This window comes from Salvia splendens, chromosome 21, assembly GCF_004379255.2.
Source record: "Salvia splendens isolate huo1 chromosome 21, SspV2, whole genome shotgun sequence".
In the NCBI taxonomy this organism is placed as follows: domain Eukaryota; kingdom Viridiplantae; phylum Streptophyta; class Magnoliopsida; order Lamiales; family Lamiaceae; genus Salvia; species Salvia splendens.
Window position 1 is genome coordinate 21,918,561 of NC_056052.1, and position 67,191 is coordinate 21,985,751.

At 38.0% G+C, this 67,191-nt stretch overlaps 5 protein-coding genes and 1 pseudogene across 8 annotated transcripts in view; 2 read left to right on the plus strand and 4 right to left on the minus strand.

The window, feature by feature from the left end:
* Nucleotides 1-10,481: 10,481 nt before the first annotated feature.
* Nucleotides 10,482-20,541, minus strand: LOC121784875 (annotated as a pseudogene).
* Nucleotides 20,542-31,394: 10,853 nt separating this feature from the next.
* On the plus strand, nt 31,395-40,005 carry LOC121784026 (epidermal growth factor receptor substrate 15-like 1). Its single transcript, XM_042182208.1, has 13 exons — nt 31,395-31,920; nt 33,067-34,150; nt 34,777-34,995; nt 35,077-35,294; nt 36,336-36,410; nt 36,647-36,718; nt 36,800-36,898; nt 37,011-37,076; nt 37,152-37,266; nt 38,031-38,099; nt 38,212-38,551; nt 38,724-38,844; nt 38,942-40,005. The coding sequence occupies exons 1-13, from the start codon at nt 31,780-31,782 to the stop codon at nt 39,695-39,697; spliced, it is 3,375 nt and encodes a 1,124-aa protein (XP_042038142.1). The 5' UTR covers nt 31,395-31,779; the 3' UTR covers nt 39,698-40,005.
* Nucleotides 40,006-44,564: 4,559 nt separating this feature from the next.
* Nucleotides 44,565-45,383, minus strand: LOC121784020 (50S ribosomal protein L11-like). The gene has a single exon (XM_042182199.1). It carries the CDS (start codon nt 45,295-45,297, stop codon nt 44,830-44,832), a length of 468 nt encoding a protein of 155 aa, XP_042038133.1. The 5' UTR covers nt 45,298-45,383; the 3' UTR covers nt 44,565-44,829.
* LOC121784379 (exosome complex exonuclease RRP44 homolog A-like) lies at nt 45,311-56,291 on the plus strand (the record flags this gene model as incomplete). Its single annotated transcript, XM_042182525.1, has 24 exons — nt 45,311-45,631; nt 45,782-45,919; nt 46,027-46,184; nt 46,740-46,795; nt 47,094-47,216; nt 47,443-47,573; nt 47,680-47,920; nt 48,095-48,251; nt 48,783-49,023; nt 49,738-49,894; nt 50,051-50,119; nt 50,517-50,642; nt 50,753-50,805; nt 51,540-51,646; nt 52,174-52,228; nt 52,311-52,410; nt 53,439-53,550; nt 53,801-53,921; nt 54,373-54,432; nt 54,517-54,622; nt 54,707-54,802; nt 55,375-55,456; nt 55,545-55,610; nt 55,873-56,291. Coding segments are annotated over 24 exons (3,075 nt in total), but the record flags the coding sequence as incomplete, so codon positions are not given.
* A 182-nt stretch (nt 56,292-56,473) lies between these two features.
* LOC121784019 (protein PIN-LIKES 7-like) lies at nt 56,474-60,565 on the minus strand. Of its 2 annotated transcripts, none has more exons than XM_042182198.1 (8): nt 60,486-60,565; nt 58,208-58,383; nt 57,799-58,125; nt 57,545-57,709; nt 57,376-57,474; nt 57,200-57,300; nt 57,060-57,112; nt 56,474-56,982 (listed from the first exon to the last, which is right to left on the minus strand). In XM_042182198.1, exons 2-8 carry the CDS (start codon nt 58,340-58,342, stop codon nt 56,672-56,674), a joined length of 1,191 nt encoding a protein of 396 aa, XP_042038132.1. In that variant the 5' UTR covers nt 58,343-58,383; nt 60,486-60,565; the 3' UTR covers nt 56,474-56,671. The 2 variants fall into 2 exon arrangements, with proteins under 2 accessions (XP_042038132.1, XP_042038131.1); XM_042182197.1 differs by lacking the exon at nt 60,486-60,565 and adding an exon at nt 58,467-58,666.
* A 5,308-nt stretch (nt 60,566-65,873) lies between these two features.
* LOC121785360 overlaps nt 65,874-67,191 on the minus strand; it is a 5,885-nt gene continuing 4,567 nt past the window's right edge. For all 3 annotated transcript variants that reach the window (XM_042183750.1, XM_042183751.1, XM_042183749.1), the window contains 2 exons: nt 67,143-67,191; nt 65,874-66,655 (listed from right to left, as the gene is read on the minus strand). The exon at nt 67,143-67,191 is cut by the window's right edge and continues 120 nt beyond it. In XM_042183750.1, coding sequence (XP_042039684.1) covers nt 66,033-66,655; nt 67,143-67,191 — 672 coding nt within the window. In that variant the 3' untranslated portion in view covers nt 65,874-66,032. The remainder of the gene's footprint in view (nt 66,656-67,142) is intronic.

Genomic DNA, 67,191 nt, shown 5'->3' on the forward strand with positions numbered 1-67,191 from the left:
GTCTGATGAAATAAACATCTTTGACCGGACTCGTCTTTGGTCTGATGAAATAAACATCTTTGACCGGACTCGTCTTTGGTCTGATGAAATAAACATCTTTGACCGGACTCGTCTTTGGTCTGATGAAATAAACATCTATGACCGGACTCGTCTTTGGTCTGATGAAATAAACATCTATGACCGGACTCGTCTTTGGTCTGATGAAATAAACATCTTTGACCGGGCTCGTCTTTGGTCTGATGAAATAAACATCTTTGACCGGGCTCGTCTTTGGTCTGATGAAATAAACATCTTTGACCGGACTCGTCTTTGGTCTGATGAACTAAACATCTTTGACCGGACTCGTCTTTGGTCTGATGAAATAAACATCTTTGACCGGACTCGTCTTTGATCTGATGAGATAAACATCTTTGACCGGACTTGGTTTGTGTTCTAATTTGGCGATTTTTGTCGCCGGGATCGAACTTTCCCTTGTCCTAATTCGGCGAGTTTTATCGCGTGGATCGGACTTTCCCAGTTAACCGAAGTGGTCTTATGCAGTAAACCTCTTTGACTAGACATGGTCGTCCCCGGTCTTATGAGGCAAACTTCTTTGACCGAACTTGGTCGTCCTAATTCGGCGAGGTTTATCGCGTGGATCGGACTTTCCCTTATTGCAGTTCGTTTCAGACGAAGTGCTTATTTCTTAAGCCGAATTGTGGTCTTGTATCTTCCTGAGAAGCTTGGACTCACAATCGTTGGCTTATTGCAGTTCGTTTCAGACGAACTGCTTGTTTAAGCTGAATTGTGGTCCTGTATCCTCTTTAGAAGCTTTGACTTCACAATCGTTGACTTATTGCAGTTCGTTTCAGACGAACTGCTTGTTTAAGCTGAATTGTGGTCTTGTATCCTCTTTAGAAGCTTTGACTCACAATCGTTGGCTTGTATATGTTCTAAGAAGGGGATCAGCCTTCGAAGAACAAGATACCTCAGTAACATTTGTAAGAGACGACACGCACATAGACAGACAAAACGCACATAGACAAAACGCACATAGACAAAAAGACCAAGCAAACCAAAGAAAGCACATTGACCGAACAGGACTCAAGACTGACTGACTGACCGGACTGTCTCTTACAAATGGAACTTTTTGAGGTTGGAAACGTACCATGTTCGGGGTACTTGTGCTCCTGACACGCGAGTCAATTTGTAAGACCCTTTGCCGAGGACTTCTGACACCCGATATGGACCTTCCCATGTGGGTTCGAGTTCGCCCAGCTTTTCTGCTCGGCTTACTTCGTTGTTTCTCAAGACGAGATCTCCCACTTGAAATTGCAGCTTTTTCACCCTTTGGTTAAAATACCGGGCTACTTGCTCCTTGTACTTGGCTGCTTTTATGCAGGCCAATTCTCTTCTTTCTTCGGCAAGATCTAGTTCGGCTCTCAGTCCGTCACCATTCATTTCTGAGGAGAAATTGAGTTCGGGGACTGGGTATGCCGATCTCAACCGGAATCACGGCTTCAGTGCCGTACACCATCGAGTTCGGCTCCGGTGTGACTTCGGTCATTTCGCCTGCCTCTGACTCCGGCTGCTGTGATTGCTATGCTTGATGGTGCCGAACTGATTGCTCGGCACTTTCAAGCGCAATCTGCGAACACACTTGCTCTTTTTCGATCACCTCGGATGACCGCTATCCCTCCTTTGGTGGGGAAGGTGTTCGGCGAGGAAGCCTCTGATCGCTATGATCGGGCTTCTTTTTGTCTTCTCTAGATGAGCTGTCTAAAGACCGTTTTCGACGGTCTGCCTCATCGGCACGAGAAAACTTGTCCGCAATGTCCCACATCTCTTGAGCTGTTTGCGGACTGCATTCCACGAGCTTTCTGTAGAGAGCTCCGGGCAGGATTCCATTTTGGAATGCCGAAATGACAAGTAGATCATTGAGATTATCTACTTGTAGGCATTCCTCATGGAATCTCGTCAGGAAGTCGCTGATCTTTTCGTCGCGACCTTGACGTATAGAAAGCAGCTGAGCCGAAGTAATCCGGGCTTCCGCTTTCTGAAAAAACCTCCTGCTGGCGTTCCCGATGAGCAGCTCGGGGAACAGCTTGCACATATGGACCTCATTGAGACCCTGGTTCGCCATATTATACTGATAGCGTCCCAGGAAGTCATGAGGATCCACCAACCCGTCATAAGTCATTGACGGAGTTCGGTAGTTCTGTGGCAAGGAAGTTCGGGTGATATCGGCCGAGTACGGAGTCTTCAATGCTCCGTACATGGCGAACCCGACACCTCTTCGGTATGGAGGAGATGGAGTTCTCCTGTGATTCCGGTACCGAGGAGGAACAGGAACATGTCGGGGTTGAGGATTCTTCTTCCTGGAAGACACGGCACTACTGCGGTAGCGACTTTCATGTCTGGATGAGGAAGGAGAATCCACCGTTTTCGTCTTCGGCTCTTGGCTCTTTTGCAGGAAGGCTAAGAACTCATCCTGCTTCTCAGCCAAGAACAGCTTGACAGCCTCATTCAAATCAGGCTGCTGGGAAGACTCGGTGTGTGGACCTTTTGAGCGGCTTGTTCCTTCATCGTGAAAACTGGAAGTAGCTGTATCCCGAGGCTGTTTTCCGGACCTGCGGGCTGGACTAGCTTCCTCATGGTTTTCACGAACGGTATTACGGGTAGTGTGTGATCTGGTATGCATTTTTTTGGGGTGGAAAACGGGTCAAAAATTCGCTTATCACAAATTTGGTTCTCTGGTTCCCACAGACGGCGCCAGTGATGAATCCGCGAATTTCTGAGGTTTGTAAATGCTGGTAGAGAATGAAAATGCAGATCACGACACAGAGAATTTACGTGGTTCGATTTACTGAAGTAAATCTACGTCCACGGGAAGAAGGGAGGGCAAGATTGTATTGCTTGATCTGGGATTACAGCTTACAACACAGACTTGCTATATGGTATTTTATCTCTAGAGAGCTTAACCTTTTCCTACCAGATCTAAGTTCTATTTATATAAAGGACCAAGATCGTGGCATGCAGCACCATTTATTAGGTAGTGGATGTCGTGGAGATCGTGGCCTAAGATCGTGGATGTAGCGTAGGTGACGGCCTACGATCGTGGCCTGAGTTGACACCACGTGGTAGTGGGTGTGTTGGAAGTTGTGGAAATCCTGCATGGGTCCACTAACTCCTTGTTCGGTCGAATACTGAGACCGAACTGCTTTGGTTGCCGATCTGAGAGTAGAGCTTGATGCCGACCTGAGAGCAGAGCTTGATTGGTTGGCTTTTGCCGAGCTGTAGGCTGAGGCCGAACTCTTACTGAGACCGAACTGCTTTGGTTGCCGATCTGGGAGCTTGATGCCGACTTGAGAGCAGAGCTTGATTGGTTGGCTTTTACCGAGCTGTAGGCTGAGGCCGAACTCTTTGGTAATGCCGAACTCATACTCTTCCTTGGGCTTTGGGCTGATGGGCCGTTGGTGCTGTTGGGCTTGTTTAGTCCGTACCCCATCATAGTACATACTAGTCTTGTATAGAAATCATATTATTTACTATTGTATGTATTCTATGTAAAATTATAACTATTAATACTCCAAAGTTCAACCTGTATGTCTTAGTTCGGATACTATACTTTATAGTACTAATATTTATATGCACTAATCTTTTCTATTATATGGTAAATTAAACTTAATTTTTATTTTGTTAAGGGTTAACATGTAAAGACGGAAGGAATCATTTCTAATAGAAAGGTGCTTGGGTACTAATTTATCCTATTAAATATACGCGTTTGAGCATATAGTAAATGGATTTTAAAATGGAATACTCTCTAAAATCATAGATTGTAACATCCCGACTTTTTCTACCTTTTATTTGAGCTCGAAAGAATGTCGATTTTCAAGTAGAAGTTTTTTTTTTTTTTTTTTTATCATACAATCTTTGCTCATTTTCAAGGCTTGAAGGAGTTTGGACTTTCGCAGTCAATCAAGAAGATTTCTAATTCTTTGTTTGAGCTGATTTATTTGAGAAACTTTTTCTTCATCAAATCAATTCTTTTGGTTTGAGCCCCACATTTTTTTGAAACCCAAATCAGCATGGTCTTTCATGGGAGCCCAATTCCTTATTTTATTTTCGAAGCCCAAGTTGTGGAGGAGACCAAGTCAGCAATCTTTTCCATCAATTTCATAGCCAAATTGCCCACTCTCTTTTTGCGGTAGATATATAAGGAATAAATCAGTTTTTAACTAGGAGCAAATCTCGGCCAATATCAACAAGATTTTCCGCTCACAATATAGATATATATTTTTTGCCCACAACTCCACGATCTCATATCATTCAACCAGTTTCAAAAGCTTTCAACCGATTTCATATGTTGACAGAGAGTGCAGAGAGAGAAGAAATTGAAAGAGAGAGAGTTGGAGATTTCTGATCGTTTGAATTGAGAGACGAATCGAGGGAGAGACGAAGACAAAAGCAGTGCAGCGACGGCTCCGTGTGGGCAGCAGCGACCATGGCGATTAAAACGGCCTCGACACGACATCGGGGCTGGTCCACTGCAGTTCAACGAAGTGGTTCACGGAGATGCAGCGACGCTAATTAGTTGAGGTAGGAGAGTCGTGGAGAGAGAGAGCCGTTTGCGGCTGCAGCGAGATGGCAACGATCAAGTAGCGGTGGCGGTGATTAAGAAATATCAGCAGCGACGGACAGCACGGGGCTGTACAGCAGCAGCAGCGGCAGCGGCTGCTCATGACAGACAGCAGCAGCGGGCTGATGAAACTCCGACCGTGCAGTGGCGGCAATCCCGGCAGTGGCGACGGGCTGTCGGAAACAGCATCCGTGACTCACAGTGGCGCTGCAATGTGCAGAGAGAATGAAGGCAGAGATGAGTTCGATAATTTGTAGACGGCGCTGAATCTCCGCCGTGAAAAGGAGAAGAGAAAGGGAAGAATTTTTGCTAGAGTTGTATGACTGTTTCATGTTGGGGTTTCAATTTGAAAAGAAAGATGGAGAGAGCGGACAGCAGCTCACGTTGGGAACTAGCGAAGAACGGGTGGCAGCGGCAGTGCCGAGGAGAAGAGTTTTTTAGAGAGAATTAGAGTGGAGAGGGAGAGCGATGGAAGGAGTACCGAGATGGAGGAGAAAGAAGCAGCAAGCTGTACGTGAGTTTCAAATTGAAGTCAAAGTAAGAAATTCAAATTCAGAAAATTAAACGAACGAGGTGGGTTTTCGAACTAAAGTGTTTTCAAGAGCTTTCGTTTTAATATATCGGTTTGAGCATCATGTTATGTGTGACTGATTTATTATATTTATTCCAATGATGAAGCGAGTTATGTGATCAAAGTGAAAGTGTTGTCGCACATGTTATGTGGTGCCATGTGTTGATTTATTAAGTGATATTATAAATTGCTTGGCTTTGTTGATGTGATGTGAATTGATGCTCGACCTTGACAGAAAAATTATTTGTGTTTCAAATACGTTTTTAAGGAAAATAAAGTTTGCAAAGGGAATGTCATGCCATGTATAGAAATGTCTATCTGTTTGTTTAGCAAGGGAGTTGTCCCTACTAGACCTATTGAAATCGAATTCGGGTCTGACTAGGGAGTGAGTCCCTACTCAGGCTACTGTACACCAATGGGGATCGTGAGCCGTCTTTTAGGTTGGCCGGTCCAGTGATTCAGTTTGCGGCCACATTCTCGTTCCACATTATGTTGTTGATGTTGATGAGATTGATGTTGATGTTGATAATTGCTTAGTGGGGAGTGAGTCTCTACTATGAGTTAGCAAGGGTGCGTCCCTACTCGAACTAGTGTTCACGATGAGGACCGTGAGTCATAGAACGGGTTGGCCGGTTTTCATGCTCGTGGAAAGTGACCCCCTTACACGGCACCCTAAAGAACAGATATGGCAGTTTCTTAAATAATTCAAGGAGAAATGGGTGTGTTTTGAAATGATGAGAAAAAAGGATTTGAGGATGAGTTGAAAGTTTGTGTTTGAGATATTTTTAGTGTCTCGGGCCTTTTCCAGTTAAAATCCCGAGGTCACTCAATGGTCGCATGATATAACTGTTTTTATAAAATTGTTTTGGCATTTGTCCACTGAGTGCATCAAGTACTGAACCGTGCATTTCTTTTTAAAAATTTGCAGGTTGAGCGTGACGGGTGCGGTGGGTGTTGAGCAAGACCGTTGCAGAAATTTAAGTGTTTAGAATGTGTCATGTCTTCACACGTGGCATATTCCTTCTCTCAAATGCTTCCGCTAAGTAGTTGTCATTCTTTTGAGTTCTTGTATCGCTGAGATAATATTCATTTCTGAGTTGTTCATTGTTGAGATACTTTGATTTTATTCGAGCTATTCCCATTTGTTTCGAGCTATGGTTGATTTGTGTTGTTTTTCCCTTTCTTCCCCGCTTCTTTAATCCTCCCCTAGTCGCAATCAACCGTGTTTTCAATCCTTAGAAAATGCGAGCGTGACATAGATTTTGGTCAAAGTTTAGTATTTCCCACGAACTTTAAAATTGGTTTACAATATCACAAATTTTGTTATTTATTTGGTATTTCTCACGTCATGTCTATCACCATAACTAACTTACGAGGTTTTTTTTTATTATATTTGACACAATTAAATCAATGTTGTCTTCTACGTGACATTTATCCTACTTATTATGAACTTAAAAAGTGGTTTAAAATATCATAAAACGTGTCACGATTGCCCACGTAAAATAAGATTTTGATGAAAATATTTTATTTGTGTCAGTTTGGAAAATACAAACAAATCGCAAAGTTTGTAATATAATAAAGCAATTTTAAAATTCGTGGGAAGTGCACTCTGACAAAAGTTTATGATTTTATGAATCAATATCCCATTTAAAATTATTGAAAAGAAGAAATAATTTATCCCATACAACCACGCTTTTGAGTATGTAGTAGTAGAAAGATTTTGAAATCATTAAAAGAAGAAATAATATATCACGTCAAAACCACGGTTTTGAGTATTAGAACATTGATTTTGAAATTATTAAAAGGAAGAAATTGGCGAGAAAATGGAAAATTCTGAAGTTATTTTCTTAGGGCATCCACAATGAGACGCCCTATAAGGGCGCCCTATGCTCCGCCACAGCATTTCATCCTCCTACCCTTCCACCGGCAGTGGGATGCCCTATAGGCCACCCTATAGTCCGCCCTAAGCATTTTATTTATTTGAATATTTAAAACACTACAAAAATTGGAAAAAAAACTTCATTTCATTAAAATTCAAACATTACACTACGAAATAAAAAAACTACAAATTCTCAAAGGCGGTTACGGTCCCAAACTTCTTCAATCATGTCGTTCATGAGCTGAGCATGGCCTTGTTGGTTGCGCATTGAGGCCTGTCTAGATAGAACCTCATTGAAGACCATCGGTAATCCTCAAACGTGGGGCGGGGCCGTCGTGCTGGAGCTAGATCCACCTTCATCATCGGCCCAATCGGTGACTCTTCCATCTTCTTGTTCGACTATCATGTTATGCAAGATGATACACGCATACATGACATCAGCGATGACGTCCTTGTACCAGAACCGCGCCGGACCTTCACTATTGCCCACCGCGCTTGGAGCACACCAAATGCCCGCTCCACATCCTTCCACGCAGCCTCTTGCTTTTGCGCGAATAAAACTCTCTTTTCACCCATTGGGCAGCTGATCGTCTTCAAAAAAACAGGCCACCTCTGTTATATGCCATCGGCCAAGTAGTACTCCATATGATATTGCGTCCGTTGGCAGTGAAGTCGATGGCCGGGCCGTTGTCATTGCATTGCTCGGTGAAGAGGTTGGATGAGTTGAGGACGTTGATGTCGTTGTTTAACCCCGCTACACCGAAGTAAGCATGCCAGATCCAGAGCCGATGGTCAGTGACGGCTTCGAGGATCATCGTCGGGTGGCTGCCCTTGTATCCACTGGTAAATTGGCATCTCCACGCCGTCGGACAATTCTTCCACTCCCAGTGCATACAATCGATGCTCCCTAGCATTCCAGGAAAGTCGTGCGCCGTCTTGTGCATCTTCATCAGAGCCTGGCAATCCTCAGCAGTCGGCTTTCGCAAATAGGTGTTGTTAATAGCCTCCACAACTCCCCTACAAAAATTCTTCAGGCACTCGCGGCCGGTTGTCTCCCCGACGTGAAGGTACTTGTCGAACATGTCCGCCATGATGCCGTAGGCCAACTGCCGGAGCGCAACCATGCACTTCTGCAACGGCATAAGTCCGGGTCTTCCGATGCCATCTTTCCGATGCTGAGAAAAAGATCTCGCCGCATTCTAAAACGGAGGTGAAAAACCGCCGGGCCCCACCGTGGTTGCTCGTCAAAATAGTCTGCGAACAGACGTTGGTGAGCTACGTCGTGCTCGTGGTGGACAAACGTCCGACGTCGAATCGGACGTGGGACCTGCACTGCCTGGGCCTGCTCCGCCGCTTCGCGCTCCATTTCGGCCAAGCATTCCGCCGCAGCCTCATGAACGCAATCGAATAAGGCCCGAGTAATGCTCTCCGAGGTACTCCAGTCATCGCTGGGTCTCATTTTTTCTGTGAGAAAGATTTGGAGTGAAATATTGGTGTTTGGGGAAAGTGAGAGATGGGAGAGAATTATTGGTGTGGGAAATGGAAGAGAAATGGGGGTTTAAATAGATAAAAATTTTGAAAAAAAGGAAAACGCGTTGCATCGTCCGCGGTATAGTCCGCGTGACCCGCAGTAGGGCGGACGATACCGCGGACGATGCGTGTTCCGACGCCATCGTCCGCGGACACTGTATAGGGCGTGGACGATGCATCGGGAATCGTCCGTATGGCTACAGTGGCGGACTATCGTCCGCCCCACTGTGGATGCTCTTATACTCCATTTGTCCCTCTTAAAGATGACACACTTTCCTTTTTAGCTTGTCTCAAATAAAATAACACATTACTATTTTTGGAAACTTTCTCTCTCTAATTTATACACTCAAATCACATTTATCTTATTTTACCATCTTACTTTTATAGATCACTCATTACTAGTGTCACACCCGGGCGATGCACGGATCGATTTAATCTAATCACGATAAATTTATATTTTGAATTAATTACTTAAAATCCGATACAACTATATTATGTGAAAAATTGTAAACGTACTCCCTCCGTCCCCAAAGAGTATGAACTTTGGGTTCGGCACGGGTTTTAATGCATTATTGGTAAAGTAAGAGATAGAGATAGAGAAAGTTTTTTAAGTATTGTTAGTAGAAAATGGGTCTCACCTCATTAGAGAGAAAAGAGTTTCCAAAATTGAAATATTCATACTCTTCGGGGACTGACGAAAAAGGAAATAGTGCATACTCTTCAGCGACGGAGGGAGTATATTACAATTTAAATGTACGACCCAAAATATAAAATTATATGGATTTGACTAAGAGCATCCACATCCGTGCTCTTTGGCAAGAGCACGGATGTGGACCCGGACCCACTTTTATTACTTTTTTTACTCTCTGCTCTTCCCCAAGAGCACAACACTTGCATCCATGCTCTTCCGCAAGAACATGCTCAATGGTCTCACCATTCCATTATTTAATTTAAATACTTCAATTACTAAAAACATTTCCACAATATTAAAATGCATTAAAAATATCCGATACCATTACAAATTACTAAAAAAATTAAAAATTACATAATTAAAATCATAAAAATTAAAAATTACATAATTAAAATCCAAAAAATAAAAATTACATAATTAAATTTATAAAATTAAAAAAACCCACTATATGTGGCTGAATTTCGCCCAAATGTGTTTGATTAGGTCTTCTTGTAGCTCAGTGTGGGTTCTGGTATTGCGCATTGTGTGTCTTGTTTCGATCCTCTCACCCACCGTCGTATGCACACCTCGGCGTTGTATGAAAAAGAATGAATGAGAGATAATTTGATGTGAAAAATGGATGATGAATATGTGTATTTATAGATGATTTTGGGATTTAAAAAAATTATAAAAAAATAAAAAAATTCAAAAAACCCCTGCTCACACTAAATTGACATTTAATGTGGGACGGAGGTAGTAATTTATAATGACTGAAATTCTTCAATGTATATATACGTTACTCCATAAAACGCCTGAATTAGTATGGTGACCAATATTTTAATTCGGTTGGTTGTGGAAACACCTTTTCTCTTTTCACCGTTTTGAATTTCTCTAATACAACAATTACAACATGGACATTGCGGATGGCTCTTCAACAAATTTTGTAAACCTCATTTTATCAACACATAAGCGGGATCAAATATGCAACAAAATCTAAACGAGGTGACAAACCAGAGTTTCAGTTTTAGTATCAGCTTACCTGGAAACAAAGTGAAGTCTGTTTCAGCTCGTCGACAATGAGGGAACATTCTGAAGGCAGCAATGTATCTCCAAACATTATCGCCCCTGCATAAAGGTACGACTTATTGAAGTCGGAAACTAGATGTTTGGTGAGAAAGTTAAGGCTAAGTAGACTTCTAGATGCTTGACATTACCCCTGCATGCTTTGCTGTTAAGGACACGGTGAACGGATGGTGGTATGGTTGATGACCCATCTGTGTCGGCAAGCTGCAGCATGAGGAACACAGGTCAAACTAAGTTTTAGAGATACGAAGGGAAGTGAAATAGTGTTAAAGCAGCAAAAGAGACAAAGGTATTAAACAATGTTACCTGTTGAAGGAACTCTAGGAGATCAATATCATTTAAAACCACACCAAAAATGCAAGGTACCTGAATCAAATTCAAGCTTTTAGCAAGAATAGTTGGAACTTGACTCTGGAAGAAAATGGGATAGAAGCAACATGAGCTTGAAACAAGATTGTCCCCAGTGTATCATGCTCTCATCGAGAGTTTCAAAGTGGAACCCTTCCCAATGTAATCTGAGGTTCTTTATTTTTCCTGCTTCCTATTTACAATTTCAAATAATGCCATATCCAAATGGATTTAAATCCACTACGGATCAAAACCTAAAAAATGAAATTCAGGGTTAAATTCCAGTGCATTAGGATACTATTCAAATATATGGATTTGAGTCTTGAGGCAACTTCGTTAATCCAGATTGAGCTTAATAGATCTCATTCTTAAGCACCCTGCTGCAATAATATACATCAAAATAATATCCACTTTCTGGAACATTGTAAAAACGGCTATACCATAGAGACCTAAGTAATTTCACAGTAAAAAGTAGCAGGCCAATTTTTACGTGGAATAAATGCAACTATTTTCTCATCAGGTTTGCATGTCTAAACAAAAATTTCAACATTTTATATAATGTTCCTGTAAAAAAGTTTCTTAAGTTCTCAAGCATCTAAACCCCGAATACATACAGCAAACAAACATAACTGGAAGTTGACTATAAAAGATGACAAGTGTGCAGACAAGAAAAAATGCCAAATTTGAGATACCGAAAAAAAATGGAGCTCTACTGCAAGAAGTTTGATTGTTGTTGGCTGTCTGTGTAGAGAATCTAAATGTCTGCATTAAAAAGACCATAACAGGGTGAATATAGTCTGTCATAGGCTAAGGGCACCACACGGGGACACAACAGAAGAAGCCTCACTGCATATAGGTATGTGCAGTTAAATCATACAAAGCGTTTGATAGATGCTGTAGTTATTACTTTATAAAGGAATTTGAGTCCTGAGAATGTATATTGCAAATCCAACCCCAAGTTTGAATTTGTTCTGCATAATTGTGAAGTAATTGATAACCAATTTCAGGCAAGACCTGTATAAACATTAGAGGCAATACCAGAAGTACTTTAAGATTAACCTGAAGAAATCATGATGACATACCAGAAGTACATACCAGTTCATGCTCAGAATCCAGATACTTGATAGTTTTCATTTCTCCCGATAATACCTGATATTTTCAAAGAATGAGTTGGACATCCTAATATTCCCCAAGAAGAATCTTTTAACACCTTAAATGAGTAAAAAGGTTACCTTACTTCGTAATTCCTCCAGTTTAATTCTTTCATCAGCAGCATGCTGTCAACCAGCAAAAGTTCTGTCAGTTCTATTTTAGTTTTGAAATTGTTCAGGTGAAGCCTTATGTATGTCTATTTTGCACAAAACATGTATTTCTAGTTTCCATGCTTAATATAATTCTTAATACAATATATACTTAGGATGACCATGTATAACCAAATCCTCTGAGATACCAATCTTGCCCCAATCATCCTTAAATGTAGAACCAATTAATAGATTGTCCTTTGACTCAAGTCCTACGAATCAATCATGATTATGGAAAAAAAAAGTAACAGGGAGGGGAATTTTGACTCAAGTCCTACGAATCAATCATGATCATTTAAATTATTTGAAACTCAACTAATATTGCAAAAGCAACAGGGAGGGGAATTTTGAAAAGAAGGAAACTCAACATTAATAGAGTTGAAAAGATAAGGAAAATTAACTAATCACATGCAGAAAAAGACATCTACAAAAAAGGAAAATTTTCAACAATGGTGATAAGAAGGCAACAACCTGATCAATTATAGCAAGGGTTTTTCCAGCCACAATTGCAATGAATTTCTTATCCACCTGCTCGAGAACTTTAGCATTCTCAAGGCAAGCCCTCTCAACTGATTTAGGAACCAAGGAGGCGCCATCAAGTTGCAAGGAATCAGAGAAGATATTAAGGATCCCGTCCTGATTTCTTTTAATGTCGGAGCTGCTATTACCCTGTAGGAAAAATTAAATCTCATTTCCGGAAATCAGACATAGAAGAGCCTGAAACTTAACGCATTATTCATAATTTGACAAATAATAAAGTTACTCAACTACAATTTCTCCATTTCCACCTGGAGTCTAAAGAATCCTCAATTTCTTTCGAACCCAGACCTGACGAATAGAATTTGATTGTATTTTACGGGACATCATTCACGTAACCATGTAATGGTATATGTTAGTAGAAGAAAAGCAAAAGTATCATATTTATGTTGGGAAACCAATTTAAATTCAAAAACCTGGAAAGAAAACAACACAACAAGTAAGATTTAGTTCCGTTGTGTTTTACATGCTCAACTTGCAATATGATTATGAATCTAGATCTGTTATTCTTGTATGCAATTTCCGCTGTGCTCATTAGATGAATAACAGCCCCTGCATAAAGGTACGACTTATTGAAGTCGGAAACTAGATGTTTGGTGAGAAAGTTAAGGCTAAGTAGACTTCTAGATGCTTGACATTACCCCTGCATGCTTTGCTGTTAAGGACAAGATGAACGGATGGTGGTATGGTTGATGACCCATCTGTGTCGGCAAGCTGCAGCATGAGGAACACAGGTCAAACTAAGTTTTAGAGATACGAAGGGAAGTGAAATAGTGTTAAAGCAGCAAAAGAGACAAAGGTATTAAACAATGTTACCTGTTGAAGGAACTCTAGGAGATCAATATCATTTAAAACCACACCAAAAATGCAAGGTACCTGAATCAAATTCAAGCTTTTAGCAAGAATAGTTGGAACTTGACTCTGGAAGAAAATGGGATAGAAGCAACATGAGCTTGAAACAAGATTGTCCCCAGTGTATCATGCTCTCATCGAGAGTTTCAAAGTGGAACCCTTCCCAATGTAATCTGAGGTTCTTTATTTTTCCTGCTTCCTATTTACAATTTCAAATAATGCCATATCCAAATGGATTTAAATCCACTACGGATCAAAACCTAAAAAATGAAATTCAGGGTTAAATTCCAGTGCATTAGGATACTATTCAAATATATGGATTTGAGTCTTGAGGCAACTTCGTTAATCCAGATTGAGCTTAATAGATCTCATTCTTAAGCACCCTGCTGCAATAATATACATCAAAATAATATCCACTTTCTGGAACATTGTAAAAACGGCTATACCATAGAGACCTAAGTAATTTCACAGTAAAAAGTAGCAGGCCAATTTTTACGTGGAATAAATGCAACTATTTTCTCATCAGGTTTGCATGTCTAAACAAAAATTTCAACATTTTATATAATGTTCCTGTAAAAAAGTTTCTTAAGTTCTCAAGCATCTAAACCCCGAATACATACAGCAAACAAACATAACTGGAAGTTGACTATAAAAGATGACAAGTGTGCAGACAAGAAAAAATGCCAAATTTGAGATACCGAAAAAAAATGGAGCTCTACTGCAAGAAGTTTGATTGTTGTTGGCTGTCTGTGTAGAGAATCTAAATGTCTGCATTAAAAAGACCATAACAGGGTGAATATAGTCTGTCATAGGCTAAGGGCACCACACGGGGACACAACAGAAGAAGCCTCACTGCATATAGGTATGTGCAGTTAAATCATACAAAGCGTTTGATAGATGCTGTAGTTATTACTTTATAAAGGAATTTGAGTCCTGAGAATGTATATTGCAAATCCAACCCCAAGTTTGAATTTGTTCTGCATAATTGTGAAGTAATTGATAACCAATTTCAGGCAAGACCTGTATAAACATTAGAGGCAATACCAGAAGTACTTTAAGATTAACCTGAAGAAATCATGATGACATACCAGAAGTACATACCAGTTCATGCTCAGAATCCAGATACTTGATAGTTTTCATTTCTCCCGATAATACCTGATATTTTCAAAGAATGAGTTGGACATCCTAATATTCCCCAAGAAGAATCTTTTAACACCTTAAATGAGTAAAAAGGTTACCTTACTTCGTAATTCCTCCAGTTTAATTCTTTCATCAGCAGCATGCTGTCAACCAGCAAAAGTTCTGTCAGTTCTATTTTAGTTTTGAAATTGTTCAGGTGAAGCCTTATGTATGTCTATTTTGCACAAAACATGTATTTCTAGTTTCCATGCTTAATATAATTCTTAATACAATATATACTTAGGATGACCATGTATAACCAAATCCTCTGAGATACCAATCTTGCCCCAATCATCCTTAAATGTAGAACCAATTAATAGATTGTCCTTTGACTCAAGTCCTACGAATCAATCATGATTATGGAAAAAAAAAGTAACAGGGAGGGGAATTTTGACTCAAGTCCTACGAATCAATCATGATCATTTAAATTATTTGAAACTCAACTAATATTGCAAAAGCAACAGGGAGGGGAATTTTGAAAAGAAGGAAACTCAACATTAATAGAGTTGAAAAGATAAGGAAAATTAACTAATCACATGCAGAAAAAGACATCTACAAAAAAGGAAAATTTTCAACAATGGTGATAAGAAGGCAACAACCTGATCAATTATAGCAAGGGTTTTTCCAGCCACAATTGCAATGAATTTCTTATCCACCTGCTCGAGAACTTTAGCATTCTCAAGGCAAGCCCTCTCAACTGATTTAGGAACCAAGGAGGCGCCATCAAGTTGCAAGGAATCAGAGAAGATATTAAGGATCCCGTCCTGATTTCTTTTAATGTCGGAGCTGCTATTACCCTGTAGGAAAAATTAAATCTCATTTCCGGAAATCAGACATAGAAGAGCCTGAAACTTAACGCATTATTCATAATTTGACAAATAATAAAGTTACTCAACTGCAGTGGCCAAACTACAATTTCTCCATTTCCACCTGGAGTCTAAAGAATCCTCAATTTCTTTCGAACCCAGACCTGACGAATAGAATTTGATTGTATTTTACGGGACATCATTCACGTAACCATGTAATGGTATATGTTAGTAGAAGAAAAGCAAAAGTATCATATTTATGTTGGGAAACCAATTTAAATTCAAAAACCTGGAAAGAAAATAAGGTGTTGTGAAATGCTTATAAACATGTTTTAATCATATAATAATTTGTAAAGTTTTTCTAGGCCAAATTATTCATTGTGTTTTTCAAACAGATGAAACATGGAGTAATAATTAAGTCAGAAAGCATATCAATATATGTTGATATGCACATTAAAAGGTACCATGGATGTGCTTCTAAATATGGATGAACCATATAAAAAATGTGATTTTTTTCTCTAGTAAAATTATTGATTTAATGTTAGAAATTTCAAAACAGTAGTAATTATCATAATATTATACACATATATATAAGTATTATAGTGATAAAATAGTAATTTTCAACAGTTCTTTTACCTTCAAGACAACCTGCAGTATGGACCCTGTTATCTGAGCAGTACAGAGGTAGGTGTTACTCTAGTTTTAAAATTATTATTGAAAGCAGAATTACAGAAAGGGGACATGATCTCCACCTAGTTGTTCTTAGTATAAAGAAGACACTTACACTCAACAGGCTCAATGTTGGTAAATTCCTCTTCTTTTTTTCCTTTTTTCTGAACTGCTGTGCTTTCAGGTTCTATTTCAAGCACTGATCTGCAAGCAGAAAAAAAATAGATTGAGAGCTGAATTTCCATTAAAATGTTTGGAACAAAGCCCAAAGCATTTATGACCTTTTAGAAGCTGTGCAATCCATGACTTGCTTTCCCCTTGGCGACAAGTAGAATTGACCATCAGGTTTATCTGAACATTTAAAGCTCATGTCTTCTACATGAAGTTGTTCATTGCTAAAGTCTCCAGCCGCTGCACAATTCAGTGTTTTTTATTTTACTTATTCTGGTGCATACTTCAAATTAGGATATTGAGTTAATAAATAAGAGTCGGTCTTTAGAGCAAACATATGGAGGAATATCCGCCAAAGATGCTCTCAGGTGATTTTATTGCAGACAAGGAGGTGGTGTCAGTCAAATCCAGAAATCCTCTCTTGGTCGAGTAATATGGTGGAGCTGGATGGCTTTTTGAGAAACACATTTTTTTGTTGAGCAGTGTCCCCTGATTCGTACAATTGTGCATTCCATGTTCACGCTCATCTGGAGAAGTGTCATCTGATGGTGCCCCTGTAAAATTCTTGGGACTTTCTTCACAGTGAACGGGTGACAGTGACCAGTATGCATCTGTGAATCTCTTGAATGGCTTAAAAGAGAACAAATTCTCAAAATCCAACTGACTTTCACCAATTTCCTTATCAGGGGAATGGTTCGTGAAGGAGCAATCCTGCTGCAGCCTATTATATTTTGTATCTCCAAGAATTTCTCCTTGAATAGGACATCAGTGTAAAATATCTTTGCCTAATCCAGAGTGACCTTCAACTGATGTTTTCTCAATTGGAGAATTACTATTGTCAAGAAACTTGATCTCTGTTTCCTTTCTAGTTAGAGGAGACCATCCAGATCTGAATGAATGACAACTAGAAGTGGATTCCCAAAATTGCTCAGAGTCAGGTAGATTATTCCCTAGGAAAGATGACTTCACTGAATCCCTTACAGGAGACTCCAACATTCCATCGATGTCATGTCTGGTCACTGGAGAAAACTGAAATGGTTGGAGAGCACTGCATTCAACATCACCTCTAACATCACTGAATGAATATCATCTTCCACAATATCACAACAATCAATCCGCCTTCTTTTAGCTCTGCCATCTCGTCCAAATTCAAATCTCGCATCCTTTGAAGGTGATCTTCTCTCTTTCATCAAGCTTTTGTCAAAGGAGCAACTTCTAAGAAATGATATGCCATATTCCTCATCAATATGTCTATTATCACCAAAATAATGACAATCAATAGAAGCCCCACTCGCTATTGACCTGCTGTCCACATTCTCATTGGTTGCAGGTAAGATGTACCCTAAAGCTGAAGATAGGTCATCCTTCTTTCGACCATATGTTTTTGCCACATGTAATGGTGAGGAAACACACCAAGGAGAAATTTGGTTTATAGTCTCTTTTCCCCTAAATCCTTTCTCACCAACCATAGATCCATCACATGCTTGGCTTATGTAGTCATTTTCAGGAAGTAAATCTGCCTCTCCCTCAAAATTTTCAAACTCAAGAACTTTTCGGAAAGACTTTCCAGATTCAAATATGGTCTCTTCTAAAGCCAGTGAGTTATCGTGGTTTTCGTATGGCTTATCCCAGTGAGTGGAACAAACATCTACAGGAACTAGGCTGGTCTGTGTCTGGCACCTTCTTTTTCCACTTTCAGGATTACCTAACATATCTTTAGATTCAAATAGGAAAATATTAGAAATCAACTGTCATTTTCGTGATTTTAAGAAAATTGAAATCGACAGCCTAAAGACTCAAAATCAGTACAATGCTCTTCCAATGCAGACAACGATGACATGAAGACTCCTCCAAAAGAAGGAAGACAGAAAGGGGTGGTGCAAAGGTATAGAAGTCACCCATTGCTTCTATAACCAGTATTGCTCACTCATTCAAATGTTTCACTAATAATTTGATAGACAAGGCTAAAACAGCTATTTTCAAATATAATACTGTAAGACTTTCTGACAGGTAGAACATACTTGATAAAAACCAAATTTAGAATTCCCTATCATGAATATCTCATAGACTCATATCAAAGACTTAGGATATTAGTTCAGTTCTTGAATCTCTCTACCATGGAGAACAAAATTCATTTTAGCACACAAGTTTTCAACATAAGTCTCGTGAATTACCATGAGAAGTATTTTTGGTCCAAAGACGCATCACACCATCCTCGATGAAAGTAAGAATGGGTGCCCAGTCCCATTACAGAGAAGCAAATATCTGGGGGGGGGAGGAGAAAACAATGCAGTTCATATTCTAGATAAAACAAAAAAGTTCATATTCTTGAATCTGACACACAACTTCCCGGTTTAACTTCTATCCCTTTGTCCAGTTCAAGTGTTCAACTGTTGCCTAAGTGTTTCCAGGTCAAAATTAGATATTGCAGCAGGTCGGACAGAAAAAAATACTATCAACTTGCATATTAGAACTTTTGTCCAGTAAAGTGTTCAACTGTTGCTTAAGTGTATCCAGGTCAAAGTAGATATATCATTACTGCTAGATATTGCAGCAGGCAGGCAGAAAAAATATCAACTGACATATTAGAACTAGTACAAATAAATTCAGCTGCTAATGGTGATAAACCATAAGAAGAACACCTGTAGTTCCCACTTCTTCTCTGTCATTATTGATTCCAATGAACACACACTTCCTTTTCTGCAACAGAATAGCAAGTCATAGACAAACAGTAACAGTTACACTTGGGTTAGCAAACATGCATTGTACCTAAAACAGCTTGATAGTCAGTACCTTCAGTATCTTTTTGTATCCAGTTGATTTCCCTCTTACTTTTGTCACAATCTCCAACAGAGAAACATCAGAAATCGAGCACAGAGCTTCTCCATGATAGTCAAGGTTTTCAGTAGTACTGGCATCCAGAGCTAAGTAATCAACTTAGAGGAAATGAAGCCAAAAAATAAATGAAAAGGAACTATCACTATATTAGTTATATTTGGGTGCAAGAGAAAAGGAAATGAAAAAAAAATCACTAGTTCATCTTTCATTTCCTTTCTGCCTATTTCTAGTTTGCACTCATTTGCTATTCATTCATAGCCCTCAGAGGAAATGAAGCCAAAAAATAAATGGGACTTACCATTATCCACCACTTTGAGGTAGGAGCTACCAACCCCTACTGACACGGCAACCTGGTAAGCAATCAGAGTTAATATTCAAGAGTGGACCATCAAAAAGGAGGATCGAAAATATGGTCACTAATCACAATAATATAGGGCCCACCAGAAGACTTATTCCATGCCATTATTGATTAACCCCTTCCCTTTGCTAACATATGAGCACAAAAAGACACAACAACAACAACAACAACAAACACGACAAACAAGTTTCTTTCTATACCTCAGTTATGATTCAGATTTAACCCATCCCCAATCAACATATAGTATCAATCCACTGTTACACCTTGAAGCAATGCCTACTGCTCCTAGCTATATCTAGTGTATGTGTTGATACTATAAGGCCATGACCCACTGTTCTAGCAACAAATTCCATTTACCTGATTTGCACATCCTACAGCCAAACCTATCCATTACAGTCAGTTCTTGAAAGAGGATGGCATGAAGCAAAGACATTTTGAAGAGAAAATACCTCAAATGTTAACAAAGAAAACAAAAGTCCCACTAAAAACATATCTTCTTATTTCATTCCAAGTGCAAAATCAAATCCAATGTTGCATTTTCACTCCAGACCAACTATCCCTCCCTAATTACCAGAAGCCAGTCGGTAGCCACACCAATAAAGCAATTTAACTAAATAGTACTACCTCGGTAGCACCTGCATCAAGGCTGTTAAACACTAACTCCTCAACAATCCTCGTCAAATCACATATCACGACCCCAGACCGCACCGAGCTGTGAGTGGTCTCAGGCAATCGTTCGATGCTCCTCATCTCCAAAACAATTACTTCGCCACCCTACGTTAGGATTGACGGATGATCATTAAGAAAACAGAAATCACAGCACGCCACATTCAAATTAAAATTATGAGCGCATCGTAGTGCACGTTTTCTCCGCACGATTACCCTAATTCTGAACCTTCCCGTCGATCAGTGAAATGTTCCAAGTGACCCCATTTTCAAATTTTCACGTCCCTGTAAAAATGGCGCAACGAATCGCGTCGCAAGAAGGTTGAAGATGTTAAAATGGGGATTAGGGTTTTTGATTGTAGAATTAGATTTCGCGATAGCTTTGTTACAACGTCGGTTCACTGCATGATGAACTAGTGCAGCAAACAAGCACCGCCTCTGTTTCATTCCCTCCAAATATATCTATCAAACTGTAATTTTAGGATTAGCTGTGGTTTTATTTATTTAACAAAGAATTATAATATGAGAATATGTTCAGTTTCATATAGAACAATAACTAAAAAAAATACTATATTATTATAGGTCTATATCAGATTATGCTCTGTTTCATATGTTGGTTAGTTATACACAGAAATGCCAATTCAATTAATCAATCTTAAGACTTGTTCAAATTCCTAGAAGTCTTCCGTTGTTGTAGGTTTTTATATCTGTATTGATTCGCCTAGAAAATGGAGACATAATTTCACATCTGAAATTGGTTTCCCAAAATTCGCCGAGTTCATTAATCGAGTGTACCATAGCTTCGTTCCATCCACAAATTAAGCCTTCCCTAATAATCGAAGTTACAATTTCGTTGGCAGTAGTGAGTCGGCTATGGTGGACTATAAGTCGTCTCTAAGTGTCCCACTGTAGCGCGACAATTTCTTCAGCTCATCTGTCATCCATAGTTTCACACAACTACACCTGTGTCATCCAAGTTGAGAGACCACCCATCGCGTGTTCACTCTTGCATTGCATCGAATGGGGTTACGGTATCTTCAACATATTTGCTCATATTATTATATGTTTGACCCAATTATTTTCCCAATATCCTGTTAAACTCTGTTCGCACAATCGTGATGTCTGTGTTAAACTCTGTCCGCACAATCGTGATGTTTACGTTAGTCGACGTTGGTTTGTCACTTTTGCCGGAGTTGTTATCGTTCTAGCCACGGTTCAAGGCACATGAGTATTTGGATCAAAACGGTTGTCCATACCCGAACTATCATTCCATTGATTGTCATCGTAATCAATCTTGTGATCATCGTTTGTATTTGAGCCAACGCTGACTCCCCCCAAATTAGCTTTTAGACTAGCGTAATTCTTTTTCCAAGCTGAGATCTCCAATGTTATGTGTGGGGGTACCCTTCAAGTCGAAGTTGGAAAGCTCTGCACATAGACTGTCTTCGATCTTAAGATACTGAAGAGAGGATTTTTGCACGTGTGTCGTGTGCACGTGTTCCTCCTTTCAACAAGATTTATAATTTTCCCACTAATGCAACAAATATTACGAAGTATAAGCGGCAAGAGCGGGGTCGAACCACTGAGACTAGGGACCTACTCGAGATTGTTTCTACGACACATTCAGAAAAGTGATCGGCTGCTGCCACGCAACGAGAGGGTTCAGTTTTAACTCCTAGACCTGGGAAATTAAACCTAATCTATTCTATCTACTAGATCCAGAGAACTGAATGTGCTTCAAATGTAATTGCAATCATGATTTGAAACAGAAAATTAACTCTAGTTCATTCACCAAATTTCCTGGGTCAAGCAAATAAGTTTCCTGGGTCAAGCAAATAAGTTTCATGGGTCAAGCAAATAAGTTTCCTAAAACAGCCAGACAACAGATCGTAAGAAAAGCAGCAGAACAGATTTCCCTTAATAGCTACTGACAAGAAAGCTGCAACTAACAAACTAAAGTAGATCTGATTCTAACTACCAACAAACTTCATCTTCTTCATGTAACTAAGCTAAAAACAGAGTGAAAACAGAGCATTGAACACCATGAAAACAGAGCAATCTCAGATCTAAAATTAAACATGGAATTAAAGCTTAAACTAACAGATCTAAGCTACTGGGTCTAGCAGAAAGCGGAATAAACACAGATCAACCTTGCATGCATCACCTAAACTAACAAATCTCAGAAATTGAGCACGTGAATAACTAGATCTCAACCTCTAAACTACTGGAAATCATGTAAACATCATGGATCTAAACATCTAAGCCACCAATTGCGAAAAGCATCCAAGAAACATAAGTAAAGAGCATCATCAACAATAAAATAAACACCAAAGCTTCATAAAACCAGAAATAGGTCGAGATCCAAAGGCGGAGTCGTCAATTCCTCCGATGAAACTCGAGATCCAACTACATCATCTCAAAAACGGTAAAGAAAGCAAGGATCCAACGCCGGAGTCGTCAATTCCATCGTCGAAACCATTGGACTAAGCTATGAAATCAGCAACCAAACTAAACTAAGCTAAGAGAGCAGTGGCGTTAAGCGCCTTTGAGAGTTTCCTACCTAAACTACGAGAACGGTAGCGTTAAGCGCTACCGAGAGCTCCCTACCTAAACTACCATAGCGTTAAGCGCTCATTTTCTTCATTCATGTTGGTCCCTTTATATAGGGAGGCTTCAAGCTCGAATCCCTAGGGTATGCTCTTCATGATTTGACGTTTGTACCCTTAAAAAAGGATCTTTTAAATCTGCTCTGCTCCATTTTCCTCGCCCCGGGTAATTTGTGTGCGTTCCTGGGTCCGGCAGATTTTTCACACACCTGCTCTCCTGATAATTCTCCTTGACCTAGCGGATGTTTGACGCTTTATACTCCTTTTCTGCTCATTTTGCATCTGCTCGGTCAATTTGCAGCTTCTACTTGACCCAGCAAATATCTGCACACTTAAGCTCAAATTTGCGCATTATCTCCCCCAAAAAGCATGTAATATTACCAAAAAATAATGCATGAAACGAGCCTTATCAAACTGCTCACACTTAAACCATGCTTGTCCTCAAGCATGAAAGACAAGAAAAAGAAATAAGGCAAGTTTCAATGCATGTTCCCCTTTTAACCGACCCTAAGAAAAGAAAACCAAATTAAGACTCCTGGACCTAGGAAAACTTGGACACAGAAAACAGACACGAACACTCATACGGAAAACAACATGACAAAGAAAAATACAAAAACACATAAACGCATAAGCTGGTATTTTTCCTAGCAGCCATCCCCACAAGTTTAAGGTCAATCCAAGCATTTACAGCCTCAGATTCTTCCCCCTCCCTTCTTCTATCTAGTCAAGCTGTCAGTTCGTCAAGATAGCCTTAAATTTTACCTTCTGTTGGATTCACTTGATCACTCATTCCTCACCAGGGATGTTAAGATCGATTCACTCTTAAGTCAATGACACCACTGATGCTTCGGGTTATGAGAGTTTCTCCTTTCTACAGTCCCCTTTTCCTTTTAAATCCTGGGTCAGGTTACTATTGCTTCCTGCCCTTAGATTTCTTTTTTTTTCTTCTATTCCCCCTTTTATATATATATATTTTTCCCCGTGGACTTCGTCCAGCTTATACCTCCGAATTTTTAGTTTATTTCTCCCCTGGACTTCGTCCAGCTTATACCTCCATTTCCTGGACCTCGTCCAGCTTATACCTCCTTTTCCTGGACTTCGTCCAGCTTATACCTCCTTTTCCTGGACTTCGTCCAGCTTATACCTCCAGAAACCCTTTTTTTTTCTCCGTCAGACTCTTCTCCCTAAGCATTCAGTGGCGGTCCCCCTTTTTTTTGTTAGCTCAAAGTGTTTAGGCTTATAACTCACTCTTATAGAGGGGCTTCACAGTAAGCTTAAAATTTAGACATTTTCTATCGTTCTTACTTCATCCAACTGACTTTGATTTATTAAGAGAAAAGGATTCACAAATTAGCATGTATTTTCTCTTCAATTACTCTCCCTAAGGGGCTTTTGCTATCTATTATACCAGTTAAGCAAACACAGAACCTAAAAAAAAACATCTGCAAACTCCTAGACCTAACAGAATATGTACAAGACACTAACTGCACTAACTGCTTCCCCCTCCCACTTCATTTATGCTTGTCCCCAAGCAATCCTTATGAAGTGGAAAGCAGGCCAATTAGTGGCGACAAAACAAAACAAAAAAAAAACAGAAAAACAACAAGACACGCACTTCTCACACTTAGACCAAGAATTGAGCTAAGTGTAAGAAGGCAAAAACACAACGAACAAAAGCAAAACAATCTTCTCACACTTAGGCCAAGCAATGGGCTAAGTGTAAGAAGATACGCAAGAAAAATACAAGAAACACAACATACTAGGCATACAAACTTCTCACACTTAGGCCAAGCCAAGGCCTAAGTGGGAGAAGGCACAGAAACAACAACCTAGCATGCTCACTAAAGAAAACTAAAAACTAAAACAAAAATAAAATAGAAAAAAAATTACTTGGTTACTGGGGGTGGTGGATCAATTCAGACCCTGGCTCCTTTGAGAGTCAGCCTTCCTGGGGGTGCTGGGGTGCTTGCCCTCTTGGTCCTCTTGCTGGTCATGGGGGTTAGTCCTCTCTTGCTGGTACATCAACATTGATAGTTCTGGAGTTTGTAGAGCAGGTTTGGCCACCCCCTGCTGAGCAGAATCATCTGTTTCCCCTGTTTCTGACTTGCCATTCTGCTGGGTCAGGCAGTCGTCTTCCTTATTTTCTGAATTGGGAGCTTCATCCTTGGAATTCCTTGGAGGTCCCTTGTACTCTCTTCCTGACCTACGAAACTAAAACTTGAAATTCTTAAGCAAACTGGTCAAGTGGATGTAAGATCCAAATTTTTTTCATTTATAAACTTCTTTCCCAGATTTACTTAGAATTTCAAAAATATTTTTGGGATTAAATTTTTTTCTTTGTTTGGATTTTAATAAGGAATTTCAGAAAAAACATATTCACACTATGTACAAGTTTTGCTCAAGTATTCTTGGGAGTATACTGGTTCAGTCCAAAAATTTTCAAATTCCTTCCTATCTACCTGACCCAGCAGATTCCCAAAGAGTACTTAGCTAACTGACCTAGGCAATAATAAGGTGCATGCATAGTGGAATTTCTTCCACTATGCGTAACTCCGAATTATCCCTAAAAGTTATTTTTTTTTATTTTTAAAATTTTTTTTCTTTAAAACATAAAATCTTTTTGTAATTTTCTGATTTTTTAAAATGTTTTTGAATTTTTTTTTTAGAAAACTATTTACAAAAATTAAAACTCAACTAAAAGTATTTACAAAATGAGCTTCTAAATTATCCAAGGATTATATATGCAACCAATAATCATAAAATTGAAAGAATAAGAAAACTCCCTGCCCCCACTGGCATTCTTTCAGCCACATGTATTAGGAGAGCTTTCCTTCTCCACTTCAGCCCTTGATTTTTTTTCAACCTTGGAGACCGCCTTGGATAAGAAGTCATGCCTAGACAAAAGAAAACGATCAAAAATAGAAAATTAAAGAAAGCCGAAAGCTATTTACAGTGTCATAGAAACAAAATCAAGTAGATAACGCCATAGTCCCCGGCAACGGCGCCATTTGAAGAGAGGATTTTTGCACGTGTGTCGTGTGCACGTGTTCCTCCTTTCAACAAGTTCCCACTAATGCAACAAATATTACGAAGTATAAGCGGCAAGAGCGGGGTCGAACCACTGAGACTAGGGACCTACTCGAGATTGTTTCTACGACACATTCAGAAAAGTGATCGGCTGCTGCCACGCAACGAGAGGGTTCAGTTTTAACTCCTAGACCTGGGAAATTAAACCTAATCTATTCTATCTACTAGATCCAGAGAACTGAATGTGCTTCAAATGTAATTGCAATCATGATTTGAAACAGAAAATTAACTCTAGTTCATTCACCAAATTTCCTGGGTCAAGCAAATAAGTTTCCTGGGTCAAGCAAATAAGTTTCCTGGGTCAAGCAAATAAGTTTCCTAAAACAGCCAGACAACAGATCGTAAGAAAAGCAGCAGAACAGATTTCCCTTAATAGCTACTGACAAGAAAGCTGCAACTAACAAACTAAAGTAGATCTGATTCTAACTACCAACAAACTTCATCTTCTTCATGTAACTAAGCTAAAAACAGAGTGAAAACAGAGCATTGAACACCATGAAAACAGAGCAATCTCAGATCTAAAATTAAACATGGAATTAAAGCTTAAACTAACAGATCTAAGCTACTGGGTCTAGCAGAAAGCGGAATAAACACAGATCAACCTTGCATGCATCACCTAAACTAACAAATCTCAGAAATTGAGCACGTGAATAACTAGATCTCAACCTCTAAACTACTGGAAATCATGTAAACATCATGGATCTAAACATCTAAGCCACCAATTGCGAAAAGCATCCAAGAAACATAAGTAAAGAGCATCATCAACAATAAAATAAACACCAAAGCTTCATAAAACCAGAAATAGGTCGAGATCCAAAGGCGGAGTCGTCAATTCCTCCGATGAAACTCGAGATCCAACTACATCATCTCAAAAACGGTAAAGAAAGCAAGGATCCAACGCCGGAGTCGTCAATTCCATCGTCGAAACCATTGGACTAAGCTATGAAATCAGCAACCAAACTAAACTAAGCTAAGAGAGCAGTGGCGTTAAGCGCCTTTGAGAGTTTCCTACCTAAACTACGAGAACGGTAGCGTTAAGCGCTACCGAGAGCTCCCTACCTAAACTACCATAGCGTTAAGCGCTCATTTTCTTCATTCATGTTGGTCCCTTTATATAGGGAGGCTTCAAGCTCGAATCCCTAGGGTATGCTCTTCATGATTTGACGTTTGTACCCTTAAAAAAGGATCTTTTAAATCTGCTCTGCTCCATTTTCCTCGCCCCGGGTAATTTGTGTGCGTTCCTGGGTCCGGCAGATTTTTCACACACCTGCTCTCCTGATAATTCTCCTTGACCTAGCGGATGTTTGACGCTTTATACTCCTTTTCTGCTCATTTTGCATCTGCTCGGTCAATTTGCAGCTTCTACTTGACCCAGCAAATATCTGCACACTTAAGCTCAAATTTGCGCATTATCTCCCCCAAAAAGCATGTAATATTACCAAAAAATAATGCATGAAACGAGCCTTATCAGATACCCAGCACGAAAGTCGTTGTCTAATTTTCATCCCTGGCCACAAGCTCCAGCATTGTTTCAGCTAATATTTCCTCTTCTCGGAGGATCCACATTCGACGCGACCTTTCCCCCTTGCGAAACTTTTGTCGGGAGGACTTCATAAGCACTGCAAAAACACACCCCATTTGGCAAACATACAGAACATGCTATTAAGCTCCGATCAACTGTATAATACCTATTTCATTAGGATGCAATAGAAGCAAACATACCTTCATTGCCGAGACTAGTTGAGCCCCCCCGGACGTTTGCGTTTTGCTATACCACCCACCACCCTGCAATCGATGTATAAGAATAGTTTTATAGTTTTGCCCGAGTATAGCAGGTGTAAAAAAACAAATAATCGTTGAGACATCCAGCTACAAAAATTTGGAAAATGCGAAACCTAACCAATCGCATGCTCATCAAGATGGAACAGACAAACACACGGTGTAAACCACAAGTATTAAATCAAACGATCGCTAAGAGCATCTCCAATAGAGATAGCCCAGCCATAGCCTAGCCACAAACTCCACCTGCCACATCATCAGCACTAAAAACTCCTCCTGCCACATCATCATGACAAGCAACTAGACAAGCAATAGGTCAGCCATAGCCTAGCCACAATAAACAAAATTATAAAAAACAAATAATTAACAATCACACAAAATACGGAATTAAATTTACGACACAGATACGGGAAAATTCAATAATAATATTAAAATTTTAAAAAGTACATTAATTAAAAAAATTACATTAATTTAAAAAAAACTCCTCATCCACACACGAGCCCCCCGCCTCCGCCTCACTCCTCGCCGTCGCCGCCGTTGTCGCCGCTATCCGGGACCCCCAAATCTGCGGCATCTGAGCCCGCGTCTGAGCCCCCCAACTGTGCCGCAGCGGCATTCAAATTGGCCCTCATACTCACAAGCATTGAGTGAAGAAAACTCTTCTCCTCGGGGTCAATTGTCGTCTTCCAGTCAGCTAAGGTCTTGTACATCTGAGCCCGCGTTTGTTGACGCGCGAAGAAGGCGAGCTCGGCTGTCGACCTGCCAACAGGGGGGATGTCGACTGGACCTCCTGGGACCCCTGGCGAGCCCGTTGCGCCCGCCTTTGACCAACCGGGCGAGTGCGGCGAGTAAACGCGGGAGGGGATGGGAACTCCTGAACATCCTCGGGGAGGTCGTGGGAACCGCCGCTGTAATCACCGGTATAGTTCAGTCGCTGCTTCTTCGGCCAGCCAGCATCGACACCTGCCCGAAACTTCTCGGAGTCCATCAGCACCTCATAGCAGTTCCAGTAATTGAACTCATTATAAAGCTCGGGCACGGGGATGGCTTTCTCCGCTATCCTACTGCAGTCCTCGTCAGTTTGGCCACTAGTCTGCATGCGGAGGGCGTTGGTGTACAAACCCGAAAATCGGGAGACCGCAGCCCTGATTCGGTCCCACCCCTTTCGGCACTCCTCCCCGCTGCGTGGCCTCCCCTCCGGGCAAAATGCCTTGTAGGCTGCTGCTATTTTAGCCCACAAGTTGACGATCCTATGATTGTTCGAGGCGAGGGGATCATCACAAACACTCACCCACGCCTTGGACAGCGCGGCGTTCTCCGCATCCGTCCACTTCCTCCGTGCCGGGCTCTCGTCATCAGCCGGCTGCGACGACTCGCCGACCACCCTCTTGCCCTTGCCCTTCTTCTTCTTTGGTGCGCCCCGACCCCGCCCTACTCCCCCGTTTGAACGGGAGTGTCTGCATCCCCGAGATCTATCCCCAACTCCTCTAAGGAGAAAGTATCACACCCAGTGAACTGCGTCTCCGATGGGGTCGATGTGTGCGAAGAAGCAGTAAAAAAATCAAAACTGAGGCGATAGACGTTGTCCCCCCTGGCGTCCCCTGCATCCCCGGCTGCCACCCCGGCATCGTCTGCATCCTGGGTGCCCACCCCGGCATCATCTGCATCCCGGGTTGCATCCCGGGTACCCCCTGCCCGCCCGGCATCGCTGGTCCGCCCTGCATCCCGGCATACTACCCCTGGATGCCATCCCGGGCATCATATGCTGTCAAGGGTACATGTTGTAGTACCCGGCCATCGGACCCCATCCACTTCCCACGGGTACCAAGGGAGTTTGAGACCCGCTCGTCACTGGAGTAGACTCGTTGTTGTGCTCCATTTCGCGTTGTTGCTCTTGTACAAAAATTAAGATAGAGAGAAAACTCGTTAAAACAAGTGGTGCGAATGAAAATGACGTGCAAATCGCGTATATATAATGTTTTGAAAATTAAATAAAAAATTTAAAAATCGGCTCGCCGATCGGGAGTCTGCAATGGCAGCCAACCGATCTGCGAGCGCGTCGGCCACCGCCCCGGGAATCGGCTTGCGCTCGCCGTTTTTCTCGCCGATTTGGCGCTCGCCTACTGCAATAGTTCGGCGAGCGGACCGGCCAGCGCCGGGAATCAGCTAGCCGGTCCGCTCGCCGCCATCGTGGATACTCTAACTCATTTCGTCGCCCAACATTATATTAGGTTCATCTAATTATAAGCGAAAAAATTAAACAAACCATGATGTAGAAAAAGCACCATATTGGACACGAAAAACAATTCACAGAAGCACACAAGACATTCAAGATATGGCAATTATCAGGACAATAAATTCATTGTGTAGTTCATATACCTTTCGCCAGCTGGAGCCCCAAATGCCAAATGCATCACTTCAGTAGGGTTGATGAAGTTGCGACCGTGATTTCTCAGTCTTTATTTCATCTCAATCAAATGGGTCGGATTTAATGCGCAAAACTTAGGACTTGGTGGAATTTTGAGAAATTTATGGGGGCATTTTGGTCAGCGAGTAGAGCACACCCTTGCAATTAAATAAAAAAATATCCTACACTCTGGTATGGATATGGACTTTTATTTCATGGACACTAAACAATAGAATGCAGTTACATATATCTCAGCCATACATGACCAAATCTTGTCCAAATTTAATTCTCATCTTCCCATATCAAATAATCTAAAATGGCCCTTAGGATCATCTTTTTCTCTTCTTTTATTTATCTCCTTCGCCGCAAAACGGAGAATCTAGGAATCCATACATCCAAACAAGAGAATCCTAGGAACCCAAACACGAGAGAATTGAAGACGATCTTTATCTCATCCAACATAATATTCGTCCACTGTTGTATTCGTATTTAGATTTTCTTTATAAAGTCACGTGTGACAAATTTTATGGATTACTCCTAATTTGTAGTAGGAATTGTTTTGAACTTTATTTCTCCATACGGTGAATTTCCTATTTCTTTTGCACGCTACTTTTGAACTGTTTAACTCAGAGTAAAGAGCATACATAGTTAAGAAACTTTAGGTAAAACTATTAAGGGGATAGTTCAAGGGTTCATCAAGGTTGCTTACATGTTTTAGAAATTAATTCTTAACCAACTGAGCCACCTGCAGGGGTGAAGGTTAGTGAGTATAGACTTTGGGACATATTCAGCTTATCTTAGTCATACAATTCCCTTATAATTGTTCAGCTATGGATGAGTGTAAAATAAACACGACCATTAATTGACTAGATTGTATCAGGAACGAGCCAGGTGAAATAGGTTGAAACAATTCTGAATCAAGTTAGGAGCAGCTCTTGTCCCTTTGGTGATATGTCTATATTACTTTTATTGCTTTTATTTTGCTTTATTTTCTCTCCTCGATTCATTTCTGTTTTTATTATTTTTTAGTCCATATTTAAAAGCTTTACACCCAAATTGCCTTCATATGAATTCGATTGACACTATTTTCTTGCAATTTATAACTATTTTAAAATATTTATTGCTTGCTTGTGATATCTGTTCTTATATGTTTTCAATAAATCTTATCAAAATGATTTTAAAAAATAGTTGAAAAGTTAAAATCGATTTAAAATGTTTATATGCCGCCACAAATATGAAAAATAAATAACACTAATGCATTAGTTCAACCTAGTTAATCTTGTAAGCATTCAAGCTTATAGCCAAAGCGAATTTGAGCGCACAAAGAAAAGCATAAATAATAATGTGAGATAAAATATTGACATTATATTAGTAATTGATTTCATAAATTTTAAAAGGAACAGTATTAAATTAAATAAAAAAGTAGAGAACATCTGGAAATCGAAATTATCATTCGGTGAGAGAAACAATCATTTTTCCCCAATCTCCCCCTACCCTCTCTCGATTCTCCCATCACTCCATTTTCTACGACGCTTTTAGATTCTTCCACGGCGCCGCCGCCATCGCCGCCGAACCGGAGGTTCACCAGACGCCGTCCTTCCTGCGGAATTCCGAAGCAATTCAATTCTTCCAGTCGATGCACTCTGCTGTTCAGCTTCGCACCCCACGCCAAACCACTATCCATACCTAAAACCTAATCTATAGATCTCGCTGGCTGCATCACCGTGCATCTAACGTTAGCATGCTTTGCGGTTAATTTCGATCTGTGCCTTGATTCATCGATCGGATTCGTAGGCGTCGCGATTCTCGTTGGAATTGAGGGAAATGGCGGGGCAGAATCCGAATATGGATCAATTTGAGGCGTATTTCCAGAGAGCCGATGTGGATCGGGATGGGCGGATTAGTGGGAGTGAGGCCGTTAATTTTCTCCTAGCTTCAAATTTGCCCAGACAAGTCCTCGCCCAGGTTCCTTTATTTTTTGGTTTTCTATCTATTTTATCTTTGTCGGTGTTCCATTTCTGGGTAGGAAAATTAGTTTCTTCTGCTCGTTACTCGATGATGTGATGAGTTGCTATAACCACTGTACTGTTCTTTACGATCAGTCACCAACTTGCCACCTTAAGATGATTATTAAGTGATATGTTGGTTTTCCACTCCTATCACTGGATAATTTAGTTCAAGATGCGGGTAGAGTTTCTCGTGGTGCTGAGTTTTCCTTAATTGACGGCTAGTTGCTTAGTAATTAGAAGGTCAAAGCAATTTTGCTGTTAAGTTTTTAGCTAAATCTCTCCATAACTTATAGTAATTGGATGAGTTGTAAGCAAATCCAAGATGCTTAAAAAGCGGAGCAGGTTTGTCGTTTTTAGGCTGATCTTTGCTAAATAGCTCCATAAACTCAGTTGTGAAGGTTAACTTTGCTGTTCCCTTGAGAATTTAGACCATCTTAACTTTGTACGAGGCAGCTGAAACAGTTGATCTGCGAGGATCTGAAGGTCAAACTCCATTGTCAGTTTGGTTTCTGTTGTTCAAGCTTAATCATCTATGGGATCTAGAATGAGAGCATAACTCATTAGTCTCATCGTTTTGAAGTTGGATGGGAGTAGGTCTGAATGGTTCTCTGCTTTTTCTGTTTGTTGATTAATGTGTTTGTTTTGGGTGCATGTGTAAATTTTCAATGATGTTTTTGACAATAAACAGCTTTAAAGTTGGGATGGAAGCAGGTTATGTAAAATTTTACTTCTCTAGTATGATATTTGTTGATAATTAAGGCAACACATAGAGTAGAGGTTTACGCAGCGGTTCACCAATATATATTTCTTAATCTCAAAGAGAGGTAGGGTTTTCCATGCTTTCTTTCATCGTAAACATTATATTTATGCCTGAGATTTATGCATGTCACTGAAAATTGGTCATATGGTGATGAGTGTTTTCAAACTTGTTTGTAGTGATCTTGCTGTTCTTATCTGAATGGAAGAGCTATATATTGCTTTAGCAAGAATAGTTGTTACAATCAGACTGTCATGCAAATACCTCAATCTGTTGCAACTACAGCAATGTGCCCTTTGGAAATGTTTTGTATAATGGATACTAAATAATCATTCTTTTGTGCAGATATGGACATTTGCTGATAAAAATCGACTTGGTTTCCTGGGTCGTCAAGAGTTTTATAATGCTCTTAAACTTGTTACAGTTGCTCAAAGCAAGCGAGATTTGACCAAAGAAGTTGTGGAGGCTGCCTTAAATGGTCCAGCTGCATCCAAAATTCCTCCTCCTCAGATAAATCTTGGGCTACTGATTCCTCAGCCAAATGCAAGGGCAAATCCATCTCCTGTACAATTGGCTGGCTCTTCATCCCCTTTGCCAGGTATCAGTGTAAGTAGCCAGCAGGCACTTCTAACTCAGCCAAACCAAGTGATGAGGCCTCCTCAGCCTTTGCCTCCTAGTTCTGGATTCCAATCTCATCCAATTGTTGCAACCCATGGTATGCCTGAGACTGGTTTGATAACCTCATCTCCTCCTACTAATTCATTCGATTCTCTTGGTGGGAGTGTGAATGGCTCCCAAGCTGGGATTTCTTCTCAAGGAAACAACAGAAACTTGATTCCTTCTGCAACTCAGGGTGTCTTTGGCCAAACAGTGTCACCTATGACTCAACCAAAAGCACCAGAGATCAGTGGGCCACTACAATCTGCTTCGGCCACCCTTTCAACAACAGGAAATGGTTTACCGTCAGACTCGGTGTTTGGAGATGTGTTCTCTGCCGCATCTTTTCAACCACAACAGAACTCCTCTGGACCTGCATATCCAACAAGTAGCGGACCTGTCTCATCTATGGGGAATTCAGTGTTGTCTAGAGACCAGCCTTCAGTTAAGCCAAGTGTTGTTTCTCAACCTCCAACTACTCAAGCTCAACAAGTCCAGTCCGCTGGAAAAGCAAGCCAGCATGTTTCGGCACATAAACCTCCTCTGTTTCCACCTGCAGCTGGCCATCATCCACCTGCAGTGGGGCACCATCTTCCTGCAGCTGGCCATCATCCTCCTGCAGCTGGACAATCTAAGGGTCCTTGGCCAAGAATAACCCAGTCTGATGTTCAGAAGTATGGCAAGGTGTTTGTACAAGTTGACACTGACAGAGATGGGAAAATTACTGGTGACCAAGCACGCAAATTATTCTTGAGTTGGAAGTTACCTCGAGGTAAGCTCTAAAATATTTAAATCAGAAAACCCGAACCCTTCAAATCTTATCAATTCTTCTTTTCCTAAAATAACTCAATCATAATTAATGCTGAAATCTTTTCATCTAAATCTGATCCTAATCCATTCAAATCACCAAAAACATCGCCAAAAACAAAAATAAATCCGTTGCAAAAAAATAAAAATAACTAAAACCGTTGCATCTCCTCCTCTTCTCAAGACATTAATTATTCCTTATCATCCTCTTCTCAATTAATAGCAAGAATAGAAGGTTTCTAATCTGTTGGTGGACTATCTATGCCTCACTCAGTGCCTGACTGATTTTATCCAATTTGGGAGATTTGACTAGTACTAAAAGAGTAAAAGGGTAAAACTGTGCTCAAATAATTAAAAGGGTATAGTCCGGTGGAAGATCTATTTTCCCTGCCTTGTGCTGGTCCCTTTGGTGTGAAAGAATGAAGTCTCAAACTTAGGTGGTTTGTTATTAATGGTATTTGCTGGATGGATCTTATGATTGTTTGTAATCTTTGTAAAAAGCATGTCGCCATTAAAAGTTTAAAACTATATGCTATCACGGTTGCCTCTTACCAGTTTTCCTGATATGGATTCTTGTATTTGTTTTGTTAGAGGTCTTAAAACAGGTCTGGGACTTGTCTGACGAAGACAATGACAGTATGCTTTCTTTGAGGGAATTCTGTGTTGCTCTCTATTTGATGGAACGGTACAGGGAAGGGCGCCATCTTCCTACAGTGCTTCCTCACTCTTTTATATTGGATGAGACATTGTTTGCCGCCCCTAGTCAACCTACTGCTGTGCACGGTGTTACATCATTGAGACCACCTTCTGGTTGACATTTTATTCTGTTCATTAACAACATCTACATCGACAAATGGTTTACTTGACTAATGTCAGTCTATTCTATGTAAGGTTTTCAACAACCCCAAGGGTCTAGCAATGCAAGAGCTATGCCTTCTGCCGGTCCCGGAAGGCCACCACGCCCAGTACCTGTTCCCCACCCTGATGAGCCCGTTCAACAAAAGGCTAAAGTACCGGAGCTGGAGAAGCATCTCTTAGACCAGCTTAGCTCAGAGGAGCAAAATGCATTGAACAAAAAGTTTGAGGAGGCAAAGGATGCTGAGAAAAAGGTTACTTATTTTACGCTGCACTTCTCCCTTTTCCAGAAATTCACTCTTGTTTTGGATACTAAATTTGATCTTGTTGTGGTATTTGTGTTTAAATGATTTAGTTACAATACTGGACAGAGAAGTTATACTAGTATAGTCTCATAGATTGAAATTGTGTATGCATGTGCCATGTATATCTGGACTATCTCTTCTATCCCAACCTATCCCTTTCCTGCTTATTTTCTCCCATGCTCTTATTCTTGTTGAAGTCACACTTCAATAGTATGGTGCGGTCAATACACAGAACTTGTAAATCAACTTTTGTGAAGTGACACTTAGAGATCAAAGAAGAATGCTTTTATACTGGTCAAAATAGTATATAATTTGCTTATTTTAATTGACATTTCTTAAGTGATTTTGAATTGACTAGTTACAATACACAAAACTTGTAAATGAAGTGACGCTGAGTTCAAAGCAGAATGCTTTAATGCTGGTCAAACTAATATATAATTTGCTCCTTATTTTTATCGACATTTCTTCAGTGATTTTGAATTGACTAATTACTCATTGCTGTTAGTGCTTTTTTTTGAACTCATGTCATGTAGCATTTGTTGATCATGAAACTGCTTGTTGTTGCAGCTGTTTCTCACACATCATGTGTCTTTTGTTATTGGTCACTATTTTTAGACCAAAGAATTCAACATATTTATCAAAGTAACTTTTAGTAGAGTAGCAAAATATTACTTGAACATTTGTTTTACAACAAAACAGTATGTTAAAATAAAAATAAGGATCACAAGGGGAGGAGAAATCCCCAAGCCTGAAATTAACCTAAGTACAGATACAATTCAATCCTTAACATAACAATATCTGATGCAAAATAGGCTGTTATCTTTCACTTTGCCAGCATTATCTTTTGTACAATGGAACATTGTCTCACTTAGGCTTGTAGTTGAGCTTGAGGGCAATGTGATCAAACCAAAGAGCAGAGAATCTGATATCAGTTTTCTCCCCTTTACTTTGGAACCCTTAATTTTTTGACATGCAATCTCTTCTATACAGGTGGTAGAGCTGGAGAAGGATATTCTGGAAGCTAAACAGAAAGTTCAGTTCTACCATGCTAAGATGCAAGAACTTGTGAGTTCTTTGTTCATTTATGAGAATGAAAAGGCATAAAGACACAAATTATGTGTGGGATATACACGTCAATTTTTTATCTCAAAAGTTATCTCGAGCTTTTACATGACCATTTCTTTGTTCAAATTACGATGTTTTCTCCCATTACAAAAATTATAATAATAAGAAATTCCCATTTGATGGCTTGTGCACTTATGACATATCTGCTGCATCCCTCATGTATCATTTGATTTCAGGTCCTGTACAAAAGTCGATGTGATAATAGGTTGAATGAGATATCTGAAAAAGTTGTAGGCGACAAGAGAGAGGTATATTCTTGCATATGTCTCATTCATGTCCACTTTTTATTGCTATTTGTTGAATCATTTTTCTGAGCTGTTCTTCCTCAGGCTGAATTATTAGCGAAGAAATACGAAGAGAAGTACATGCAGGTTGGAGATGTAGCTTCCAAATTAACAATTGAAGAGGCCACATTTCGTGATATTCAGGTGACCATTGTGTTTCATTGCTCTGTGATTTATAACAATGGTGTTGCCAGTTCTATGATTCTCATTCTTTTCAGATGTCTGATGATAATATTTTGGTCATTTTGATATGTAGGAGAAAAAAATGGAACTGTATCGGGCTATTGTTAAATTGGACCAAGGGAATGCTGATGGTGCTCAGGTATGTACCACCTCCAGTAGATTTAGTGGGGACCTGTGAGAATTTTCAGAGTAAAATATGTTCACTGTCTACCAGGATCGAGCTAATCAGGTCCAATCAGATCTTGAGGAACTAGTGAAAGCTTTGAATGAACGTTGCAAAACTTATGGATTGCGTGCAAAACCAACTTCACTCCTTGAACTTCCATTTGGTAATCACAATATATGCATGTGCCATCATCTGCATTTCTTGTTATTTGAATAATTGAAAACCACTTTATTAGCCCTAGTTTATGCAAAGTACTTTGTTTTAGTACAAGTTACTACTTTGCTGTGTTATTTGTCACTGCAATCTAATTAATGTGTGGTCTGTATATCAAATCCAGGCAATTAGTTATATGCATATCAGGTACTAAAAGCCGGAATTTAAAACTTGAAAGCATTTAATGTTTGTTATCTGTAATCTGCAGCTGTACACGTTCAGTGTTCTCTATCGTTTAAGCTGTTTTCGTATGTTACATGATTTTAGTGTTGACCTCTCTTTGTTGTAAGGATGATGTTTTGTCTCTTGCTTTTGGTTGGTAAATTTTCTTTTATGCTTGACTTGCAAAAGTGAGTCAAGCTAGTAAAGATAATCTACATTTTATCTGTAATGTATACCACTGTCATCTTCACAGTGCAATTGGATAAATGCCTAGGTTGCATACTTTTCACTAGTTATAGGTTTAAAGAAGTATTGATTTGGTCAGGATTTTCACACAATCATGAATATAAAGCTGCCGCTATAGTTTATACTTGGAACCCTAAATTCTGCTAACTAATCCACAAAAGACTCTCTACCTTGAGAGAAGCAAGGTAGATGGCAGCTCAACCAATTGGCTTCATTAAACTGATTCAAATAAGATATGATGAAGTTTGTCATGCTTGATGAGATATATTTTGTTTATCAATATTTCACTGCTAAGCTCATGTCCAGGTTGGCAACCTGGCATTGAAGGAACAGCAGCTGACTGGGATGAAGATTGGGATAAGTTCGAAGATGAAGGTACTTTTGTGAAGCTAGGGTTCAGAGCTTTTTACTTTTACCTAGAAAGAGCAGAGAATTCGTTTTCAAATAATTTGCTCTTATTTGCCTCTGGTGGTGCTCATTATTGTAGGATTCACCTATGTCAAGGAGCTTACTCTTGAAGTGCAAAATGTGATTGCTCCTCCCAAACTAAAATCTGCCTTTAGAGAGAAGGTTTCTTCATTTCACAACAGCACGACTGGAAAATCACCTTTTAAGGCTGATAACAACTCGGAGTTGCCAAGTTCTGTGGAGAGAGTAACTGAGGATGACAGGCTAGAGACCAACAACTCAGAGCATACAGCAAGAACTCCACCTGACAGTCCAGCAGGAAATAATGCAGTTGCCAGCCCGTCCAAGGAATTCCGAGATTTGCGAATGAATAAGGACTTCAACATGAATGGTTCACCATATGCATTTGACAACCAAAGGTAATGGCACTACTTGTTTCTCCATATTTTCGATTAAAAAATATTTTCCTGTCTCGAATAGTCTGGCAACTTTGACATCTGAGTACCCATCTACTAAAGGTTTTTCGATCTTTTTATAAAACATCTTGCTCTTGTACAAGACATCCTGAAGTAACCTGCTACACAATTGCAGTGAATATGGGGCTGAATCTATATTTTCTGGGGACAAACGTTTTGATGATCAAAGTTGGGGTACCTTCGATTCACATTATGATGCGGATGCAGCATGGGATTCTGTTTCTGTTGCTTCAAAGGTATGCTGGAAGAATGTTACTGTTTCAGTAGTTTTTCCAGCTTTAATTTGTTAGTTTGCTATGGCGTCTTAAGCCTTCCCTTCACATTGTTACTCAGGAAGCTGGTTCGTTGTTTGGCCCTGACGACTGGGGTCTAAACCCAATCAAAACAGGGGCCAGAGGCACAGATGCATCTCTTCCTAGGCAGGGGGCATTTTTCGATTCAGTTCCAAGCACCCCATCCAACACTGGTCTTCCAAAGCAGGGCTCATTTTTCGATTCAGTCCCCAGCACCCCATCCAACGTACCTTCTCAAAAGCAGGGGCCATTTTTTGATTCAGTTCCAAGTACTCCACTTTACAATTTAAGCTCTCCTCATGCGGACAATCTGTTTGCAAGGAATAGTCTGTTTGCAGACTCCGTGCCAACCACGCCAATGTACAACTTCAGCTCTCCGAAAAATTTTAGTGAAGGTTTAGAAGAGCAGCATTCATTTGATAGCTTCTCAAGATTTGATTCCTTCAACATGCAAGACAGTGGCCCTTTCAGTTCACGAGAGTCCTTCACCAGATTTGATTCCATGCGAAGCACCAGAGATTCTACTGACTTCGATCAGGGATACTTCGCTCAACCAGAGACCCTCACAAGGTTCGACTCTTTCCGCAGTACTGCAGACTCTGATTATAATTTTGGGGCATTTCCTCCACAAGCGTCAATGACAAGATTTGATTCCATGAGTAGTAGCACACAGGATGCAGATTATGGCCATGGATTCGATGACACAGCTGATCCATTCGGGTCAGATGAGCCATTTAGGTCTTCTCGTGAAGCTCAAACACCATCCAGGGACTCTGGTAGTTGGAAAGCTTTCTAGTTTCCGCAATTTTATCATTATTTTTTTTGTGTGCAATCATGTTTGCTATGGAGCTATGTTGTGTGGGAGTTCAAGTTGTAGGTGAGGCAACTTGGTTCTTCCATTTGACAGAGCATTGAGCCGATCAGTTTTTTCTTTTTCTTTCTGTAATTACTTTATTTTGACTTGCTCTTGATTATTAGTACTAGTATTTTTTATGGTGTTGATAATAGCATTTTCATTTTCAATATTTGTCTGGATTGTAAAATTTGTAACACTGTATGAGAAGTCTTTTCTTTAATGGTCAGACATTTTCAAATTTTGATGAACGTGCTTGTGTGGTTCCCTTCTCATTTGTCACTGAAAAATTGTGAACGTATTAATGCGGAATAGAGGGTGTATTTCTTTTTTATTTGGATAATTCTGGCTTGACTTGTACTCCGTCCGTCCCACAAAAATATGCACTCTTTCCTTTTTAATCTGGCCCATGAGAATATGCACTTTCTAATTTCGGTAATTCTTTTATCTCTAATGGTGTGAGACTCATTCTCCACTAACAATATTGTAATTACTTTTTCTCTCTATCTCTCTCATACTTTACTAATTTTGCATTAAAATCCGTGTTGAATCTAGCATGCTCATTCTTTGGGGGCGGAGGGAGTAGTATTTTATAAGAAATGTAATGAGGTTAAGATAAAAAAAAAAATTGATGTCAATAATGCTTAGAGGTAGGTTATCCTTGTTAACCGCGGAAGCTGAAAAGCTACATGATACGAATCTACAAGTCACACGTCATTTGATCAACCCCATCAAGGACATCCATTGACCAATGACGAGGGCAACGACAAAGAAGATGCAAGAAGCCTTGAGCACATTCATCCGCGAAATAAGCTCCTCCGAAGAGAGTGCTAGAGTGAGGGACGATCGGAAGCTGAAGATGGTGCTCAAGGCCCCGTGGGAGGAGGGAATAGAAGGGACACCCGACCCGGGGGAAGCAATGCCCGTCCGGGCATTTCTTTTGAAGTCACTCGCTCTTCAATGCGCGACTTTCGTATAATGGTCATAACTCTCTCATACGAACTCCGATTGGGGCGTGCAAGATATTCACGCGAAGCCCTTTCGAAGATGAAGACAATGGTATTGGAGGATTCCAGCATGTTTACCCGACCCGAACGGTTTTCAAGAGCAAAACGCCCGATTCCAGAGAGTTTGCTCAACCCGGGCATTTCTAAGGAGGAAAAATGCCCGACCAGGCATTTTGTGCGACTTGCGTTTTTGAACTCTTTTTGTCTCTTTTTTAGCATTTTTATCCTTTTGTATAAATACCCATGTCTAGGGTTTTTGTTATTAGACTTTGAACATTATTGAAGGACAAAGACTCAAATTTGAACACCCATCTTCATCATTGAAGATTTATCCAAAATCCCTTGTTACTGCACCACTTAATCTATTGTTGGCTTGCTAGTTCTTGTGTTGCTAGTTGGTGGAGCCATTGGTTGTTGTTTGTGAAAGTAGCCATCTTTCTTGAGATCTTCTCCTTCTTTTCCATCTTTTTACTATCTTATTTCTTGTTTGGGTTATTGGATAGTTTTGCAAGAACAAATCCGTGCACGTATGTTTCTTGAATCAACAAGATTCATATTACTACCATAAGACCATTCACAATAGATTAGCTCAACCCATGACTCTATTGCAGTGTGTAAGATGGATGGATGGCCTTGAAATCCACCCCGAGTGCAGTGCATTTGTTGGGCACTACAATGGTTTTTTCAGTGCCGCTGTGCCTTGAGAGTTACAACGGTCACAACATAATTTATTAAAAAAAACTCTAAGGGAAGTGGTCGAGTGACATTAGATTTGTCCATTCTTAACCAAATAGTTAGGGGATCTATCCTTAAGTAAGGGGGCAGTCTTAAATCCACCCATGAGGTGCCTACAAATCAGCGAATACACAAAAAAAATAAAAAATAAAAGTTAAAAAAATCATATATATATATATATATATATATATATATATATATATATATATATATATATAGGGGAGCGTTATTCTCCTTTTCACATCTTAGATCCTTTTTCCTTCTTAATATTACGCGTTAGATCTAAGGCATCAACGGATCAGATTGATTCTATAAAACTGGTTCCGTGTTGCATTATAGAAGGTGGTTGTATGCATTACATGGTTATTATTGACATTTGACGGAAAAGTAACTGCCACATTTTGGTATCTGCGAATAATGCACCACATGGTCACGAGTAATGCATATAATTGACTATATAATGCACAATATGTGAACTGCAATGCATACGAATAAGATGTACCATGTTATGATGTTTGGACACACGTTTCTTGTTTCCCCTAAGGGTTTAATAAGCTTAGGGGCTAGGGTATAGTACGTAGACACGTATGTAATCTTCACATGGTAACGAGTAATGGATATAATTGACTATATAATGCACAATTTGTGAACTGCAATGCATATGAACAAGATGTGCTGTGTTATGATGTTTGACACACGTTTCTTGTTTCCCCTAAAGGTTTAATAAGCTTAGGGGCTAGGGTATAATATGTACGCATTAATAACAAATTATAAAACGATACGAATAATTCACCAAATTGTCACGAGTAATGGATGTTATTAACTATATAATGCACAATATGTGAACTGCAATGCATACGAATAAGATGTACCATGTTATGATGTTTGACACACGTTTCTTGTTTCCCCTAAGAGTTTAATAAGCTTAGGGGCTAGGGTATAGTACGTAGACATTACTAACAAATTGTTGTTATTGGAATATACGTATGTGCATTATTTGGTTTAGGTAGTGCATTATGTAGCTGTTAATTGTCATTATCTCAATATATTATGCATTATTAGAGGTATTGTGTATATGGGTTAATCAACGGATTGAAGATTACATACGTGCATTTAGTAATGTCTACGTACTATACCCTAGCCCCTAAGCTTATTAAACCCTTAGGGGAAACAAGAGACGTGTGTCAAACATTATAACATGGTACATCTTATTCGTATGCATTGCAGTTCACATATTGTGCATTATATAGTTAATAACATCCATTAGTCGTGACAATTTGATGAATTATTCGTATCGTTTTATAATTTGTTATTAATGCGTACGTACTATACCCTAGCCCCTAAGCTTATTAAACCCTTAGGGGAAACAAGAAACGTGTGTCAAACATCATAACATGGTACATCTTATTCGTATGCATTGCAGTTCACATATTGTGCATTATATAGTTAATAACATCCATTACTCGTGACAATTTGGTGAATTATTCATATCGTTTTATAATTTGTTATTAATGCGTACGTACTATACCCTAGCCCCTAAGCTTATTAAACCCTTAGGGGAAACAAGAAACGTGTGTCAAACATCATAACACAGCACATCTTGTTCGTATGCATTGCAGTTCACAAATTGTGCATTATATAGTCAATTATATCCATTACTCGTTACCATGTGAAGATTACATACGTGTCTACGTACTATACCCTAGCCCCTAAGCTTATTAAACCCTTAGGGGAAACAAGAAACGTATGTCCAAACATCATAACATGATACATCTTATTCGTATGCATTGCAGTTAACATATTGTGCATTATATAGTCAATTATATGCATTACTCGTGACCATGTGGTGCATTATTCGTAGCGGTTTCCAGCAATTATTAGATTACTATTGTACCCTCATAATGCACAAAATAGGACAAATAATGCAACACGGGATTAATTACTCAATGTTGATCTTGATCGTCCATTTCTCTAATCTAATGGCTGATATTAAGAAGGAAAAAGGAGGAAATATAGGAAAAGGAAATGAATACATCCCTATATATATATATATATATATATATATATATATAGGGAGATGATCAAAATAAGTATGTGTTTAAATCCAGAAATACAGACCAAATCTTGGCCCTAGGATTAGATGATCTAATGGTCAATAATTAACCAAAAACACAGAAGGTCATAATTAAGCAATTTTAGTTCATATTATAATATTTGAGTTTAATGTCATGCTAAGATCGTTTTAGGTCATGCTTTGTTAGCATGACCTAAAAATTACCTAATTATGACCTAAAAGTGACCTAATTATGATATTGTTCTGCGTTTCTGTATTTAAATCTAGTTTTCCATAGATCAAAACCCTATAATATATATATATATATATATATATATATATATCCTCTATTTATACACACTTTTGCAAATATCTTCATTTCATTTTTAAATCCATTTCTCACTGATTTCTTTTTTGCACCATTAAATACACCACCCAATTTGAATCTAACATGCATTCATTGGTATAGCCGGATCGAGTAATGATATGAATCATTCGATCACCGATCATCAGTGAAGTTTGTGCCGATCGGGCTCCAGCAAATACACCACCCACTCTGAATCAGACATGCATTCATTGGCAATAGCCGGATCGAGTAATGATATGAATCGTTCAATCACCGATCATTAGTGAAGTTTGTGCCGATCGGGCTCCAACAATTGAATTCACAGCTATCTACCGACAAGATCATATGGGGCATCACTTTTGGCTAATGTGATTCATCCAAAGTGGTTGATATTCGTGAAGTTGCTTAAATGTTCGACTCATCTAAAGAAGCCATTATGCTCAAAGGCAAAAAAAGTGGTACGAAAGGACGTGAGAGGGCATTTAGTGTGTTGCAATCTCACTGAACAAAAGTGAAAGGTCCAACGCAAATGTGGGGGGAGAATGTACACAAGTTGTGTGGGACTTAAAATCAACTTGGCTCAGTCCCTTAATTCAATTTAGTCAATCTCAGTGCAACAAATATACACATCTCAAATTCAAGCATTTCTATGTTAACAAAAACAACAAATAACTCAATCTTCCACTCAGTATTTGACATATTCAAGCACAGTTTTTCAGTTGGGATAATGATACATATACAATAAATCTCTCTCCTTGTGATGGTTAAAAGCATTTCATCACAGAGGTAGTATCAAACATGGATCAAATTGTACAAGAATAGGCCAAATTCACAAACAACAAGCACGAAGCATTCATTCTTATAATCATAGCATCAACAGTTGATAATTTGTTCAACAAAAATTAACCCTAACAAGCCAATCAGAAACATGAAATCAATCGAGCTCTTTCTGCACCTTAATCCCCATGGAATTGGCAGTTCCAATAATCGACTTCGAGATGGACTCGAGCGACATATACTGGCAGTAAGGATCGCTCTGCTTGATCTTCGCGATCTCGTACACGTGCTTCACCGTGATCGTCGACGCGTTCACGTGCCCCGGCCGCCCGCTCCCGTTCTCGATCCCCGCTGCCTTCTTCAGGTACCACGTCACCGACGGAGACTTCACCGTGAACTCGAACGTGTTGTCGGTGAAGGCCGTTATCGTCACCGCCATTGGGGTTTCCGCCTTGTATTTCTGCGTTCTAGCGTTGAAATCCTTGCAAAATGCCATCAGATTCAGCCGGTACTGACCGAGAGCAGGCCCCACCGGTGGCCCCGGCTTTGCGGCTCCCGCCGGCACCGTCAGCCGGATCGTCGCCGCCACTGGCCGCCGTGTTAGGATTTCTTTGAGCGTCGCCATTTTTGGATGTTGAAGTGCGCGACGGCTCTGTTTTACCCTTTTGCCTGGCCCATCAAAGGGTTTTAGGCCCAATAAATGTTTGGCCTATCAAGGCCCAATAAACAATACTCCATGTTTTGACCCAAAAAAAAAACTTTTCTATTTTCTTATTTTTAGCTTTCAACAAATAAAGAAAAAGAGAGAAAAACACGCTCCGCCTCTCCCACCACAGCAACAGCTTCTCGACGGCGCCGTTTACCTCACAATCCCGAGAGCTTTACACCGAGAAACAAGCTTGAAGATGTTGCAGAGCAAGTCGTTCGTGAAGAAAACGAAGCAAGGAAAAGTTTTGAAGGTCATTGATTTCCCCTAGCTAGATAGTTTCTCTGTTATAAATTGAACACGTCGCTCCATTTCATTAGTTTTAGTGATTTCAGTTTGTAGAAATGTAATTTGTCATTTGTTATATTGGAACTAGGATTTAATTTGGCATTTGTTTATTCAGGTAGTGAGAGAACACTATTTGAGAGATGATATTTACTGCGGCGCGCCTTTCTGCAAGGTTTGCGATGTTTCTGGCGCGCGTCTTGACTCGAATGCCTCTACGATTATCGTAGTCGACACCAATGTCGTTCTCCATCAGGTGGGATTTTATTTATTTTTGGACAATTGTGAGGAGTTTCAGGACTGTTACGAGTAAGAATTGGATTGTGCTTATGTGTTGTTTTCTGGTCTTTCTTATCATGTTAGATTGATTTGTTGGAAAATCCGGCAGTGGATAATGTTGTGGTGCTATCAATCGTCCTCGAGGAAGTGAAGAACAAAAACCTTGCTGTATATAATAGGCTTAGGGCCCTTTGCAGCAACACACTAAGGAGGTTCTTTGTCTTTTCAAATGAGTATCACAAGTAAGTTCCTGTACCTATTCACAGTTATGCATTAATAGTTGGTTGCTCTGTTTGTCATGTTTAGCATATTGCCATCCCTGTGGTATTTGCTTTGCTTTGAAAAGCTCATTTGGAGCTTGAACGAGCTTTTGTAACCACTAGTTCTAGTCGATAAGTGTGATAATTGGAACTATGTAGTTGTAGTAATTAACTAGATTGCGTGGTAAAATCAGAAAATTTGGAAATTTTGAAAATTTAACAAAAAAAATTGATGTAATTGTACCATATGCTGTTGGTTTCAAGGTAAATGACAATCATGATATATGTCCATAACTTCCAGAACAAACCATAAGTGACATCGTATATAGATTGCCTCAGTTAATACGAGAGTAAGAGCATAATTTTGCTAATTATGGGGTTTCTTGATTCAGTTTTCTTATCCAATAATATTGCTTTCACTATTAATAGTCGGTGAATTGTTTCTCTCTGAACTTGTTGCCTTGTGCTTTCGAACTGTCTTTCTGCAGTCAGAAAAGATGAAAAAGTGTTACTTATTTGTTAGTTCTCTTGCTTTAGGGATACATATGTGAAAATTGAGACTGGTGAAAGTCCAAATGACAGGAATGACAGAGGTATGTTCTTGCTTACAATTCATGGCTCCACCCTTAATTAAGTATGCCAAGATAACTAATGCAACAAAATTTGAGCAGTCATACTGATAAGAGGAAGAAGGAAATCTAATTTTTTGCTGAAACTGCCAATTAGGTTTTTCTCTGCGAACTGATTCTGATAAATATTAGCAAACTGGTACTTCACTGGAAAAATTAAATATAATTCCCATTTAAATGTAATAGCCAGACACACTGGACTCTGCAACTAGTTTTTTCTGCTTGAAATGTAATATTTTTTTGGCATTAATGCTGATTTCAGCAATTCGGGTGTCGGCCCAATGGTATCAGAATCACCTCGGCGCTGCAGTACGAGTATTGCTGGTTACAAATGATAGAGATAACAAAAGGAAGGCTATTGAGGGTGGCATTCCTGCAGAGACAGGTAGTGTTTATTGTTTCTACACCATTTATATTGGCTTTCTCTGCACATAATAGTCAACTTGAGGAGCTACGTTGGTTTATAAATACCATTGGTGCTGGGCTTCTACTCTGCTTGTATATTAATTTTTCCCTAAATTATATTTGTATGAAATGATATTATTTTTGGGCATATTCTTATTTAGATATATCTGATAATATCTGGTGATAAAATTATTTTACCATTGCAGTTGAATCATATGTCAAATCTCTTGATCAACCAGCACTGCTTGACCTGATTGTTCAGGCTCCAGCTGAAGATGTTACAATGGAGGATGCTGAAGATTTACGGCCCTCGAAGAGAAAAACAATATATGCTGAGGTATTCAGGCCAAATATTATCCTGCCTGGATGTACCTAACATGATTGATTTCTGTTCTTTCGCGGCTGGATTTTAATAATTTTTTTTGTAATGTGTCCTAATGCAGCATAAGCCCATGTCTGAAATTACTTCTGGCATGCATCGTGGAATTTACCACCAAGGGAAACTTCGGGTTAATCGTTATAATCCATTTGAAGCATATGTTGGGAGTGAAAGCATTGGAGATGAAATTATTATTTATGGACGTACAAACATGAACAGAGCTTTTGATGGTGATATTGTGGCTGTGGAACTTTTGGCTCAAGATTGCTGGAAAGAAGAGAAATCTCTTGCAATAGCAAATGATGGTTTGTGATTTTAATGCATCTATTTTATGCTGATCATCTCTTTGCCTGAGGATTTTTCGATATGTTGATATCATAGTGTTGTTTTCATCCCAACAGTTGACATTCACAGCTACGCTTGTTTTCTACAGTTCTTGCTGTGATGTCCCATCTAACCCTTTCTATATTGTGTATCAGAGGATGAGGAGGAGGAGGATTTTCATTTAGCGCCAAGCAGTGCTGATGATGCTCCTAGAGTCTCACATCCATCACAGATTTCAACTGGAAACAAGAGTGACATGCCTACTCGCCCATCTGGTCGTGTTATTGGCATTATAAAACGGAACTGGCACTCGTAAGCTCTAGTAACTGAACTAACACATTTATTTTTCTTCGCGAAGCAACTTGTCCTCCTGCGTTCTTAGGCATTTGTCAAGTGCTTCACATCTATAAACCATTTATTAAGTTTATCTGCATTTCCTGATATGGAAATTTTATTGTTGGTTGCTGAGTTAAAGCATGATTTACACATCTTGATATGACCGGAACAGCGGAACTATGTCTTGGGATATTATACCCTGAAAGCTCTATATTGCCCCTAATTTACAATAGAAGAACATAATTCTCTGTAAGAAGTCTTGTGGAGGTAATCAATACGTGCCTGTAGGCATTGAAGGAAAACCGCCTGTCTTCTGCTCTTGAACTTGGGGAAAAAATCATTTAAGTAGCTCATTGAAACCTGAACCAAACAGGTAGAAGTTTCGTACAGATAATATATATCAAACGGATGGCTAGAACGAGTGTAGGCGATACATGACTCTTTGTATTTTAAAGGTAACTGTATTGTTCTCTTTATAGTTTATCGTAAGCTTTATCTTATGTGCAGTTATTGTGGATCTTTGGAGCCAATGCCTATGCCTGCTGGTGACGGTGGTATTGCACATGCTCTGTTTGTCTCAAAGGATCGGAGACTTCCTAAGATTCGCATACAAACCCGACAGCTTGGAAATTTATTGGACAAACGAATCATTGTTGCTGTGGATTCATGGGACCGCTTATCTCGATATCCTTCTGGACATTATGTCAGAACCATAGGCAATATAGGTGATAGAGACACCGAAAGTGAGGTATGTTGTAGTAGAATTTTGCTTTTCAAAACATATGGAGTCTTTTCAGTATCATGAACAAAGTGAGCAACAGCTATGCCTTTTACCTAACTAGGTTTAACGTCCAAAATCAGCACGCCTTCATACTTCCGTTAATGAATATCATGCTCAAAGCTTGGCTGAAGGAAGTTATAATTTTTATCATTTTAATAGACATGCATGCATAAACAAGAAAAACTAAAATTGAAGATATATTGCAGTTACTCACTTACTCTCATACTCCTACTTGTTAATGGTAATGGAATAATCTAGTCTTATGTTTTGTTTATACCTGCACATTAACAGTTAGTTTAATTGTGTTGTAATCAATTAAATATAATAGGGGATGGCTAAAAAGGTCTAAATAAGGTTCTAATCATCAAATAATTTCTCATATATTCGTGATTTGCAATAATAAGAATAACTGTTATGGTTAAAAATAAAGGGATCAGGTAGACTTATGGAAGATTAAATTAAATGTTACCGTAAAAATATTAGGTAACCAATAGAAGGCCTGCTTAGTTAACACAGTGTCTGGTGGGACCATAATAAATGAAGCACCCATGATCAAACATAATATCAACCAAAAAAAGTTAATCAGAAGATGTATAACCTTTCCTTCTAACCTGAATGTCATGGAAAAATAATGTCATTCAAAGATATCTGTGTCTGAAACAGCATAAATGTGTTTTGCAGGTGGTACTAATAGAAAATGATATCGATGCAAGACCATTTTCCACTCAAGTTTTGGCATGTTTGCCACCCTTACCGTGGTCTGTGTCTGCTGAAGATATAGCAAATCCCATCAGGCAGGATATGCGTCATATTCGTGTCTTCAGTGTGGATCCTCCAGGTATATGATCTATCTGTGATTCTTCGAAACTGAACCACAAGCTCTCTTCTTTATTAGTGTTTTAATGATTTCCTTAAATCTCCTACAATGTGCATGTGGTGATGGCGCTTTTGGGGCATCATATCTTGGGTAAAATAATTGGTTTTGTTAGTGCAGGTTGCAGGGATATTGATGATGCTTTACATTGTACACTTCTTCCGAGTGGACATTTTGAAGTTGGAGTCCGTAAGTTGTAGTTTTTCACAAATTCGATGAGTATTTAGTTTCCTTGGTTCTATTTCCAGTGAAATATTTTAGTTCCCGCACTTTCTACCATGTACATGCTCAACTGCTAGTTTTCCATGCTTATATTAGCTTGCGTCCTTAATATATTTGAATATGGATGATCCACAGTGTGTTGCAGCATTATATTTGCTTAATAAACGGTTGTGTCATACTGTCATTTCTTTTAGTTTGTAGACTTCACCTTCATTATATAATTATTTGTAGTTAAAACCAATATGTGATTTTTGTTCTCTCTATATGCTTTAGATGCTGTATCTAATTTTTGAAATGCTATTAGAATGCTTTGTCCCCTTCGTAGATAGACGGTAGTTTGCTGATCTTTAATTCTGTCAACTAGATATCGCCGATGTTACAAATTTTCTTCATTCTGGAACCCCGTTGGATGACGAGGCTTCACAAAGAGGCACTTCTGTCTACCTTGTTGAGAGGCGTATTGACATGCTTCCAAAACCTCTAACAGAAGGTGGTCTTGCTTACATTTTTAGTTATTCATATTTGTTTCCAGAACTTGCAATGTTGCTGCAGTTTTACCTAAATGATTACTCTATTTACGTGATGTTTTCTATTTTGCAGATATTTGTTCTCTGCGTGCAGATGTAGAGAGACTAACCTTTTCTGTAATATGGGTACATGCTTATCTCATTATAATTGGATTGAAAAAGGATTCTCTTCCATTATTTCCCTGTTGCTTTGAGGGTTTGAATGTGTATCATGAATTGAGATCTAGATCTACTTTATGAATGGCCCTTCTAGAACAATAGTTTGACTAATTGAAGAAGGGTGTCAGCTTCGAGCTGGTACATAATTTGCAGTGCTACGGTTGTACCAAAAAATGATGTGCTTGCAGTCATTAGTCTCAGTTATATAGATACCCTATTCATTCGTCATTTTTCTTGCTGGGCTGGAGATTGGGAGCTCTTTCAACTATCGACCAAAATGAATTGGCATTTTGAAAGATATGGATGCAAAGTGTATTCCTCTCATAATTAGCTTCTGTGTGTCCAGGAACGGCATTCGGCAATTTGATTCATTAATTTTCCCTGCAAGTTCCTTTGACTTCCAGATTAGACTAAGTCAAACATTGAATCCTTAGCATTGTGGTTTACTTTATTTCATTCAGAAACTTGTGTATGCTTAACAGTCTGATGAGGTACACTGCATTATATGTGGCTTAGTCTAACAAAAATTAGCTATTCACCTGTAGGCAATCCATCTCTTTTTCTTCTTTCTCTATTCTCCCATTCCCCATTTCTCTATGCTCTCGTTCCCCCTACCCCTGATTGCATACCTGTCTGTTTCCATTGTTGTGTGTGGTAAATCAACAGGTCACTGAAGATTTCACCTTATATTTTATGTATAGGAAATGACTCCTGGAGCAGAAATTATTTCTACAAGATACACAAAGGCCATTGTTAAATCTTGTGCTGCATTATCTTATGTTGAAGCTCAGGCGAGGATGGATGATAGGTAGCTAGCCCAAGGATCATTTTTAAAATTCATCCCTGAGTTTCTTCCTTTTCTGCATGTGGCTGTTCTCTTCTGTTTTATCTAATACTACCTCTTGTGTTTTCAAAAACATCTTTCTTTTTTTCAATCTTTTTGTGCCTGGCTTGTTTAATAGCTTAGAGAACAAATATCTGCTTCCAAATTTGTACTCCTGTTTTATATAGTGATTGGTCCCTTGTGTCCATTTATTAAATGTCACACATCTGGTAGTTTCATTTAAAGTTTAATAAGTAATGTTATGTGATTGCTGAACCTAATAACTGTAACATTATCCATAGTTTCTCTTAATACATTACTTTGATTGAAAATTACTTTGCTTTTTGTGTATTTATTTGGTACTACCTCTTTTCTAACAGCATTTGGCAATTTTCTGTCATTATTTTGTATGCAAGTGAGACATGCACCAGTTATCTGATTGATAATTTCCTTGCACATAAAATCTTAACTTCTATGAATGTTATTTCCCACCTAATCATTTAAATTTACAGTCGCATGGCTGATCCATTAACTACAGATTTGCGGAATCTGAACAAATTAGCTAAGGTAACTTTTGAAGACTTTTTTTTGGTAAACATCCTTCCTTTCCCTTCTTATGGCCATTATATAAAATGTTTTAATGTGGTAGATAATGAGGCAAAAACGTATTGAAAGAGGAGCCTTGACTCTTGCTTCTGCTGAAGTGAAGTTTCAAATAGACACTGAAACTCATGATCCTCTTGACATAGGTATGTTTTCCTTTTCATGCCCTTTTAGAGAGAATTTGTTAATAACAGAAGAAACAAAAGGGGTCTTAGCTATTCCAGGCTAGATATTACTCCCTCCGTCCCTCTGTAGCTGAGTCGTATTCCTTTTTGGTTTGTTCCACTGTAGCTGAGTCATTTCATTTTTTGGCAAAAAGTACTTTACTCTCTCTTCATCTCTCTACTTTTTTCCTTTCTACTTTATTCTCCTTTTACTTAACTCATTTAAAACAATTTTTCTTAAATCCCGTGCCGAAAAGAAATGCCTCTATTACTGAGGGACGGAGGGAGTATTTCTCTCATATAATTGATTATGAATCATACTAAAATAAGTCCTTATCCTCTCATTAAAGGGATCGATACTACAAGTATTGTTTTTGTTTTGGGAAGGGGCAGGGCGAATGTTTTGGGGGGAGAAAATTCCCTAATCTGCTGCCTCTCATTATACAGACTAAGAACATTAAAATGTGACTGAACTTCATTTATCATCCTTTATGATCAGGAACAACTGGATTTGATGTTTCAAAAGTATAAGGTTCATTATCTGCTGCTTTTTAATTATTACTCCCTCCGTCCCAAGTTACTTGAGTCGTATTCCTTTTTTGGTTTTTTTTTTCGTATTCCTTTTTGGGTTGTCCCAAGTTACTTGAGTCATTTCTCTTTTTGGATAAAAACAAAACATCTAATCACATCTACTTTATTCTTTCTTTTACTTTACTCTCTCTTCTTTCTCTTACTTTATTCCATCCTATACTTTATTTAACTCACTAAACACAACTTTCTTAAATCCCGTGCCGCAAAGAAACGCCTCAAGTAACGTGGGACGGAGGGAGTAGTATGTTTGGAACACCAATATGTTTTCAAGATTGATCATGTCCTGCAAAAGTAAATTGAAGTCATAGTCAATAGGTCTAGCCTTTCTGCTTGTACTGATTTGCATATATTGGACATCACTGTGTGTTCTATTTGAAGCCCTTTTCTCTTATGTGGTTATTTGATATGTTTATGTGCAGGCATGTATCAAATAAGAGAAGCAAACCAGATGATTGAGGAGTTTATGCTTGCAGCTAATATATCTGTAGCTAAAAAAATTCTTGAACATTTCCCCCCCACTTCTTTGTTAAGGTACTGTTTAAGTCTCTTTCACCAGAAATATCATTTTCTGTTTTGGTGGGATTGTCAGTTTAGAATCTGTTGTGAACCTTGTGATTCACAACTAACTGCTCCTTGCTTAGATTAATTTATTGACTGTTCCTAGGCATCCATGCTGCTATGTCATAGAGAAAGATGATGGCTGGTGTATAATTTTTATGATTCTACGATTATATTCAACGTTGGTGGTGTCAATTGTACTGATGCTAAATGTCTTATGCAGACGGCATCCAACCCCAGCTAATGAAATGCTTGAACCTTTGATTCAAACTGCTGCTTCTGTTGGTCTCTCTTTGGACGTGACATCTTCTAAAGCACTGGCAGATTCACTTGATCGTGCTGTGGTGAGCTAGTCACTCTTGAACTTCATTGCATTAAAAGTCCAAGGACACTTATGTGTAGTGCTTACTACTTATCCGTACTACAAAGAGGAATACTTCAGTATTCTAGTATTCATGTGTAAAGCAATTGTTTACGTTCAGTGTTCCCCTTTTCATCCTAGAAATAACATTTTCTTATAAATACGATTGCATTATATGGGTAGTAGTACTAAACTGTTAAAGTTATGCCAGATCAGTGTTATACTGCCTCTCTGCCACAGACAGATAGATATTATCATATTGCTCATTGGTTCTATTCTGCTACAAAGAAATTAGATTTTTTAGGAGATAAGTTAAAGCATGTGGTATGTACGATATATATAACCTAGGCTGTGTTTTTAGCATGCATATTTATTGCATCCGATATCTGTTTTTCTCATTTAGATCTGAACTCCCTCTTTCCCCCACATATCAGGGTGATGACCCATTTTTCAATAAGTTGATCCGCATTCTGGCAACAAGATGCATGTCACAGGTACGTAACTCAATATAAGTAAATATGCGTTTCTTCGTGATAAGGTACAATAAAATTTTGGGCTTATCTGTGTTGAATTTTCAGGCAGTGTACTTCTGTAGTGGAGATTTAAGCCCTCCAGAGGTTTATCATTATGGTCTTGCTGCTCCTGTATACACACATTTCACTTCTCCCATAAGAAGATATGCTGGTATGGTATGAGTGGGGATCTGTTATCTTTCATCAGTTTGTGATTTGAAAGTAGCTCTGATTTTAAAACTCAATATGCTTACAGATGTGATTGTACACCGATTGCTTGCGGCATCCTTGGGGATAATCAAGCTCCCAGATATATTCCAAGACAGGCCACGGCTTACTGGCATTGCTGATAGTAAGTATACCACCTTGACAGATTTTATATTACATGAATGCTCTGGTTGATATATGATTCTTTATTGCTCTTGTTTTGTTTGATAATCTTGGAATACTATAAACTTCAAGTGGTCCATCCTCTTGCTACATATTTATTTGTCTTTTTCATTCTGTAATCTCCATGTGTACTTATTTTAATAAACAAACGATGGAGACATTTAATTTGGACCAAATTTTGCCTAACCTAATCTTTGTTATGAGATTGTCACCTTCGTTCAAGTGACTTCTTCACTAATCTCATTCCACCATTTTCACAAGGAATTGGCTCATTAAGTAGTTAACATAACCCATTTTGCCAGAGTATAGTGTTACAGTTTCACTGTAAATCCAACATGTGGATGTTTTAAACCGAATATGGCCCTAGGTGGTGATGCAGTATGCAATTAACCCAAAAGAAAAACGGATGCTTGTTTTTATTTTTGTTACAAGAATTATGGTTTAATTCTTTGTATTGTTTTTTCGTAGATCGTTGTGTTCTGTTGCGTTGAAATTCTTGTCAATGGTAGTAAAGCGTGGTGTTTTGTGCTACAGATTTAAATTGTCGCCACAGGAATGCCCAGATGGCTAGTCGGGGTTCAGTTGAGCTCCATACACTCATTTATTTCAGGAAAAGGTAGCGACTGAACTATTTAATCACACTCTTTCTTACTCTCCTCTCTCTTTCTCTATCATTCATATGGCTTATGGTATCTCTTATTCAGGCCAACTGACACTGAGGCAAGAATATTGAAAATAAGAGCAAATGGCTTCATTGTGTTTGTGCCAAAGTAAGTTTCACTATAACTGATAGCACATTTATGGTTTTCTCATCTCTGACCCTTGCCACTTCCCATCAAACTTCTTTGCTAGTGTAGTAGTCGTTCATATGCTACAAACAAAAACTCACTCGGTTAATTTACTTTTCCATCCTTCAGGTTGAGGCTGTTAAAAATGGTTTTGTACACTTGTAATGTTACCGTTTAGTAGTAATGCCATTTATTTCTTCTTATTCATCGTGATAACACTAAACATATTGTGCATATTGTTCAGATACGGGATCGAAGGACCTGTATACTTGACATCGAGAGGGCAGAAAGGAGGTGGTGAATGGATTATTGATGAGCAGCAGCAAAAGATTAAAAAGACTAATGGGGAGGTGTCTTACGGCGTTCTGCAACCAGTGAGGATTCACATGGAGGTCGTAGAAGCACAGCCCAACAGGCCTAAGCTTGAACTCACGCTTATCTGATGACGGTGAGACTGTTTCCTTATAGTTTCTTCACTACCCTCTTGATTGTCTGGGTTACTTCCATTAGCTTTTATAGGAAACTAAGTTTTTCATTTTATTTTTCTTGTTTTTGTTATCTTTTTTGTTCATTCTGTGCGTTAAGTTTATTAGTTTCTTCCTTGTTCTTTGTAAGGGAATGAAATTGTTACATTTATTTGGTGGAGTACTTCATTTCTGTTTATTTTCTCTGAAAATTTTGTTTACTAGTATTGTTTTTTGGCAATGGGACACTCACTATATATACATGAAATAACTCAAGAGTGATGTTCTATCAGACTCTAATTCTCCACACATTTAGGGCAAAAACTTGTGTACATCCGGCCAGAGTTTTGTACTGTATTTCTTTGCAGTACATGTGCTGACTTGAATGAATAATAATATATGTTTATATTTGCATCAATACAAGCAACCAAAAAATGAAAATATGATCGAAACAATCAATAGAATACCAAACGACATGATCTGCTGACTTGACTTTTATTTGTTCGATTTTGCTGCTGCTTCTTCGAATTATGGTGCTTCCAAGGATTAGCATCCGAGGTCAAAGGCATAATTGGTTGCTTAGGACAAAACCCACATGAAAATAGTGCACCACGCTGTGAGCGAAAAGGCGGCCGCTATGTAGGTCCAGAGAAATAGGACAGAACACTCCTCTTGTGCGACATCAACTAGTTGTGTCATGGTCCCAATGTTCATAGCCGGTGGAAGAGTGTACTGGACCATGAGCACGAACTGGAACAGAGGATCGCCCGGGAGAAGCCCAAAATGCGCCGCTGCTTTCACAACTCCAATTCCCGCTGCTGGAAGCAACATGTATCTGACTACAATCACCACAACTGCCAGCTTTGGCTCCAATTTCGACTTGTTGAATCCTGCATCCAAACATCATCGTTACTGCTAGCTCGTTTTTGAATTCGATTGAATCTACTTGATTATGCAAAAGTAGTACCTTCTGTGAGGTTGCCCCCTAGGATGAGGTTGATGCAAGGAATGGTTGCATCACTAAACACAAACCCAATTAGATGATGATGATGATGAACATATTACTACATATATACATCAAGAGAGATGAGTTAGGCTCCTACATACCCTATGACTGTGATGGAATCATTGACCACTTTAAGTGGAGCGTTGCTGCCAACGACAAGGTTTCTAAGCCACGAAACAGCACCAAATACGAACCCCACGAACTGAAAAATAACCTCCAAGTGTGAGTAAGGACATATTCATAGCAAGGAAGCGAAAAAACAAAGAAAGAAACTGACAGCAGCAACGACGGGAGGTGCTTTTATCTCTTCCAATATTTGACGCGAAACCGCCAACAATTTGTTCCCAAGTGCTTCAGCTGGCTTCAGATCCGTCGCCTACACAGATTTCCCATTTCGCAATCAGAGAAAACAACTTGTAAACATAAACATCAGTTGAGGTACATACACTACTATGATGATGAAGAAGAAGACTTGTTGTCTGAGTGGCTTCCAAATCCTTGTTTTGTTCGTTCGCTGTCGTCTCCCCCTCCCCCTCAAGCATTGCACGATACACTGTGCTCGAGTTTTGTATCAAGTGGTACGTGTACGTCCACATGTAGAAGCAACCTAGCTGCTCACCATAATCAAACCAAACCAGCATTACTATACATTAAAATCAAACCACATGAGTTGTAAGTAGTTAGTAAGTACTAGACTTACAGCCATTGAGAGAGAAGCATAGGAGAGACCAAGTGTTCTGCAGGTGGATTTTTCTCCGAAGGGGTTGCCGGGCTCTTCACACATAGCTGGGATTAGAATGACCATAATGTTTCCCAAGTTGCCAGTAGCACACATTGCCACCACCAGATATTGGAGGTATGGTTGTGGTTTTAGTATTTTGACAGCTATCCATCCAAGTGTGCCTCCTAACATAAAGGTGATCCCAATGTTCACAGGCATGAACCACCATGAAATAAGGTCTTGGAGCTTCACTGTCTTTGCAAGACTTGAAAACACCAATGCTGGAGTGAACACTGAAAACACAATCTGCCACCACAAACATGTACTATTATTACAAATGAGTATTGCAATAGTTGGATGAAAAGGAGGAGGAATGTAATGTAATTACGCGATTCAAGGCTCGTCGAGTTTGGGAAGGGAAGAGCTTGAGATAATCAGTAGCCATGAAAGCTCCCAACATACACAAAATAAGCACTTGTAGAATTGGCATCAATGACACCTCCAACAATGATACCAACCCCATTTTTCACCTCCAAAATTCTAAAACCCCACTTTTTGCTTAATCTGTCACCCAAACAAGATTTATTAGAGCAATTGAAACATTTTCATATTTACACAACTAATTTGAGAACATAGAGAGGTTTGACCTTCACAATAGTATAAACGTGTTCAAGATTCAAAAGCCGGATCATGCAAAGAATGACAGTAAAGCGACCTTAAAAACTACTCAAACAGCTAGAGAAATACTTAATATTTAAATACATGCATGTCTAATTTAATCTATCTTCGTTGATTTTATGCATTTTGAATTGTATAATGAGGCCACACACATGAATTATCACCTCCCTTCAATTCAAAATACTAGTATGATTTTTCACCAAATAAGTGCCGTTTTAGAATTTATATTGTCGATATTTCTTCTTTCTCAAATAACCTCTATGTCAATCAAATAACACTAACTGGGTTCTTTTTTTGAACAGTGGTCCATACCACATAGTATTTGATTCTCCTATATGGATTCCAGAGTGAAAATAATATTTCCATATGAAAAATATAATAGTAATAGGTTAGATCAAATGAAGTGAATTAAAACCATATTAAAATACATTATTTATATCGTCTCAAGATAGTTGCGGTATTTTTTGAGTATAAAATTATTTAAGAAATTAATGTTTAAAATAAGTAAGAAGACGGAATAATATATTAGAAAAATAAATAAATAAGAAAAATAAATAAAAATAAAGTAAGAAAAATTAAAATATTTTGACCCCCCCAAAAAAACTCAAATTAGATCAAAATCTATGGTGTCAAAGCTGTCACATCACCTAAATTACATCACCTAAATTACATCCTCTATGTGATAAAGATGTACCATGTTATGATGTTTGGACACACGTTTCTTGTTTTCCCTAAGGGTTTAATAAGCTTAGGGGCTAGGGTATAGTACGTAGACACGTATGTAATCTTCACATGGTAACGAGTAATGGATATAATTGACTATATAATGCACAATTTGTGAACTGCAATGCATACGAACAAGATGTGCTGTGTTATGATGTTTGACACAAGTTTCTTGTTTCCCCTAAGGGTTTAATAAGCTTAGGGGCTAGGGTATAGTACGTACGCATTAATAACAAATTATAAAACGATACGAATAATTCACCAAATTGTCACGAGTAATGGATGTTATTAACTATATAATGCACAATATGTGAACTGCAATGCATACGAATAAGATGTACCATGTTATGATGTTTGACACACGTTTCTTGTTTCCCCTAAGGGTTTAATAAGCTTAGGGGCTAGGGTATAGTAATGTCAAACATTAGGGGCTACGTACTATACCCTAGCCCCTAAGCTTATTAAACCCTTAGGGGAAACAAGAAACGTGTGTCAAACATCATAACATGGTACATCTTATTCGTATGCATTGCAGTTCACATATTGTGCATTATATAGTTAATAACATCCATTACTCGTGACAATTTGGTGAATTATTCGTATCGTTTTATAATTTGTTATTAATGCGTACGTACTATACCCTAGCCCCCAAGCTTATTAAACCCTTAGGGGAAACAAGAAACGTGTGTCAAACATCATAACACAGCACATCTTGTTCGTCTGCATTGCAGTTCACAAATTGTGCATTATATAGTCAATTATATCCATTACTCGTTACCATGTGAAGATTACATACATGTCTACGTACTATACCCTAGCCCCTAAGCTTATTAAACCCTTAGGGAAACCAGAAACGTGTGTCAAACATCATAACACAGCACATCTTGTTCGTATGCATTGCAGTTCACATATTGTGCATTATATAGGCAATTATATGCATTACTCGTGACCATGTGGTGCATTATTCGTAGCGGTTTCCAGCCATTATTAGATTACTATTGTACCCTCATAATGCACAAAATAGGACAAATAATGCAACACGGGATTAATTACCCAATGTTGATCTTGACCGTCCATTTCTCTAATCTAATGGCTGATATTAAGAAGGAAAAAGGAGAAAATATAGGAAAAGGAAATGAATACATCCCTATATATATATATATATATATATATATATATATATATATATATATATATATATATATATATATATATATGGTTAGCAAGCAAGTAGCAAGAATGAAAGAGAGAAATAATGAACAGACCTTAGTTTAAGTGAGAGAATTTGCAGGCTTGATGTTTTCTGTGTGTATATGAAATAAAAGGAATATTAATTGTGGTTAGATGTATGTGTGTATATATATAGGAGATTGGTAGGTGATGACTCAGCTTTATATATGAAGAGTAGAGGATATAGTTGGCAATTTTGGGTTTCACATGTTGTAATTTCATTACTGGCCCCCTACTAACGTGCTACAATATCATAAGTATTACTCTTCCCATCATTTTTTTTCATTATTAGTAACGCAAAAATATGAATACAATCATGTTCACACTTCCCAGCTTGTAATGATTTTTGAACCAACGTAAAATTTATGCATAGTTATTTTGTGATCGGAGAGAATGAAGTGTGGATGGTGATATTTTTATTTCAGAAAACATGTACTAGCATTAAGCGGGACTCCCAATAGGAAAAATGAGTCACTTTTAATTGAGATAGATAGAGTATTATTGAATTAATTATATTAAGAACAAAGAAATTTGTCTCGTAACTTGATAAACATATGTTTATAAACCCATAGTACTTCTACACTTCATTCGTCCCCAAGAAGAAATACTGTCATTTTTATTCATCTTCTAATATAATTCAACTCTATATTTGATAAAATTTTATTCTAATGAGGTGGACTCTCATTCTCCATTATAAATATTTCAATCATTTCTTTTTCTTTTTCTATTTTTCATACTTTAACAACTTTGTATTAAAACTTCAAATATTCTATTTCTATGGAACGGGGGAAATATTTTTTTCAAAATTTATTTTTAATAAACTTTACATTAATAAAAATTTCAATGATTTTTTTTGGGATGGCGCACAGACTATAATTCGTTGCCTAACTTTTAGTTTCTTTTGAGTTAGATGTAAAATCCAACTGTATTGTTGGATTTTTTTTTCTTTTTAATACTGTAGAAATTTGTATTTATATACCACGTACGAAAACTAAGTTTTTTGGACAATGCCAAATTACAAAATACTTGTACTAAAAATCGTATGTAGACATTAATTCGTCAAAATAGTTTTTTTATATTTAAAATAAATTGAAGTTGTGATTCAAATTTATTTTTTGATTAAATATGTAGTCCCGTCATTGGTTCACATCTATCCTAATTAATGCTCTCAACTAACGCCCAATATTCACAAAAAAAAAACCCTCTCAAATGCACTCTAGATAGATCTACGTACTATTTTGTTACAATAATTCACAATATACTGTATATACATGCAAAGTAATTATTCAGTTATAAAAATTTAAACAAAATTGGTTTTGGGTGGGAGTCTTGACTACGCCCATCCAGACAATAGTTATATTCTAATTTAAATATTAGTTGTAAAATTATCACGTAAAATATTATCGTATATATATATATATATACAAATTCGTAGATAAAGTGCGTAGCTGAAAACAAAGAATTTTGTTGTGATACAAACGCGGACGAGATTTTACATAATTAAAATAGTCAAAGAGTAAGATTATGTAAATGATTAATAAAATAATAATTGGTGTGCTTGTGCATGATTGGTTAGAATCATTAAAGTCGTCAAGAATTGTGTTGATCACGTGTTTAAATATGATGTGACACATCAACAATTTAATTGGATTTTACAATTTCTGGATAGAAAAGGCCAATCAGATATTATTTAATTGGAATAAAATTTACAGTGTTGTTTCAATAAGAATATAGGAAAGGAAAGAGAGGCGAAGCTGCCTATCAAAAAAATGACAAACAGTAGTGGGGAAATTGAAAGCGACAAATTTGTCGTCGCAATATAACTCTCTTCCTTCCCCAATTTAATTATACTCCATTTTCACTTCTCCTCTAAAGATGGTGCCCAAATTTGTTAATGCTACTCATCTAAATTGATTCATTTTAATGCTCACATGGTCCAACAACAACGACGATATATTTACATATTTTTAGATTTTAAATTAAAATAATAAAAGGATATTTTGGAAAGATTATAAAATTAATACTAGTACTATATTTTTATTCTTATAGCCACTATTAATGGTGAAAACTATTGACTTGTGTTTTGTACTCTCCTAATTGATAAGCCTAACCTCATCAGATATTTCGTTATTATCTCAAACACGAACTGTTCTTAGCTTCAAACATTATGTGGTACAGGAAAAGTATAAACAAACACATTATTTTAATAAATACATTAAATTTTAATTGGCTGTTGCATTCTGTATAATACTATATTTATTATTAATAATATTATTATACTCCATTTGAATACAGATATTATCGCCTCGAATGAATCTCAGGTATTCTGCAACTTCTAGTGATGAGTTCATCTGAAAATATATACTCAAGTGTGTCAGAATTCAGTGACAAAAATTACTATAAACTATTTTTAATATTAAAAGTAAGAATTTATATTCACTTTTTCATTTGAAAATTGAATGGTTCTAACTAGAACATTCGACATTATTAGACTGAATTAGTACATGATATTTTATGCTATAAAACTTGTTTTGTTGTAAATATTAAGTTGAATTATATAATACTGTATTGCATAATATAACATATGTTAGAAGCAATTCAAGTTCATATAATTTGAAATACAAGCGCATAACTCATGGTGTTTAATTTGATCAAATTTCCCACTACTTGCTATTTAATTACATGAGAATTTTATATAACATCTTGTAATTTAACTGAATTTTTATTTAGGTAAAAAGTCAACTTCGTAAATCAAGACTCTTAGGTTATTTTTTGGGTTACACAAATCGCGTTCTAAATTTATTTAATTGCTTACAAAATCAAGACTTCTATCTAAGTGGCTATTTATACTTTATTAATCACGCTGGTCGCATAAAATCCATGGAATTAATTAGTGCCACATGCCAAGAAAGGATTCATGTCGCCTGCTTTTATTTAAATGTGAAATGAAATCAACTTTTTAATAAACATGCATCACAAATATAATACTCCATATTTGTGAAGTAGATTTGTAAATTGTAAAACTATATATTCCTTCTACTATTTCACTCCTTCCATTCATCAATCATCATGATATTGATATGCTACACTTAATTCCAAAAGGAAGAGTTTTTTCTTTTCTTTTTTTCGTAAATAATAATGATCTTTTAAAACCCATTGAGTACAATGGGGATTTATTATTTTCAACTTTGTAAATATACCAATTCCTTCATAACAATGTACTTTTTGGCAGCATCATCTTAGAAATTAAAGGGCTTGATTGCAATAAATGATAGGATAAAACCTTTAACTATGAACCTCTATATTTAGAAATTAATTTGCAACCTAAACATATAGGGTATATTCAAACAACCCCTTGCAAAAACTATTGAATTAAAAAATAGAAAAATAGGAGACGGCGGCTTTTGTAGAGATGAAAAAAGAAGAGTCAAATTAAAAATGACCCTTTTGATGAACATCCAATTTTGGGCAGTTTATGTTTATCTTATACGCTTAATCACTCTTGATCATTGATTAAATTTTATCTTTTGACTCTTCCATTTTCCAAACAACCATTAATTCTTTCTCATGTGGAAGAGCTCTACACCACATAAACATACAAAATTTTATGAATTATTTTCAGAAAACATACAAAATGTCACAACGCTAAACATAGAGTATTTATAAGAGTTAAATACGTTCATACTAAAAAATTCTTAGTAGATAGAGCTGATTACCTAAAGAGTTCTAGCTTAGAAACTCAATTGTTTAAATAAATTCATGACTTGGAAAATTTTATTCTATTTGAAATAAAATGAATCAAAAGTAGGAAATAAAAGTGAGAAATCACATTACCAAAAATTGTTCGAAACTGCGAAAATCAACATCAATATTGGTGACAAAGACGTATGCATATGAGATGAGATGTTAATGATTGATATCTCAACAAATATGATTATTTTATGTACATTAGTTTCATACTATAGTATATATAAAAAATATTATATGAAGATACTATCAATCAAACTGATTCACGTGATGCGTGTTGAATCTATATTCTGAATAACTTATATAATAGCTGGAATGCAAGTTGAAGCCATTTCATAAGATTTAGTTGACAAATCATGATTATACTTCATCTTTTGGGGCAGCTGGTTGTTGGAAATTAGATTAATTGGTCAAGAAAGATTAGTTGACAAATCATGTCCAATTTTATCAAAAAATGATGACATTTTGGGTAAGTAGCATAGGTCAAAATTGGTCATTTTTTGATTTTAAGGCAGACACATTAGAATTAAACTGGTCAAAATTTAATTGCTAACAAAATCAAATAAAATTGAAAATTTTAATCATTGTTGAGAGAATTATAAATTAGTGTGCAAATCCAAAATTTAATCAAGTTCGTGGACAGTTATCCCTAATTAAAATGTGAGAAAGTAATTGCGATATCTTGGTGAGAAAATTTAGAAGTTTGATGATTTTCAAGTCTTTGCAATTCATTTATTGATGATGATAAGTATTAAAAAAAATAGGAGTATATTTTTTATGATGATATTGTTATAATGATACAAGGGGGCAAGGAAAAACATAAGCTGCAAATTGGTTTTCGTTTTCGGAATTAACGAATACGTTGTTGAATGGAAAAAGAAAAGGTCAAAAAAGTTGTGTAAATTTTCAAAACTTTAAAGAATAAATAAAGGACCGCAAAGAAAGAATATATTTGATCGATTATTCGATTAGATGGATTGCAATAATAGAATGAATAAAATACAAACTCGTTCTCAGCATGTTAGATGGAGTAATTGATTTGATGACATTACATGAGCAACAATAAATTGCAAACTCATATATTGTATAAATTTTAAAATTTTCAGTATAAATTAAAGAATAATAAATTGAAAAAAAAGTACTACTAGAAGTACTCCCCCTATGTGACTGTGTCCCGATGCACTCTTTTTTTTACATTTGTTTAAAAAAAAATAAGTAGTACTTATTTAATAGAGTGGTTAAAATGGAGAGAAAATAAATTAAAATAAATAATATAAAAAAGATTTTTCTATTCCATTCGTACATAAAAAAAATAGTCTCATTTTGGCATTTTTTGGTGTCCAAAAAAATAGTCCCATACTTAACCTATTTTTCCCTATCTCTTTCATACTATATATCCATGTTTTCTCCTCCACTCTCTTACTTTACCTACATTTTCTCCCCTTTTTTCTTATTAACAATTTCTCATTAGCTTACCAAGAAGTATATACATTTCTATTATCAGTAAAGAAATACCGTAGCACTTGGTTTCTTGATATGCAAAATGTGGATCATGGAAACCAATTTTCTAAGAATTGAAAGATGCAAAAACAGAATAAGCAAATAATTGGTTCTCATCCCAGAATAAGAAATTTTCTGCAGTAAATAAAAGCTGAATCAAATTTCTTCACAATAAATAGCTCTATGAAATTCCTCCTGATATCACCTCAACATTAGTATAAGATTATGATACAAAATCGAAGTATCTGATAAACGAAAAAAAGAGCAAGTTGGCCAGACAATATTCTCCCTATCAACAATCTATATGCCTTCTGATTAACATACATCATTAGAATCTATACTCCAAGTTGTGAGTGCATATCCTTCTCCATTTCCTCAATCATATCCCCAATGATCAGGCATTCGATGTCTCGACTCAGAGTATTTACATCGTCATCGATCAATCTAGACCACGGGGTAGATTTCAGATCTAGGGCCAACAAGTTATCAAGAGCATAATAACATCTGTCTGCTGGAGGATGTACATACACTCGAATACTATTCCATACGAGAGATAGCAACATTCTTCCATTTGGAGACTTGTGCGCGATCCCATTAGCCTTCTCCATGTATCTAGATATGTTCACCGGTTCTCTAAGTATGGCAGGAAGCACTTCATTCAACAAATCAACTATCATCTTGTGATTTGTTTTTTCTGTCTGATCTTTAACCTTGGTGCTTTCTTTATACATCTCTTCAACTTCCTCGAAGACCTGGGAGGTGATAGGCTTACCAAGTGGTGTCCATTTTGACAGCGATCGACTAAATGAATCATCATACAGACCAGCAACAATCAACAAATCTCTAACGTAGGCTTCAGATTGGTCCTCTATATCTGTTTCAACTTCTGCAGGATGTGGTTCATGTATAGTTTCCTCTAGACAAGCTCCTTCAAATTGATCTAATTTCCTCCGCAGCTCTGAAATTTCCAAGAAAAAGAGGGTTAAACAAAATGCAACAGGAAAAGAAGAAGAATTTTAAGTTGACTGTGTGTAGTGGTATCAGAGAATGACATTGTTATACTTGAACTGATTGCTTTGACTTGTTTCAATCTTTAAAGGCCTATTCAATCTTTTTAAAATAAATGGAGGTTTGGAAAGTTTCCAGAAACTCAAGATAAGCATTTCAATTCAACCTAGCTAGAACAGCAGCTAAGGACAACCCTAAAATAACTAAAAGCCTACATGAAGCTAAACTAAAGATAAACAATGACATGGTTTTGTGAATTGAAAATTTTTCTAAAAAACTATTAAAGATAGTATAGTTAGTGGACTATGTGCTTGATCATTTATAAGTTCAATCATAAAAAAACAAACCAGTGAAAGATTACTCCATGATATTTTGCTTCATAATGTTCAAACTAAAACACCTTATAATCAACATCATGGGCTACTTCCATTACTAACCCGTCAAGTTTGAGTTTATTTCTCTGAAAACATTGGACACGTCGCTGTC

Coding starts and splice junctions, on each gene's coding strand:
- LOC121784026 (XM_042182208.1), top strand. CDS start 31,780: ATGGCGGGGCAGAATCCGAATATGGATCAATTTGAGGCGTATTTCCAG. Junction 31,921..33,066: donor CCAGACAAGTCCTCGCCCAG/GTTCCTTTATTT, acceptor TCTTTTGTGCAG/ATATGGACATTTGCTGATAA. Junction 35,295..36,335: donor CAAAGGATGCTGAGAAAAAG/GTTACTTATTTT, acceptor TCTTCTATACAG/GTGGTAGAGCTGGAGAAGGA.
- LOC121784020 (XM_042182199.1), bottom strand. CDS start 45,297: ATGGCGACGCTCAAAGAAATCCTAACACGGCGGCCAGTGGCGGCGACG.
- LOC121784019 (XM_042182198.1), bottom strand. CDS start 58,342: ATGGGGTTGGTATCATTGTTGGAGGTGTCATTGATGCCAATTCTACAA. Junction 57,710..57,798: donor ATGCTTCTCTCTCAATGGCT/GTAAGTCTAGTA, acceptor TATGGTGAGCAG/CTAGGTTGCTTCTACATGTG. Junction 56,983..57,059: donor AGGGGGCAACCTCACAGAAG/GTACTACTTTTG, acceptor GTTTGGATGCAG/GATTCAACAAGTCGAAATTG.